Source organism: Sus scrofa, chromosome 13 (genome assembly GCF_054392235.1).
Source record: "Sus scrofa isolate SSC_HxYL_T2T_F1_AM1 chromosome 13, Sscrofa_HxYL_maternal_Yorkshire_Landrace_v2.0, whole genome shotgun sequence".
NCBI classification, from domain to species: Eukaryota; Metazoa; Chordata; class Mammalia; order Artiodactyla; family Suidae; genus Sus; species Sus scrofa.
The window spans coordinates 142,966,516-143,038,604 of record NC_139395.1 but is presented as its reverse complement, the minus strand read 5'-3'; the positions used below and the strand labels follow the sequence as shown (position 1 = coordinate 143,038,604).

The following is a 72,089-nucleotide window of genomic DNA, read 5'->3' as shown; positions in this document are numbered from 1 at the left end:
AAGCAAAGTTAGGCTGCTATATTTGTCGATGCAATATTAACAACTTGATTTTTTTTTAATTTTCATAAGACTATAGAATATTTCTATGTCCTTGAGTCTATTTCTGTTTTGTAAATAAGTTCATCTGTATCATTTTTTTAGATTCCACATATAAATGATATCACATATTTATTTTTAGCAGGGGTGGAGAGATAAATTAGCAGTTTGGGATTAACATATACATACTACTGTATATAAAATAAGTAAAAAACAAGGATCTATTGTATAGCACAGGGAACTATACTCTGTATTTTGTAATATCCTTTGGTGGATAAGAATCTGAAAAAGAATACATATATGTATATATATATATATACATAAAACTGAATATTATATGCGGGCATATATATACATACACACAACTGAATATATATAATTTATATTAATATATATAATAAAATAAATATATAATATATATAATGTATAAAAATAATATATAATATATATAATATATATTAAATAAATATATATAATATACATAAAATAAATATATAAATAATATATATAATAAATATATAATATACATATAAATTTTACATATATTAATATATAAAATTTTAAAGAATATTGCATATTTCTATGCAATTTTTCCAAAAATGTAAACATACAAAAAAACTTTTCAAATAAGAATCATGTGGCAGACAGACATTCTGGGTTTTGGTCTCAACTGTATGAACTTGAGCAAGGCACACAACTTATCAGAGGACACTCTTCTTGTCTTCTGTAAAGAAACAATTAAAATATGTTGTTGAATTAGATGGTCTAAATGCCCTCTGGTGCAAACAGTCTTTGGTCCTAAAATTCACACTTCTAAAGTCAATTCTGGTAAAATTTTAAAGCTACAAGCAGTTCTTATCTCTAAACTGCCAAATAAAATATAGATGATTAAGTAAACACAAATACATGAGGTAATAGGAAAGGGTAGTTTTAACTTGGTTATACGCAAATGTGTAATCCAAGCGTTACACACGATTCCATGGAAAACGTCCAGGTATTCTTTTTTTTTCTTCTTTGTTTTTTTATGGCTGTTCCCATGGCACATGGAAGTTCCCAGGCTAGGGGTCAAATTGGAGCTGTAGCTGCCGGCTTACACCACAGCCACAGCAATGCAGGATCTGAGTTGCATCTGTGACCTACACCACAGGTTAAGGCAACCCTGGATCCTTAACCCGCCAAGCAAGGCCAAGGATCAAACATGCATCCTCATGGATGCTAGTCAGATTCACTTCCTCTGAGCCACGACGGGAACTCCAGTATTCTTAATATCAATATTAAGAATATTAAAACAAACTTCTACTTTTTTATAGAAGGTTCAAATAGATATTTTCCCCTTTAAAATAAACTTTCTTAATGATCGAAATGGCTTAATCTAAAAGATAAAACAATGAAGCAAACTATCAGGATGTAGGTGAGTGATGGATATTTATGTAAATAAGATAAAGTGAACCAAACTATGTATCTAGGATGCAAAATAATACATTGCAGGCATTCTTAGCTCACAATTCATAACAAAATAAAATGAACAAATGAACAAAATATGTGGATTTAGTTGTAGTTCAATACTAAGGAATTTGACTGTTTTGATCTTATTATTCATCTGCTCAATAAACTTCCATCAGCTGAAATGAAGGGCCCAGAAAACAGGATTATTTTCATGACCAAATTCATAATGTCTGCTGTGTGCAGGCACCATGAACGAGTGGTACCAGTCTGCTAGTCAGACCTGGAACACAGGTAGCCTTTGATGAAAAGACGTTCTGTTTTGGCCACACTGCTGAAGTTTTGTAAAAAACAAGAAGCTTGGGAACACTCTGTGACATAGTTGGTTAAGGATCCAGTGCTGTCCCGACAGTGGCTCAGGATGCTGCTCTGGTGCATGTTCGATTCCTGACCCAGGAACTTTCATGTGCCGTGGGTACAGCCAAAAAAAAAAAAAAAAAAAAATTAAAAAACTAGAAGGTCTAAGAAGAGAAAGCCTAACATGTGAACTCCTGATGTCACCTCTCAGTGTGGGGCAGGCAGGTTTCCTGGTTGAAGCAACTGTTCCTTCACCGAACAGATTGTATAGAACTCTTTTGCTATGTGTGGTTTCTCTAACTAATGACCTAAATAAATTCTATTTTTAGATTTGATAGCTCCCCATCTTCTTGGATTGGATTCACTGTTTCTATGAAGTTGATCCTGAAATGTCAGGCCACCTAAAGACAATTACAACTATAGGAGAATAATATAGGTCTCTGTCTCATTTTAGCAAACATATATTTAGCACATAAATTTTGCCAGGGCTGATGTTAAAAGCCTTATGGATGTTAGCTCATGTATCCTTACACTAACCCCTGGTAGATCTGGTATGTCTGGTTATGGATAAGGAAACTGTAAATTAAAGAAGTTAGGAGTTTTTCCAAAGTCACATTTGTTGCCAAGTGTCAGAGACTTGCTCTAAACTAATTACAGATTCCATCATCTACACTGTCCCACTTATCTTTCTTATTCCAAGATTCCTCTGGGTGTATTTTCAGAAATTTGTAGTTTGGGGTGTCTAAGAATAAGTTGCAGCTAATTTAAAAAAGAAAATCTGCATAAGTCATTATCAGAAAATGAAACAAAAAATAACCATATTCCCCCTCCACACACACCTCCATTCACACAAAACACTGTACATGTGTATTCTTTGTAATGGAAGAACATAGCAGTGAGTCTATTTGGTCATATCCATAACATTTCTTCCCTCTGAGTTCACTAATAAACATTGTGAAATTTTTAGTGATGATCTAGTAAGAAAGGCTATATAATCATGTGTATATAACTACCAAAACTAATTTCAGTGATATATAAAATATCTATAGTGTCTATACCGCTCTGAGTAATTACATAAGAAAATCAGTAAATAAAGGACAGGATTTGAAACTATTTAGCAAATCTTTCAAGAGGAAATAATTTCCTGATTGGTAAACTCAATTTCCATAGACATCACAGAGTATTTTCTTTTTTTGGTATTCAAAAAATTTAAGATTTAGATTAAGCTGATAAAATTTAGACAACAGATCTTAGATTAATGAATAAACTCAATGATATCTCTATTGATGTTATATCTTATTTTAAGTGAAAACATTTACAGTACTGAGACTACAATCCCCTTAAAATTTGGGTACAAGGGATGGGTACCAAGTATAAGCCCTATACACAAATTTATGGATGACGGAAAAAAATGTTTATTTGGTATGTCTGTATGGTTAAATACCAGGAGTGTATGTGATTTCCCAATTTATTTGACAGAGATAAAATTCAAAGAATACTTCAAGTTATCCACTGCTAATTTCCTAAGAAACCTTCCTGTCTATAAAACAGAATATCACTTTATTCTTCATCAAACCCACTGACAACCTAGTCTAATATCTCTCCTCCCTTTTATACACCGGCCATTTTCTCTAGATAATCCAAGTGCAAATAGTGTACTTGCATGGCTTACTAAAGGCTTTCCTGCAGTCCTTTTCTCAAGGCTTCTCTTATTCCTCTGATGGCAATCACATCAATAAAAGATGACATCTGTGCCCAGATCATTGTGAACCACTTCAGGTAGACCATGTGTTGTACCTTGACCTAACATCTCATTTCTGTTCCCAGCATTGTGGCCAATTAAATGGGGGCCTTGTAAGGAGCCAGTTGACTGGTCGTGTGCCGGCTATCACCACAAGAGCTTAAGGGCCACAAATCTCTGTTATTACCAAGCTGTTGCTGCCAGAAGCATGCTGATTCCTGACAAAAAGAATAGATTAGGATCAATCAACTCTCCCCCAGGCTTGTCAGTGGGACTTTTAACCACACCTCTACCTCAAACTTTCCCCTTCACCTCCTTCCAAACACCTACGCAGCAGCAAGCTAACAAGGTGTCTGCCAAACCATATGTTCATAATTAGTTAACTTCTTGCCTGTCGCTAGAGGCACCACTGATTCAGTAACAGCCCTCAAGGGTGTTGAGCATCCAATAAGACACCACCAGACAGCCCGGCCCCTCCCCTCAGCAGTAGGAGAAGAGGCATACTTAATTCCAGCTGTGGCATTGTTGAGTGAATTAACTTTATCCTCAATTTAAAAAGCCAGCATGAAATCAAAGGAGACCCCAGAAAAGAAAAATAGAGAAAATGAAAAAAAAAAAAAAATGCTTGTAGGTTAACTCAACAAGTCTGATGAATGAAACTCAACTGGTTGGCCTCATTTAGCCAATCACTACAAAGCAGGTTTCTGGCACCGTTGTTACTTCTGGCATAATTCTTCCTTTTATTTCCCAGTTCTGTGGTTAAGGTCTCTTGTTACACACAGAGGGGATTGATGGTATAATTGTTTATGAGCTAGTGGAACACATTTTTAGGTAGTGATGAAGTTACTGAGCAATGAGAAATTAATGTTAGAGCAGTGTACGATGCTGGCTAAGAAATCTCATCTCAAGGTAAGAACACTACATATACAATTAAATTTGCAATCTCCTCTTTGAGCCTATACGTGTTTGTGTGCATGGTTTTCTTTATAGGAAAGAGTTGGAAAACATTTCTCAAAAAGTTCTTGGGCAGTGAGAATTCTGAAATCTTTTAGTTCCCATTGACTAAGGAAGAAATGTCTTGTATTCTGAAAAAAAATGTACGTTTTCAATTTTTATCTACATGGGAATCACTGATGGTCTATACTATCTTCAACAAAATAATTGACACAAAAGTTCCAACAAATTAACCAATATTACTTTGCTTAAAGGATTAGAAATTAATACTAAAGGCATATATGATCCTGAATTTTAGTAGGCAAAATTGGGTAAAGTCATTTCTTGGTTTGAAGCTTTCAAGACTACGGTGAATAAATTCCCAAACTTGAAACACCTTAAGGATACTTTTCCTATGGTATACATATTATAAACTTTATTGTAAATTTATATAAATTAATGAAATTACCTAAATTATAATATAAAATTTTAGCTAAATAAAAATATGTACTCTTAACATGTATGCTTAAAATAAAAATTGCTATAAAAATTGAGTGACTAAATGCAATTGTAAAAAAACCTCTATTTTTATAAATGATGCTCATGGGATCCAAAAATGTGGATATAAGCATATAAAAAGATAGAAAATTTAAATTTAAAATAATAAGATTAAATACTTTGTGTTAAAAATAACTATAAATTATAAACTAGTTTATTGTTTTAAATAATACTAGTCTTAAGACATTGTGATGTTGATGTTAATAGGAAGTCCTCTATGGCAAAATCTAAGAATTTTGGACAAAGTAAAGAACAGGAGCAGAACAAATCCAAGATCTAGATATCTACCAAGAATAGGTCACGCTTTTAGGTATCAACTTGAGATCCAATTTCATTATCAATTGCATAATCTCTGCCATTATATTAAAAAGCCACTGGGGTTGGCAAGGTACTTGGGGGTTTTGAGTAACAGACATTGTCACGATGATATGTGGCTTAAAATGAATTAAGAAACAACTGATGTGGTTTGAGACCAGAGAATTAGAAAACATAAGCCAAAAGCAAAATGCAGAAACCACAGACTGGTACAAGTTACAGGCAATTTTCTTAATAAACCCTTTTATGATAATGAGAGACAAGACACATCAAGCATCCTCTCTACCCTCTATGGAACAAACTGATTAACAGCAGAGACTTATGTTTGCTTTTGAAGAAATGTTATCGTTCTAAAAAAATTCTTAAAAAATATTTTTTACAGGGAAAATAAAAAAAAAATATATTTTTTACAAATTAATTGCCATGAAGTAACACCCCTTTTCTTAAAAAAAAACAAAACCAAGAATGATAAAATAAGCTTCTAAAAAATGTCCATCAATTAATAAACACTCTTTTCAGTTTAGTCTGTCCAAACTTTAAACTTTGATATATTTTAAATAAAATAAAGTATGATTCGACTAAAAATACAATAGTGTTTTCATAGCCAAGGCTATTATTTACAATCCTATAGTAAGAAGTCTTTATTTTAGCTTTTGTGTGATTAACTTATAATGAGATTTACTTTATAATAAATATTATACTACAGAACATAAAGATATGCATACTAGAAATAAGAAATAATGTTGACTACATTTTAAGAATTGATTTTTGAGGAATCTTAAAAGTCTTGCCAGCAGTTCTGTTGCAATAAGAAATAGGGGGCCATTTAGAACAGTAAATAGTGATCTAACATGATGAACAGGATCTTTAAATAAACACAACAAAACTGGCAGTGGGGAGCAGAGCATATTGGAGGAAAACAAGAAGCTCATTGATGATGCTATGTTCCTTGGCCAAGGACAGTGAAAGTGGGACTGTATAGAAAGAGACAAATGTGAGATATATTAAAGACTAAATCAGATGGCTATAGCTAATGAACAAAGGAGAGTCAAGATGATGATGCCATATTGGCAGGCTTGGATAGCAACAAATATGACAATAGCAAAAGCCATGTGAAGGAAAACAAGGAGATTGGAAGTCAGTTTTTTGGCAGAGGAAATGCCGAGTTTAGTTTTAGTCAAATTAAATTTGGAGAGTGATATGCATAATAGGAGTAAATATCTGACAGCTCTAGGGTTCTGATGGATGACTGGGAACATTTCAGTTTGGGAGTTACCAAGATAGTGAGGATTGCTAGACACATGTGAACAGGTGTCTTCTTCAAGGGAGTGGCTATCAATCAAGAGGAGTAATAGGTCAGGCCCTAAATGTTAGCTCCCAGAATAAAGGGTGGAAGAGAAAGCAAGTTAGGAATAAGAACATAAGAAGAGTGTTAAGAAGAGTCAGTAATAGAATATTTCTAGACTTAGTGAAATTCTGTAAAACAAGGAAAACTAAAAACATCTTGTGGAGCATAGAGGTCAAGTATAAAGAAAATGGCTAAAAGCCAGTTAAATCCAGTTAGACATCAATGACATTTTTAAAATTCCATTTGTAAAGTATGGGAGCCAAAGTGGCCAAACAATATGGAAGAAGTGATAAACAGAGACAATATTTATCATGATTTAGTAGTTTATATTACAATTATGTTTACAAGGGGTGGGGGGAACTGGTCAATAAATATCCTCTTTTTGTTTTGTTTTGTTTTGTTTTTTAGGACTGTACTCACAACATATGGAAGTTCCCAGGCTAGGGGTCGAATCAGAGCTGCAGCTGCTGGCCCGCCCCCCAGCCACAGCAATTCAGGATCCAAGCCGTGTCTGCAACCTACACCACAGCTCACTGCAATGCCAGATCTCCAACCCAGGGGATCTGAGCTAGGCCAGGGATCGAACCCACATCCTCATGGACACTAGTCTGATTCATTTCCACTGCAGCACAAAAGGAACTCCTAATTCTCCTTTCTTAGTCTACTTTTGTTCAGATTTTGATATGGAGATTATGTTAGTTTAATAAAATGAATTGGGGTATATTTTATCTTTTCCTTTTCTCTGCAAGGATTTGTAATAAATTGAAATGATCAGTTCTTTGAAAGCTGGATTAAAACTCATAAAAACCATCTGAGCCCAGTGTATATGTTGGAAAGAGATTTTTGACTATGCATTTAGTTTCTTTAAAAGTCATCATGTAGAGTTCCCGCTGTGGCACAGTGGGTAAGGATCCAGCCATTGTTGCAGCTGTGGTGTAAGTAGGTTGCAGTTGTGGTATGGATTTAATCCCTGGCCCAAGAACTTCCATATGCTTCAGGTGCAGCCTAAATAAATAAATAAATAAATAAATAAATAAATAAAAGTCATCACAATCTTTTGAGTTATTATTCTCTCAAGTCATTTTGTTTTATATTTCTGAGTGGTCATTTTTTCTAAGTTTCTAAAAATATTTGGATTAACAAATTCATTATGTTATAATTTTTAAAAAGCTCAACCAAAGCTAAAGTTAGAGCTCCCTTCTTATTTTTAGTGTTTTTTTTTTTCATAATCAGGGACCTATTATGTCTATTGGATTAGTATCTTTCAAAAAATTAGTATTGAGTTTGTTGATTAACTCAATACTTTTTCAGTTTTTTGTTGCAATTCCTCCTATTTTTTAAATCATTTTCCTTCTACTTTTTAGCCTTTTTGTCTTTTTAGGAGCTGCACCCATGGCATATGGAGGTTCCTAGGCTAAGGGCTGAATCAGAGCTGTAGCTGCTGGCCTACACAACAGCCACAGCAACACCAGATCTAAGCTGCATCTGCGACATAGATCACAGAAATGCCAGATCCTTAACCAAGCAAAGCCAGAGATCGAACTCATGTCCTCCTGGATACTAGTCAGGTGTGTTAAGCACTGAGCCATTACAGGAACTGCCCTTCTACTTTTTAAAATTCTATTTTATCCTCGTTTAGATTAATCTTAGCTGAAAAAATTAGTTAATATTTGATTTTTCTTGTTTCCCATTATTTTTATTTGAGTTTGTGAGTCATCTTCTAAATATTTATTTCTAACAAATGTTTATACAAAATTGTTTATTTTATGTAGTTCTAAAATGTTTATAACATTTATTGCGATTTTTTCTTTAGCTTATTTATTATTTAGACATGTAGAATGGGGTTTTAATTTTTTTCATTTGTATTGTATTGGCTTTGATTTATGTTATTGATGTGTAATTTCATTTAAGGTCAAATAAGTTACTAGAAATTATTCACCAATGTCTGAGTTCAGCAAAGCTAAAGAGTGACTTTATTGTCATGATAGCCCAAAACAGAAGTGACAGAAACTTGGACCATGATGGTAGGCTGGGGAATGGAAATAATTGAAATATTAGAAAAGGTATTTAGGATTGAGAGTTCATGACTGATGGATTGTAGAAGGTCAGGGTGAGGGCGGAGCAAACGTGACTTCCACGATCATGGCCTGAGCAAAAAGGATAGATGGTGTTGTCATTCAATGAAAAGGAGAAGGTTGAGAATGATAGCAAATAATGTGTTTGGTTTTGGACAAGTTATGTCTGTGTTGCCTGTGAGATACCCAGCAGGAGATAACAAGAATGTAATAAATATATGAACCTTGAAATCACAAGAAAGTGTGAAACTAAACAGATAATTTTGCAGTCATTAAGGTGTAGAAAGTTATTGAAAGCCTGGAAATAGTTTGCTCAGGAAAAATTCATAGAATAAGGAAAGGAACAAAACTGAAAGCTTGAGGAATTCCTATGGTGCTAGAGGCAGAGGAGTTAGCTATAGAAACCCTGAAGTCACAGAGAGTGAAGAGGAAGAGGATTGGTAGCATGGTGGACAAGAAATTAGATAAAATGGAATCATGTGCAAAGAGTCATTAACAGTAAAGTTAAGAAGAATGATTGAAAACTTTATTGTTACTTAGTATATATTACAGGAATTGGATTATAAACCTATGATTTCCAACTGAAATCCTCATAAGTATTGTGATTAATAAGGATTTCAATAGGTCAGGAAATCCTATGAATTGTACAAAATTTTTTGATACAATTGAATGGAGCTGTCAGATCACTAAGTGTAGCAAAAATTCTAATAACATACTACCGTAGTGAAAGCCTACCCTGTTCCAACAAGAGTGAAAAGCACCTTACCCAAAGGGACTTTGAAAAATTGTATAATTTCCATCTGTAGCACAAAATGGTTTGAACAGATAAACACCCCCTATACCATTCCTTGTCATATATCTGGAGAAGACCGTAATTCTAAAAGATACATGTACCCCAGTGTTCATTGCAGCACTATTTATAATAGCCAAGACATAGAAGCAACCTAAATGTCCATTAACAGACGAATGGATAAAGAAGATGTTGTGTACATATATAACGGAATATTACTCAGCCATAATAAAAAGGATGAAATAATGCTCTTTGTAGCAACATGGATGGATCTAGAGATTATCATACTAAGTGACGTAAACAAGAGAAGACATATATGATATCACTTATATGTGGAATCTAATAAAAAATACAAAATAACTTATTTACAAAATAGAAATAGACTCAAGGATTTCAAAACCAAACTTATGGTTACCAAAGAGCAAACATTGGGGGGAGGGATAAATTAGGAGTTTTTGATTAACATATACACACTACCATATATAAAATAGATAAATAACAAGGACCTACTCTATAGCACTGGGAAATCTACTCAATACTCTATAATAACCTACAGGTGAAAAGAATCTGAAAAAGAATAGATGTATGTATATATATATAACTGATTCACTTTGCTATACACCTGAAACTAACACAACATTTTAAATGAGCTATACTCTAGAAAAATTAAAACGGAAAGAAAAACAAAAAAAAAAAACCCTAAATACATGCCTTCTTTAGTTAAAGACAGTAAAGCTTTCAGTCTTGTTTTGTGATGTGTAGTTTGCCAAGCACCTTTCTTATTGTTCATTTAATTGTCACTGTTGTAGAAAGGAAAAAAAAAAAAAAAACAAAAACAAAAAACCTCTTCTCTTCACATATCTACTTTAACCCATAGAAAAGAACACTGCCTACAGGTCAAACGTTCTGGTTTCTGCCCATTGGAAGAAGTGTTGGTCATTGACTCTTCTGAACATTAGTAATTAGCTTATATTTTGCTGGTTAGGCAAGGCTTCTTTTCTGTAACAAACAGGTGAGTGCCCTGCTTCCTCTTTTACTTCTTGAACTTCTATACTCTCTACTCCCTGTGTAAGGCACACCTAGTCACACATCTCTCAGACTCAGCCTTGCAATGCAGGTCCTACATTCACTCTCTCTGTTCTGTCTGTGCTGTAAAGTGAGGTGGAACAGCTACAAACATTTTTGTAACTAGTTGAGTGAATGGAACTTGTACCATAAAATTAGCCTTTCTAGATTGAAAGCTATCTCACTCAGTTTCCAAGCCTAAGTACATTCCTCCACCACATTTTACCAGATCGACCCTGCATTGGAGCTTATCAGGTAAACACCAGAATTAGTGCAGACACAACACACACACACACACACACACACACACACACACACACTTTCCTCACTGTGTGTTCTTTTTGCAGGCATTACACCATTTTAACAAATAAACTCAGAGGAGAAGAAATGAATTATTATTCGCATATTATACATTTGAAAACTGAAGTTTTTAAGTCCTAGAACTTAACCAAGTTCAAGTTAGTTTTGACCAATCAAAATGTATGTAGCACTCTTTCTTCTATAAAACTCTTGTCATGTTTGTATTCATTAGTAATCCATTAAATATATTTTACCTATATGACTAAGAACTATTAATAAATGGGCTTTATGGACTTCAGAAAAAAGATAGTGCTCCAAACTAGAAGAACAGCATTTTGAGAGTGGTACCAAGTATGAGGGAGAGGGAGAGAGAAAACATTAAGTGATAGCTTAATTTCCATACCCGAGTAACAAATGAAAGACTGAAATAAGTCAGTTGAATTGTCATCTTTAAACAAGTATCATTAAAATATGGGTTCTGGTTTGTGTTCCCACATTAAAACTTTCATAGCTCAGAAAAGAAAAAGAAAACAAATTCAGTCACACTTAATGAATGGAACACAACTATAGTTATACCAATCGTGAAATGCTATAGTTACAAAAAATAGTGGATAGTCTTATGTGAGTGATAATAAATTTGAAGTAAAATTCCTTGTAATTTCTGAGGAGTATAAACATTCTGGAAGATAGCAAATGTTATATCTAATACTAGAGAGCATAGAGCTGATGCAACAGAGAAAGCAAACATTTAAAACACAGCTATAAATATCTTAAAAATATAAGGGAGGATGTTGGAAAACAAAAAGCAAAAATCAGTTGGAGACAATCGTTATCAAAAATATACTTGTTGGGAGTTCCTGCTGTGGTGCAGTGGATTAAGAATCCAATGGCAGTGGCCTGGGTCACTGCGAAGGTACAGGTTTAATCCCCAGCCTGGAGCAGTGGGTTAAAGGATACAGCATCACCACAGCTGAGGTGTAGGTTTCAGCTGCAGCTCAGATTCAGTCTCTGGCTCAGGAACTTCCATATGCTTTGAGTGAGGCCATAAAAAAATATAGTAGCTGAAATTTAAAAAAAAAATTTTTTTTGGTTGGCTTGGGTGAGTAAGAGAATGGATAGAGACTAATACAAAATGGAAGTTAGAGACTTGGTGATATTTCTGTGGTAAGAACACCAGAAATGAAGGAAAAGAACATAGAGGAAGCAATACATGAAAAGAATAACTGAGAATTCCTCATAATAAAACCTGATCTCAGACAGAAATGCTTTGTGAATTTTCAAGCCTTAATAAGAAAAAAAATCCCAGCACCTAAAGACATACTGTTACATAAGAACTTCAAAGATAAAACCTAACATATCCTAAGAGAATAAAAAAAATCTACAAAAGAAAGGAATCAGATTAATGTCAGCTCTTCTTGATCTAAAGATATGCTGGACTGTTCCTTAGTTAAAAAATAATGTTATGAATGCAAATTAACACCTCATCTCAACCTATATTATCCTTAAGACGATGGATAGATCTATATTTGTTCTTCATAAATGTCACAAACCTGCTTTCTTTGGAAGTTAAGAAATAACATCATAGTATTTTTATTTTTAAATGAATCTTTATCAAATTTCAAGTCTTTATTTTCTACAGTATGCTCCTACTCATGATTGCCCTTCTCTTCCACTGGTTTAAATATTTTCATAAATGTAACGACAGAGGATAGAAAAATCTAGACCTGGTTGGTTTTTAAAGTAAGTTTAATTAGCCTCATGCTAGAAAGTCATACTAATACAAAATGCTATAGTTACTGCAATATATTTTTCTCTCATATTTACTTTAAATTAAAAAGTGAAGTTTTTATTTAATTTAATTTTATTTTTATTAGAGTATAGCTGATTTACAGTGTTGTATCAAATTCTGCTGTACAGCATAGAGATCCATATATATATATATGTATATATATATATACACATTCCTTTTCTTATCTTCATCATGGTCTACCCCAAGAGACTGGATATAGTTCCCTGTGCTACATTTCTTAATCATAACGTGGATTGACATTAAGAGGCACTCATCCCTTAAAGCTGGATGTAGTGGAAAAGTCTTCAGGAAGCACCCTCTAGTGTCTGAAGGATGCAACAGCTCACTGGCAAAGCACTTTAGAAACAAAGATGTGAAAATTTTAGTGTTTGCTCTCAAGTGGCTCAAGAGGACTATGGAAATTGGCAACTTCAATATCCACTCTGTTTACAAATACGAAAACTAAAGATTCAGAGAGAAAATGTTTTGTCTAGGGTCACATTGAAAGTCAATGGAATATCAAGTCTATCAACTCTGATCTCCTGACTCCCAGTTCACAAAACAATCTAGCCTACCCTATAGACTTGGATTTGGGCCAAGCTGGCCCAGAGTAGAATAAAAGCAAGGAGTTTGGGAGGTTTAGGAGTTTTTAAATGAAAGAGGTATAGAGATTTGGGAAGGGTCATTGGGATAAAGGAGAAAACAAGAAAGTAAGAAGTTTAGCATAAAGGGTTAGGAAACTATAGTTTAAAAAAAGTCACTTAGTAATTATTCTTATTCTCGTCACCAGTCTCGATAGAGTTTACTGACGATGTAGAACATGAAAAGGTCATAACAAGGCAATAAATTTTGATTTTCTGCCATACTCCAGTTCATGACAATGGAACAGCAGTGGGGTTGTTAGTTAAAAAGTCATGATGTGGAATTCCTGCTGTGGTACAGTGGGTGAAGAATCAGACTGTAGCAGCTCTGATTGCTGTAGAGGAACCAGTCTGATCCCTGGCCCAGTGCAGTGGGTTCAAGGATCTGGTGGGGCCACAGCTATAGCTTGGATTCAGTCCCTGGCCCAGGAACTTCCATTTGCCGCAGGTGCAGCCATAAAATTAAAAACAAAACCCCCAAAACAGTAATGATATATTATTCTTAAGATGTGTAACTTTTGGCCTCCCCATCCTTCTCTCAGAATGTACAAAGGGCAAGGCCTCTTTGGAGAAATACCCTAAGAACTACCTCTGAAGAGATCAATTTGAAACACACTGGTTATTTTGTCCTTAAGTGTATGACTTTTGTCTGCATACTATTGCTAAGAATTAGTCTGTGAAAAATATTCAACTGTTTCTTTTTAGTGAGGATTGCATGTGAGAGTGTGTTGTGGAGGTAGGGATATGCATCAAGTTGCTCATAGTCAAAAGTATAGAAGGGGAGATAGGAACATATTGTGCCTTTAAATTCTCAGCCTTTTCTGTCTTAGCAAGTTGGAACGTGATGCTGAAGCACTCTGCAGATGGATTCTCTGAAGACATATTCCCAAGGTCTAAGGATATCTGATACGAGAGTTCCTCCTCAGCCATTATACCAGTATACAAAGAGTGAGGGAAGAGAATATGGCTTAAGTGGGAACCTTATAGGTAGATAAAATGTTTTAGAGAAGATTCCACATGTGAGCATTGAATTGAGAAGGTGTTATATATGCTTAGGGAATAGCATGTAAATGGATGAAAATTCCTGATGGGATGGAATTGCAAAACTCCTTAGGACTGGCTTGTCGATTCACTAATTCAGCTGTTCTAAGCCAGGCAAGGATGATAGAGACCTGGAGATAAGTAAAATGTGGTTGCTTCTTCTGAGTGTATCTTTAGCCATTCTCATCATTTGTATCAAATACTTGTGAAGTCCCTTTTACAAATAAAAAGACTTCATAGAAGGAGTTCCCATTGTGGCTAAGTAATAACAAAACCTGACTAGTATCCATAATGATGCTATTTGGACCCCTGGCCTTGTTCAGTGGGTTAGCAATCCAGCATTGCCATGAGCTATGTGTCACAGACATAGTTCAGATGCTGCATTGCTGTGACTGTGGTGTAGACCACCGCCCAAAATATATATATATACTTCATAGGAATCTTTTCTTCATCTTCAATTTTCATCATCATTATCATAAATAAAGGTAAGATACCAAATAAACTAAAACATATTGACGACCAAACTTGTGCCATTGCACTATTCTTAGTACATTTATAAGCATTATATCATTTTATCTTTACAAAAAAATTCATTAATGGGGCAGTCCTATTGGACTACCAGTCATACATCTACTACTAGTAGAAACAGTCGAATCATCAGAGCATTCCCAGCAAAGCTTCTCTATCAAAACTTTCAGCAAGTCATTGTATTTAAGATAGTATATGCAATATTGCATGCTTTCTTTTTTTTAATGTGAAACATTCAAGTGAATCTCATATGGATATACTTAAGAAAGTTTTACAAATCTAATGGAAATAAAACTAAACCAAAAATATCATAAGCATTTCCAACCAGTGAACAACTCTACCTTGATTCAAGAAATAGGATACCTACTAGCATAGTACATGCAAAATATGTTGGGTGCACCCTGATAGAAGACACAGAAAGAGATCTAAATTCCAACTTCAAATCTAATCCTGTGGCAAATCACGTTTTTTCAAGATTCCATTTTTCTCTTCTTTAAAACACACTGCTGTAACCAGCTGACCTCTAAGACATTATTAAAGCTCTAATTAGATCAAATATATTTGATAGTTTTCCCCTCTTGCACAACTTCTCTAGGTAGGATGGTGAATGGTGGAAAGAAAGAGAAGAATTAGGTTATTCATGAGAGAGACCTAAGCCCAGCCAATTATTCTAGAAATGAGTACCCCCAAAAGACAGTTAAAGTAAATCCTATGCTGTCTTCAAGATGAAGAGACAAAATACTTTTAAGTAGTTTTGGGGCATCATTTGTAAATCCACCTTGTCCTATTATCTGGCAATAATCTACTGTCTTTACAGTACTTTGCTCATTTGTTCTTACAGTGTTTGCTCTCTGACTTCAGTAAAGTACATAGTTTCTTGACTCTTCTGTTCTAATTATTTCAATCTTCTTGAGACATTTTTCTTTATGATCCAATAACTTCTACCATTACTTTGCTAAAACCTTCCAATCTGTCACGACACTGAAGTTCCTATAAAACTTTTCAACAAACCCTCAAATACAGATCAGTTCAAACATCTTTTTGTATTTGTTTCTACCCATATGCTACTGATCACATAAAATAGGTACTTACTACACCACATTTTTGTTCTTTTTATTTGAATCTTTGTCTGATGATCAGTTCCCTCTTCTCTCCCTTGTGGCAGTTTTGAACCTTCATAGCTTTCCACAAGCCTGTATCTCTGTCTCTTAAGGGACTTGTTGTCTTCTTTACAGGGAAAATAGTAATTATTGAGTAGATACTTCTCAGCTTTCTATGAAAAGTTATGTCACATCAATATTCTTAAACACCTTTTTTTTTTTAATCATCAATTAGTTTCTTTTCCTAATGAAGATCAAGTCTCCATTCTTTCTCTGGATGTTGAATCATATATCCTTTCTATCTCCATGGGTAATTATTTTATTAATGATTTTGCATTTGGATATATTACGTCCATATTTATAAGATGCAATATTATTAGGATAATAATTTTCCACATAATGATACACAGATACAATGTAATCCCACCAAACCCAGCTTTGGTAAAAATTGACAAACTGACATTGAAGATGCAAACGGTCAAGGATATAGTCCAGAGAGTCTTTTGAAAAGAACAAAGCTGTAAGATTTCAAGAACTTAATAGAAATTTATAGCTATTAAGGTAGTGTGGTGTTAGAGCAAAAAAAATGATGTAATAGAAGGATAGGAATTACAAAGTAGACTCAACTATATAATCACTTGATTTATAATTTACAACATTCATAATATAATAGTGTAGTGGAGGAAAAGAATAATTGTTTTAATAAATATACTGGATCAATTGAATATGTGGAGAAAGATGACTCAAACTTTTCCTCACACAATACAAACATTAATTTGATAGATTGCAAGTAGAAATGTACAATGTAAAACAATAAGTCCTTTAGAAGGCAAGATAGGAAACCCCCTTTATGACCTTAGGGTGGCCAAAGAATTAAAAAATAAATAAAACAAGAAGGAATTACCATAAAGGAAATATTGATCAATTGAATTATTTTGAAATTCAGAATTTCTTGACATCAAAAGATACAAATAGGAGTGCAAAGGCAACACACAGAATAGGGGAAGATATTTTGTTTATCATGAAGTAAATAATCAACTTTGCTAGAATAAATGTTTGATGAATTTTGGATTCTCATTACATATTCGATTTTTTTTTTTTTTTGGTCTTTTTGCTTTTTCTAGGGCCACTCCTGCGGCATATGGAGGTTCCCAGTCTAGGGGTAGAATCAGAGCTGGAGCCGCCAGCCTATGCCAGAGCCACAGCAATGCGGGATCCGAGCCGTATCTGCAACCTACGCCACAGCTCACAGAAATGCCAGATCCTTAACCCACTGAGCAAGGCCAGGGATTGAACCCACAACCTCATGGTTCCTAGTCGGATTCGTTAACCACTGCGCCACTACGGGAACTCCATATTTGATTATTTTGTAAACAAGTATAAATGCCTACTAAATGCCTGAGATTGTGCACTGGGATCTATAAAAACTTAATTTCGTTTATTATTCACCACAATCATGCAAAGTACATGGTAACATATTTGTAAAGAAATTGAAGCTCAGAGGAATTTAGTAATTTGCTTACAATCTCATTTCTAGTAGGAGATAGAGATATGATTAAACAGTCCAAAGTCCAAATTCTCTGTCTTGGTTGTCTTAATTGACTATCTAGATACACGTGTATTTTATGTGATCTACTCCACAGATATTGTATATCTTAAATTTTGAATAGAGATTTGAATATCATGTTAATTTCATGGAGCCTCTCAGTGGGTCCTTGAATTTGGACAATTTAACAGCTAAGCAAGTTTGAGGCAATGCTGATTGAAAAGCAGAAGAGGAAAGGAAATCTTCAGTGAAAAAGACGAAAAGAGAATCGAGAAAAAAGTCCAATGTAAGGAGACAGAAACAAATAGGCAGACATCATATAGCCCAGAAAAAGAAAAGAGGTATTTCTGTGTAACGGAAAGACTGTACTGGCCTAAAAACATGGAGAAAAGTGTCCAAGAAAGAGCTCTGCTAGGGTCTCCAATGTGAGCCTGGAAAAGTCCCACGATTTCTCTGTTGCCAAATTTCTCTGTCTGTAAAAGGAAAGAAATGGACCCAAGTGTCTCAAATGTTTCCTCCATCTCTGAGACCAAATGAATCTCCATGTTTCTACCAAGTGGGCAAAGAACTCACACAGTCTTTACAAAGTGAATGCCAAAATATTTACAACTTATACTTTTCTTTTCCATTTATTTTTCAAAATTATTGATTAATCACACGTAGATCAATGTTTTAAAGAATTGAATTTGTTTAAATCACAATGTATTTTCACTTTCTGTAAACTTTGGGTTTCACTTCTACTAGGCATGTGCTCTATATTAAATTGTAGTGAGTTCAGTATCAGGCCAATGACACTGATTTAGTTTCCCATGTGACTATCTTGGTCATTTTAACATGTATTCCTTTCACGCATAGCCTTCCATCTGGGTTTCTTTTATGTAAATAAGTGCTATTGTGCAAATCTCTAGGCCACAATCAATAAATTTAAAATAAATAAATAAATAACTACAGTTGTTGTGGACAGCCAAAATCCCATAGAGGGCAGTATGGCTTTAGCTGATTCAGTATTAAATCCTATTTCATTGTAAAGATGTAATAACTTTTTAAAGAATAAAAAGGTAAGGAGCAGAGAGCGTCTGATTTTAAAGTGATACAATAATTGTAAAATCTTTGGCATATATTTAAGTGAAAATAATTTTAAAATAACCATTATCCGTAAGTTCAGACACAACTCTTAATGTTTACATGTACTGCATAATTACTATGAGATTATGTAGTTTTGTATTCATATTATTTTTATTTATATTTATTTTTATTTATTTATATTTATTGATCTATTTATTGGCTGCGCCCACAATGTATGGAAGCTCCCAGGCCAGGCATCAAACTCACACCACAGCAGGGATCAGGCTGCTGCAGTGACAATGCTGAATCCTTAACCTGCTAAACCACATGGAAACTCCTGTATTCATTTTTAATGTTATATTTTAAAATTTTCTAGTGTGATTGTATTCTTTGTATGCTATTTTCAGTGAATGTGAAAAATCCCTTTATAAGGTTACATGTTAATTTAAACCAACTTTCAATTGAATTTTAGGTAAATTTCATATTTTCACAATTGATGTTGTGATAAATATATTTTCATTTAAATTTGTCTTTATTTCTGAATATTTCTTTACAATATATTTGTAAAGTGAAATTAATAAGCAAATACTCATATTAATATATGAATATTCTTTATATCTATCACCAAACTGATTTATAGAAATATTATATCAATTTACCCTGTGTGACCATAGCACTGAGAACATTTAAAATGAGGGAAAAAAATCTCATTTTATTCATGATAGAAAAAAGCACTAGTATGCATATGAATTCAGAACTAAATATTCTAAATTATATCAGAAAAATCTAGGAATAGATGATAAGTCATGCAGAAAGTAAAAGCATTTTAAAGGTCTCCTAAGAAGGGCTGAAGAGAATAAAGTTGAGGAAAATGAAAATATTTTAAGAATATTATCTTATTGGAATGGAAAAAAGGAATGAAGAAATAGAATGCTTTCCTGGGATAAGTCCTGAGAGTCAATATATCACCTAGAGTTTCACAGCTTTGGCTAGACTCAGTCTACCTGGTTTAAAGAAAACTCGTCTTATTGTGTGACATCAGGTAAATAGCTAAATTCCTCAATAGTTAGATACAATAATTTATGTCTATACTCTAGGGTTGTTATGAGGACTGAATTAAATAATATAGATTGTTATAGATTAACTATAATCTGTAGATAATATAGACTATTAACATGTAGAACTGGCACATAGTATATTCTCAATAAATGTCATTATTTTCTTTTAGTCAAATGGCAGTAGAAGAATGTCTCAATATGAGCACTGAGAAAGGAAAGGCAACATTAAATAATTGTAAACAATGGTTCCATTTCCAAATTAATAGGGTGACTGAATGAATACTGACTTGGTCAAACAAACAAAACTAGGAGTTGAAAGAAAAAACAGAAAGTTAAAAGTATTGCATATTTGAAAGTTGCTAAGTGAGTAGATCTTAAAAGTTATCCTCACCAACAGAACAAAGGAGGGGGAAAAAATGTAATTGTAATGTATACATGTAAGGATAACCTGACCCCCTTGCTGTACAGTGGGAAAATAAAATTAAAAAAAAAAGTTATCCTCACCAGAAAAGAACATTTTTTGTAACTATATATGATGATGGATATTTACTAGAGTTATTGTGGTGATCATATAGACCAATATCAAATCATTAATTTATACACCTGAAACTAATGTTATACCTTAATAAAGCTTAACATTAGTTATACCTACAAAAGTTAAAAATAGTAAGCTTTTTTTAAAAAAAAATAAATAAAAATGTAAAATAAAATGAGATGTATAAAATGAGATGTATGAAATGTGGATCAAAGGGATTTTTAGAACAGCGAATCTGTTCTGTATGATACTGTAATGGAGGATATATGTCATTATGTACCTGTCAATACACACAGAATGCACAACACAAAGAGTGAACCCTAATATAAACTATGGAACTCAATTAATAATGATGTATCAATGCATTATTCAATTGCAGCAAATGTATCACCCTAATAGAAAATGTTAATAAAAGGGATAATTTGGGTGAGGGGGAAGGTAGAGGGAGTATATAGGAGCTCTACACTTTCTCTCCAACTTTTTTGTAAAGTTAAAACTGGTGGAAAAATAAAGCCTACTAATTTAAAAACGTATGGAAATCTCTGCTGGATTATATACATTGTTTAATAACCACAGTTTTTTGTCAGCTGTACAATAGAATCAATTTTTGCAAAGTTTTAACATATTAATATCCTTAAGGTATTACTGATACCTTAAAATTTATATTTTTCAAATATAGCTAGCTAGCTAGCTAACTAGATGGATAATTTCATCATTCCAGTAAGCCCAAGACCTAAGCAAATGTAGGTACTATTTATGCCTAATGGAATAAAGAAAAAAAATTAATTTACTTCATAGAACAAGCAAATTGTCTTGTGAAAATAAAGACTAATTCTGATTTCTTCAATCTTGGAAAGATCCACATTTATCAATATGAAAATAAAATAAACATTCTTCAAAAAACCAGTAAATCGTATAAATAAAAACAAAAAAAATGAAAGATATAAAATGCCTTCTCAATCATTACTTAAATTGGGAATGGACTATAATCTCCCATAAAAATACATGCTTTTAAACTAGATTTTAAAAAATCCAGCTTTATGCTATTTATAAGGTCAGAGTGAAAACAAAGTATTGAAGATCTGAAAATAAATGCAATTGAGAGAGAGAGAGGAAAAATAACAACACTAATGTCAGAAAATGGACTTTATGATTGAAAGCACTAAACAGCATATAATGTAGGCTAATATGTAAGAAAAGACACATTTTGTGAAGAAGATATTCAATTATAGTTCTTTGTAGCACAAACAATATAGCAGCTCAATATATAAAGAACTACAGATTAGAATATTGGCAACGTGATGAAAATATAATTACAATAAGAAACTTTAATGTGTTTCTTTTGAAATTTGAGTAAATCTAAGAACTTCCTGAACATTAACTGATTTAATCCTTACCATAATAACCCTGTGCAGTGGATATGATCTTAATCTTTGTTGCAATTGAGGAAAAGTATAAAAGAGAAATAAATCAAAAGTTACTTTTTTCTAGAAGTCCACTGAAAAATAATAAATCTCCCTGAAACCTGATTAAAGACAAAAGAGTGGGAGTAAAAGATACAAGATTAGAGATGATAAGAATTAATTGTAGAGGATATTAAAAGAATAGTAAAATGTTATGATAGGCAATTATATGGCAACACATTTAAGCCTAAAAAAATGGATATTGTTGGCAAAAATGAATAATTACTACAATTGAATGAAAAATAAGTGGAAAATTTTAAATAATTACTTATAATTGAAAATTATATTATACTATAAAATTGGATTATGATGATCATTTACAACTATAAATGTAATAAATTCATTGAGTAATAAAAAAGAGAGTTATTGAAGGGGCTAATAGGTTCACAGGTGATTTCCATCAAATATTTGAAGTATAGGTACTTTAAGTATATTAAAGTAATATGGAAAATATCTGAAAATCTATAAATAAAGATATTAAAAAGAAATTTAGTGGTCGTCCTAGTACTAATACTAAATAAAATCATAATGAAAAGAAACTACTAAATTTAATACTTGACTATGCAAATAAAACAATGCATTGTTATAAATAACAAAGCTTTAAAATCATTTTAAGGACACATACTGGATTAAGAGGACTGCTTTTGTCATTAGTTTTCAATATTGACTGGGGATGTAAAGAAATACAAAGGATAAAAAAAAATTAGTATTAATATTGGAAAATAAAGAGTTTTAACTTCTTTCTGTTGTTAGCATAATTGTATTCATCCCAGAGATTCTAGAAAAATCCATTAAGATAAATATGAGAGTTTGTAGAGGAGTCTGGGTATAAGGTATACCTAGAGAAATAGTTTTCTCTTAAGCTCTGAAGCATATAGAGGAAAAAAAAAAACAAAACCTGTCATTGATAATGGCACATACACACAACTGAATACTTGGAAATTAACAGAATAGGACATGTACTCTGTCTCTCTCGCTATATATATGAACCACATATGAAATTATACATGAAATATGTATATATAAAACTTTATTAGGAACATGAACTATTCTGAACAAAAAGAAGTATTTTCATGCTGCAGGTTGAAATGTGAAGTATTAGAAACAATTTTAAAAAGAAGCATCTAGCAGCATCTATTAAAATTATCAGATCTTTGATCTAGCAAATTCTTGGAAATTATCCTTAAGAAATAAATTAGCTCTACATCAGGATATACGCATGGAGAAAGTTTACTATGTAATGTTTATGGAAACAAACAATATGACTATAATAATCTAAATTTCCATTGAGAGAAAAAGTATTAACTATATTATGTCACATTATAGAGCCAAGGTATTATTTTATAGTCAATAAAATAAAACCTGTTAAAATTGTTACAGTTTACTTGGTTTCTACATATCAGTGAATGAGAAATCTGTATATCTTTCCATTCTTTTATTAAATGATGTTAAAATGTAAAATAATGTTAAAAATAGTCCTACATGGTACATGTGCATATTATATCCAGATGTTTATGTCCATTTAATTACATGGGTATGGATCAATTACCTAAGCAGCAGATGTTGGTGAAGGACAATGCCCAGGACTGGGAGAGACAAATAATCACTATGGCTGCATAACAACTGCAAACCCTAGTGGCTTAAAGCAGTAATTTTCATCTGGGGTGGTTTTGCCCCCACAAAGGGGCATTTTTTGATCCTTATGACTTGAGAAGGGGTTGCTACTGGCAGGAGCCACTGAATGAGAACAGCTTGTTTGTGCTTTACCCAATGTCAGGCTAGAAAGCCAGGTTAAAATCCTGTGAGGTCTCTGTCATTCACATGACTTGGCTTTGTTACAGACTGTGGGCTGAAACCTAAGACTGTCAACAGGAACACCTATGTCGTGTACCCTCTGTGTGTGGCCTGATCTGTCTCTTAACAGTGTGGCTATGTTCCAAGGAGAGGGAGGGAGGGAGAAAGGAGCCATAACTTTGTGATGTTAATTTGGTTGAGGCAGTCAACACCTCTCCTGTAGTTTTAAGAGGAAGGGAAAAGAGACTCCAGACTCCATCTCTTGATGGGAGTGGCAAAGTTCTTGTGTGTATGTATGTATGTATGCATGTATGTATGTATTCTTAGGGTCACACCCATAGCATATGGAAGTTCCCAGACAAGGACTGGAATTGGAGCTATAGCCGCCAGTGTATTCCATAGCCACAGCCACAGCAACACCAGATCAGAGCTGCATCTAGAACCTATACCACAGCTCATGGCAACACTGGATCCTTAACCCACTGAGTGAGGCCAGGGATCGAACTTGTGTCTTCATGGATATTAGTTGGGTTCGTTACCCCTGAGCCACAACGGGAACTCCAGGAAGGTCAAATTTCTAAAAGCACAAAGCACCTGTGGGAATGGAAATACTGCTCTGTCCATTTTTGAAAGATGTAATTTGCCAAACAGCAAGAAGGGAGGATACACTTAAAAAAAAATTACTTCTGTAAAGTTCTCTATAAGTGTATGTGGACATTTTAGCACTCTGGTGAGGTTGACAATTTTACACATCAGTAATAATTTGCTATTTTCTTCTCTGAATTATGTCCATTGAACATTTTTTCTATTGTTAAGTTTAGTTTCCTTATTTATTTTATATGTTCTTTTTTATTGACTATTCTCCACATATTTTCAGAAAACAATTAAACTTCTTAAAGGAATAGAAAAATACACAAAGTTGGCATAGGAAAAAATAGGAGACAGAAGAAATGCAAGGATATCAAACAAGACCAGAATGAGGCTAAAAACTAGTGCCATAAAAACCTTCACCTTCCTGTAGGTACTATATTTACAAGGACAAAGTAAAGAGGGAAACTTGGATCAGATTCTAAAAATATGTATTTACTTTGACATAAAGAACAGATTTGGTCAGGGGATATTGTATGTGTATGTGTGTGTGTGCTTTTAGGGCCGCATGCATGGCATATGGAGGTTCCTAGGCTAGGAGGTGAATTGGAGCTGTAGCCTTCAGTCTATGCCACAGCCACAGCAACTCGGGATCTGAGCCACATCTGCAACCTATACCACAGTTCACTGCAATGCCGGATCCTTAACTCACTGAGTAAGGCCAGGGATCGAACCTGCAACCTCATGGTTACCAGTCGGGTTCATTTCCAGTTGAACTCCGTGTCAACCTATTTGATACTCTATTGCATATTTGAAAGCTGATAAGAGAAGAGTTTTTAAAAAGGAAAAATATGCATTTATGTTTAGAAAGTCCTCTTGAAGCCAGAGTTCAGATAAATACTAAAAATATGGTAGCTTTTTATGTTACAAATACATTAGTGAATAAAGATGCTTAAACAAATGGCATGATATGGCTAATATAGCTGTAATTTAATTTCAGGGGATTATATAAGTTTTTCTCACAGTATTTAGAATATCCAAAGAAGGCCATTAGAATAACTTTTTAACAATTGTAAATTACTGTAGAATAAGAATACAATAGTCTAGGCCCTCAAATTTAAAATGTGGCTACCTAATAAACATTGCAGAATGATTATAACTGCTAATCATTCATAAAAGAATAACAATGATTAATAGCAAGATTGGCTACGAGTTTGGCGCTTCAGTTTCTGATATCAGCATGGGCACCTCAATAAATCTCCTTAATGTGTCTCAAGATATGAGAGGTCAGATGGGATGATGTCTAAGGCCTCTTTCTATTTTAAAAATTATGAATCCACAGATTTCTTTGAGAATAACACAAGATCATTAAAAATGATAATTTTGTTTTGTTTTAAAATGAAAGCTAGTTCTGCACAAGGGTATAGGGGCCTGAAATGACCAGGGGGTAACTGGTTGGAGGAAGTGCCTCTATTCTGTAGAATCTTGAATTTGGAAGACCATTATTCTATCCAGTAATTGATGCTTTGGAAACCAGTCTCACTTCGCTCATCTAGTGGAAACCCTTCAATAACTTCCCACCGCTCTTAGGATAGTTTGATACCTGTGTGACCTGGTGGTCTTGTCAACCTCTCCAGCCACGTCACTCACCACTCTGTTTCTGAATATGTGATTCAGTGGCTTTCCATGTGCTTTTTCCCTCCCTTTGTATATTTCCCTCTCCTCCACCTGTTTGATTCTTCCTCCTCCAAGTCTTTGCTGAAATGTCATTTCCTCAAGAAAATACATCTTGACGCCTCAGTCTATTACCAGTTTTCTTCCTCCAGTAAATGAGTTAGGAACACTATTTCAACACTCTCATACCCTATAATTCCTCTTTTATTGCATTTATCACTGTTTCAATTTATGTAAATATGTGCACAATATTTCCCTCCTAGAGTAGAAACATCATTGACGCAAAGATTATGTCTCTTTTGTTCAGTGATGTATCCCCATTACACATAAAATACAGCATAAAATGGAAGAGAAGTTCACTTACTTTTTGAATGAATGCCTGCTTGCATTCACTAAATAACCTCTCTGCTTTCTGGTCTTTGATAGAATACTTCAGAGATAAACCACTGCTGCTTAAGGAAAAAAGAAAATTATTTCTTATTTGACAACTCTATTAAAAAATATTTTCCATTATTGAACATAAATCTGCATCCCTGTAATTTCTACCTTGTTTTCTGATTTCACCTCTGACTTTAGGTAGAATAAGTGGTGCTTGAGGGTCATCAAATATGTAGGACTTTCTCTGTTCCATACATACATTTTCAGCTAGAATAGAGTCATATTTCCAATGCAAAATAAATAGTAAAACCTGATACCTTCAAGGAAATGGCTAATTAAGGGAGGGCAAAAGTTAAGAGGTCAACCTTTGTTTCACAAAGAGCAAAAAGTAAAATACTTAACCAGGTTTTTTGTTTGTTTGTTTTGTTTTGTTTTGTTTTGTTTTTTGCCTCAATAAATCCGAGGATTCAGTAAACAAGTTTTCACTTTCTCCTCTTATGCCCATTTTTGACTCATTTGCTCCTTATGGTCTATTTATTTATTTATTAAACTTTACAATTTATGCAAGATATTGTCATCTAATTTAAGTATGTATTTTAAATTGTCTGGACATCCTAGTCTTCTCACAATCTGCAGTTCCCACAGGCATAATCAAAGCATCAATATAGGTGGAAAGCTCAACTTGGTGCCTTTTAATTATCCTTTGAATCCTGATAAGTTATGACTTTGTGCAGCTGACCCATGAAGGTCATGCACTCCAAATCATCACTTTCCCCTAAAATTTAAGCCCTTACAACTTGGGGTGGATTCAGTATATCCTCTTACTTAATGTGCTCCTTCTATTTACCATGACTAGTTCTAAGGACTTGTGACTCTGAGGATGGAGGAAAAGATGCTAAAGGAATGGGAATTAATAATGATCCTACCCCACCACCATTTTCACCCACTGCTGTCTCTTCCAATCCTCCAAATCATCCTTGGTCCCAAAGGAATTTCTGCTAAATCTCAGCAGAGCTTTAAATTTCTATCCCCATGTAAGAAAAGGCAAAGTGTTTTCTGTCCCTTTAAAGATATGCATAGTGGGAATTACCATCATGCTGTCAGTGGAAACGAATCCAACTACTATCCATGAGGATGCAATTTTGATCCCTGGCCTCACTCAGTGGGATGGGGATCTGGCATTGCTGTGAGCTGCAGTGTAGGTCAAAGATGTGGCTTGGATCCCGCATTGCTGTGGCTGTGGCATAAACTGGCAGCTGTAGCTCCAATTCCATCCCTAGCCTGGGAACTTCCATATGCAGCAGGTGCAGCCCTAAAAAGCAAAACAAAAACAAAAACAAAAACAAAAAAGATTAAAAATAAATAAATAAATAAAAAGATATGCATAAAAAATTATTACAAAGACAGATTTCTACTTTCAAACTCCTGTTGAATTGTAAGCTCTTATTACTGGAAGTAATTTTTGTTTGTTTGTTTGCTTGTTTTCTTAGGGCCACACCCATGGTGTATGGAGGTTCCCAGGCTAGGGGTCTAATCTGAGCTACAGCAGCCAGCCTACACCAGAGCCACAGCAACACCAGATCCAAGCCACATCTTTGACCTACACTACAGCTCACCGCAATGCTGTATCCTGAACCCATTGAGCGAGGCCAGGGATCGAACCCACAACCTCATGGTTCCTAGTCGGATTAGTTTCCGATGCACCACGACGCGAACTCCTAGAAGTAATTTTAAGGAACATATCTCTTGGCATTACCAATGTATGAGTATAAAACATCTGAGATTACTGGTAATATGGCCTTTTTGGGAATTTATCTAGTGGCCAAGAGCTCACTACTCACAGAGTAACAAGTTCTATCTTTACATAGTACTGAGTGTTAGAATGTCTTTCTTTTTAAAACTGAAGTCCAGCAACTTGTTTTCTACCTATTGGCACTAGTTCTACTTAATTTCTTCAAAACTTTGTTTAATTTAAAGACTATAATCAAACCTATTTTTATTCTCTTCTGTATATTTAAAAAAGACCCAAACTTTCTTGTATTTTATGATATTTTTATCTTAGTGTCAAATCATCACTAAGTCTTTGTAGTTTTTGGCATTTTGGAGAAATGCAGTACTTAAAGTAGAAATTTTATTATGAAGTATTTTTTCTCCTTTCTGTAGATGTGTACAAGTTTTAAAACATTTTTGAGGTTGTGAGGAGAAAAGAAATACAGCATTTTTCTGCCCTTACTTCATCCTTTACACTGCAAATTTGGATAAAAGTAGAACATGTGAAATAATTATCTTGATCAATGTATACCCAGACATTGTATATCACTACTGTTGCTTTAATTTTAGATATGATATTGCTTTAATTTTAGATATGATATTGCTTTAATTTTAGATATTATTTTATAACCTATCACTAATAATTTCCCTTATTTTTTCAGTTGTAAGAATATACTTGTATGTATCTTAATAAAGTTAACATAATATTGTTTATCCATGTCTTTACATATGTCCAAAAAGATTTTCTATGACTACACAGTCCATGATTTAAATGTAATGCAATTTATTGGCAGAGTCTCTTATTTGCCATTTAGAAAATTTTTATAAATGTTAAACTGATATGATAAAGTCATACATTATTTTTATTCAAATGTATTATTTTCATAAATTCATTAGTTTGTGCTTGCTGACTTAAAGGATATGGACATTTTAAAGTTCTTGAAATATATTCACATATGGTTGGACTTCATATAATTTTTCTCCTGATTACTTATGTTTTATTATAATGCATACAACTCGTGCATGTGTGCGTGTGTGTGTGTGTGCACGTGTGCATAAAAATAAATGACACTCCTCTTTTTCTATCCTAAGCTAAGAAACTAGCAATATACAGGAAAGGCACATACATGGAAATAAAAATTACCTTTATCGGAAGTTCCTGTTGTTACTCAGAGGTAATGAGCCACATGAGTCTCCATGAGGATGCATTTTTTTTTGTGTGTGTGTGTGTCTTTTTGCCATTTCTTGGGCCGCTCCTGCGGCATATGGAGGTTCCCGGGCTAGGGGTCGAATCGGAGCTGTAGCTGCCAGCCTATGCCAGAGCCACAGCAACGCAGGATCCGAGCCACGTCTGCGACCTACACCACAGCTCACGACAACGCCGGAACCTTGACCCACTGAGCAAGGGCAGGGATCGAACCCGCAACCTCATGATTCCTAGTCGGATTTGTTAACCACTGCGCCACGACGGGAACTCCAGGATGCATGTTTTATCCCTGGTTTTGCTCAGTGGGTTAAGGATCCAGAGTTGCTGTGAACTGTGGTGTAAGTCGCAGATGCTACACGTTGCTGTGGCTGTGGCTGTGGCTGTGGCATAAGTAGCTGCAGCTCTGATTTGACCCCCTAGCCCGGGGGTCACCGCACCTGAAGCACTAAAAAGAAAAAAAAAAAAAAAAAAATTTCCTTTATCACTTGAAAAAAAAGGTTGATTATCAAACATAATTTATGTTTGTAGTTTGTTTTATTATTATTTTTTCTTTTTTGGCTGCTCTGTGGCATTGTGGCATATGGAGTTCCTAGGCTAGGGATCAGGTCCAAGCCATAGTTGAAACCTACACAGGAGCTGCAGCAACATGGGATCCCTGTGTGCTGTAGCTGCAAAGGCACCATCTTCCCGTTGCACCATTGTGGGAACTCATGCTTGTGGTTTTAATAAGCTTCCTAATATTTTTTTCTGAATGATATAGATTTACTTGCCCCAGCTCAGATGACAATGGCCAGCCACACACAACGCCAAATGGAATAGAGTCTTTCTTGCTTCCAGTCCTCAGGGGAAGCAGAGATAGTATGTGTCATGTAGATGTTGACAGGAACGTGGGTAACTCATTTCCTTTCCTTCTTCCAGTCTCACCAGTCATATGTCTGTTCTTACAGAATGGTTGCCCTTTTATAGAAGTGAGGAGTAGAGAGTAAGTTTTTGTTTCCCAATATCTTTTCACTTCATTCTGTAAGTATTTCAGGGCAATGGGCTTCACCACTTCCTCTGAACATGTATATAAGCAAATATATAAACATGTACATTTATATACATCTAAATAGATGGAAACTAAGGGATACACAAAAATAATTGCTAATCACTTTTTAAAAGATAAAACTTTTGCAATATGCAACTTGATTTCTTAGCAGTTGTGTTCTAGGACAATAAGCCACTTTTTAAAAGAGCTTAGTCAAATTGCTTACCTGTCTTTTGATTCCCTTTCACTTATAAATGAATCTATGGGAATTTATTGTGTTTAATATCATTGGTTATAACTTAGTCCATGAGGCTAATACTGCTGTTTCAGAGGTGGCAGGCAGCAGGAAAGCTTCTTGTTGAATGAAGTAAAAGCAGATTATTTGCACTGTCTTCATCATGGCCCACTTTTTCTATATTCACAGATGATTTTGGAGTTTTACTTTGTTGCTGGCATGGTAGTTTATTCAAGTGTTATTTAGCATAATTAATTTCCTATCAATTATAATACTCTGTATCTTTCTCAGATTGTTTTGGAATGTATGAATGCTTCCACTAGCTAGAGGTTGGAATTATAATTTCATTTTGTTAAAAAAAATTATGGAACACCAAATTTGACTGAAAACATTCAAATTTGACTATTATAAATTTCAAGTGTTTCTTTGATTTGATAATATGTAAGGCAATTTTGCCACAAATTATAAGAATTCAGTTATGTTATGTTTTATATGCATTAAAAGACACGGAATTTTAACTTCACTTTAGCTTAACATTTTATATCTAAGTATATTACCTTGTCTTTTCATGAAAGATGTCACATTAAATTGGATTCTTGAGTTCTAGGACTAGAAGGAATCAAGCCCTGGTTGTCCTGTTTTGATATTACGCTCTGAACTAAACTTTTTGAAGAAGCCAGGCAGTGAAGTCTTTATTTCTACTATCTTCAGGATAAGATTAAACGCCACTGTCTGTGCTAATGCACCCTTCATGTTTTTAACGCCTAGTCAGCAATCCCTCTTGAGATAAAAAATCCTTAAGAGGGATTTCAGGAGCAATGAAGGCACTGAGGCCAAGTTTATGAAAATACTAGTGCTCCTGAAGCAGAAATTCATTTTATTTCAAATTAGAGTTGGACTAGCATATCTCTGAAATATAGTAATCATAAAAGCTCACTATTTTCCTTATTTTCTCTTTGTGGGAATAAAGTAATGAGGAGTTGAGCTGTGTTTGTTTGTGTCCTTTGGGATTCCGCCTCTCTAATCTTTCTGTTAATGCAAAGAACTTGCACTGTTTATGTATTTTTAGAGCAATATTGAGATTATTTATTTCAGTTTTGTCCAGAGGTTATCACAGAGCAGAGCTTCCCAACCAGGGCACCAAAGCACAATGAGTTAAAGTCCTGAGAGATAGTGATGCCCCTTGTCCTCATGGTGTCCTGAGAAGGCCTGGAAGAAATGGGGAATGACCATGCCTATCAGTAACCAGGATAAGCCTCAACTATATTCTAGCTTGCCCACAACTATCATTTTATTAAGTGTCGTATTATGAGAAAAACAAGAAAAAACAAAGTTACAGAGTATGGAAGAGGTTTGCTTCACTTTACATAATAAATACAGATTTGCATCCACTTGCTAAGTATCCTTCTATACGAAGTGAAGAGTTGCTTTTGGAAGGAGTTGTATCATTATAATGCATGATGTTTCTTAATATAACCCAATCCAATCCAACTGAAAAATTAAGCAATCACTTATGAGTCAATAAATAAAGGTCTAAAGCTGGTTATAAAGCTACTGAAATAAACTCTGGCTGAAACAGCCAATAAAATTTTATCATAAATCTCCCCACCCTCTGCCCTCTCAGTTCTATGTAGCCATAATCTGAGTCAGACCCACATCAAACGTTTCACTCTATAATTTATCCAAGGATTTTCTCTTTTCTGGCTAAAACCCTGCTATTAACAGTTGACTTTATTTTTTATATCCTTTGTTCATGTAGAAACAGTTTTTGCTACAGCATAACTTACTGCATATGAGATGGTAACTAGAAGCTATGCTGACATGTAAGCAGTGGGTGGTAGGCAAGACTCTGTTAGTATGAACATGATTTCTTCACATCACTCTGGAGGAGTGATATTCAAAACTAAAACTAAATATGTCATGGTTCTCCAGGTATGCTGAAATAAAATTGGCAAAAATTAAAGCCTCCCACAGTCCATCATCTATTGCCTTGTATTTTCTCTAAGGGTTTTGCTTTTTCTTTACGTACATGTAAAAGCAGGCATAGTATCTTTTTATCCCCTGGAGACTTATCTATAGAAGCTATAGGGAAAGGCTATGCTAGTAAAGAGAATTTTTAATTGTTCTTTTATTATAGATGCTACTGAATTCACTAATGAGGTAATCAAATAAAGTGTCCTCCAGGGGTGAAATAAAAGAACATTCCATATGCCAATCTATTTATTTACTTGGCCCACTTTTGATCACACTCTCCCCTTTTCTGTATGCAGACTTGGTTTGTGTGCAGGTCAAATTACCTCCTATTTTGTTATATCTTTGCCTTGGCAGGAGGTAGTGCCCTGACTCAACAATTGGGCTGTTAATAGCCACTTTCCTTTTAACACCATCCCTTCGGCCACAATACAAAAGGCAGTTCTTAACCGATCTTATTTTCCATAGAGGAAAAAACATCTACATGGATTGCAGTCACTAAGGAAGGTACACCTTCTTCTTTCATACTCATAAATAAAAATGGCCAAAGGACTTCACATTATTGCTTGATTTATTTTTCAAAAATGAATCATCAAACAAATAAACAAAAAATAAGGCTTATCCCTAAGCAGTAAGTCTTAAATGAAAATATGATCTTGAATCAGACCTTAAGAATTGGGAAATTTTTTTACATTTGTTTATCATTTCAGGAAAGTGTTATCTTCTGATTGATGTTAAATTGTCAATAGTTCTTCACTGTTTAAATATTCTTTGCCACCATGTGCACTCCCACTCCTACGAAGCTAAAGTAGTTAATGACTAGCTAAAGTAGTGGTAGTATGAAATATCTGTGTGCTGAAAATCCATCAAAAACTTTAAAAAAATATTTCTAGTCCTCAAAAAAAAAAAAATCCCTGGAATTTTACAAACACAGTTTGTATTTTCAGTTATTTTTAACAGGCAAGGCGCAGCAGCATATATGTTCAAAGAAAGAGTCATCTACAATAACAATAATGACTTAGGCAGCGAATTGGGAATTTTCGATCATTATTGATCCGCTTTCTAACAAACCTATTGAGTAGACATTTCTTTCTTAGTTTACTGGAGGAGCTAACTGAGGATTTGGAGATGATAATATAGCCTCAGGTGACTCAGTCTCAGAGGGTAGAGCAGGGATTTGAATCCAGGTATATTCGGATCCAGAGCCTATGCCCTTTACTGTCATACCTTGCTTGCTCAATTGCCCATTTTGTGTCATTTTTAGAGTCAAGAAATCATACCTTTCAGAGGCTTACATGCCCCATTCATGACAATTAAAAAAACAACAACTCCCTCCTCCTTTTTCTTGCCACTAGAGCTCAATGTAAAACTAGTAAGAATTTTCCTTGCCCGGAACAAGATCATTGATTCTTACCACCTAAAAATGTTTTAATACGTTTCACCCATCACCTTTGGGTCACATTGCCAGGGCAACCTTGCTGCTTGTGCAAAGAGAGCAGAGAGGGGACCAATTTCTCACATCACTGACTGAAATGAGTCTTGTTAAATGACCTAGTAGGTATAGTCCAGTGAGGGATCCCCAAACCTGGCAGTATTCACTTAAAAACCTTTGTGAATAAACAGCATTAGAAAGGATGCTTACTGAGTCTGGCAACTTGTTCTTCTTCCTCCTCCATTTCTTTCTTAATTTTGGACCCATAGCTTAATAAGTACCTGCTGTGTGTTAGTCACCGCTAAGTGCTGTAGATGACAAATAAAATACAAGGCAGAATGAACAAAGGTCAAAAAGGAATATGCGAACAAGAATCAATTTTCTCAATTCCTTCACTATGTATTAGTTTGTTAGGGTTTTCATAACAGAAACCACAGACTACATGGCTTATACAACAGAAATTTATGTTCTCTCAATACTAAGGGCTGGAAGTCCAAGGTCAGGGTGTCATCAGGATTATTGGTTTCTCCTGAGACCTCTCTCCTTGACATGCAGTTGGCTGCCTTCTCTCCGTGTCCTCATGTGGCCATTTCTCTGTAATGTCATCCCACCTGGTGTCTCTTCCTCTTCTTATAAGAACACTAGTCTTACTGGATTAGAGCACCACTCTTATGATCGATCTCTTAACCTTCAGGACCTTTTCAGAGGCCCTATTTTCAAGAACAGAGGGCCTATTTTCTTTGAAAGTTAGAGAGTCAACATACATAAAATTTGAAGGGGAACAATCCATAAAAATGCCCATTACATAAATGGTTATAATGTGTCCTGGAAAGAAGTCAGAGAGTCAAAACGATAATTATGGTAGCTAGCATGGATGCTGGAGCCAGAGGTTCAAATCCAGTGTCTGCCACTCCTAGTTGTATGAACATTGATCAAGTTTCTTAACCACAGTGCTTCATTCACCACCCTTGAAACAGAGAAAATAAGAGTACTGACCTCCTGGGTTATTGTCAGATGAAATAAGACGGCTATTAGCGGTAGATGAATAGTTTTAAAGATGTTATTACTCCCTTTTCTCCTCTGGATATAACATCATAAGAACCCTGAGAATAAAATGCAAGAGGAAAAATGGCAGAAATAAAACACTTTAATTGAGAAGTATTACCACACTAAATTTTCTTCAGACACTTGAGATTCTTACATGTGTAGCTTAATTCATTCTTTATTGAACATCTATTACACTTTAGAAATTGTTCCAGGCACTGTGAGACAGCAGTGAACAAAATGGACAGACACCGCTATGCTTCTGAAGCTCATATTCCAGAATGGATATAGATCACCTCCACATTTCACACCCGCTTCAGAAGCTGGGGGAAAATGAGACACATTAAATAGAAGGAAAAAGGCAATCAGTCAGCAAGTTGATGTTTATCAAGTGGCCAACGAATACAGACGGGCAGTATTAAGTCTGGGGTTGGAAGGGCTCCCCAAGTGCTGCTCTGATCCCTGAGATGCTGGTTTGGGCTTTTCCCGATCCAGGCTGAGCTGTGCGCCCCGCACTGCTCGACAGCTGCGTGAGTCGTTCCGGCAGGAGCGGTTTGTCCCGTCTGGCCGGGAGGCGCGATCACTGCGGGTCCAGATGCCCAGGCTCTGAGGACACTGGGCGAACGGGCGCCCGCGCTGGGGTTTAAAGCAGCGCTGCGCACCGGGCGGCGGAGCGCCGAGGGCCAATCCCAAACCCACTTCCTCAAGACCCGCTGGTCCCAGGTCTCGGCGACGGTCGCCGTGAGCACCGGTGACTTTGGCTTTGGCTGCAAGTCTCCTGACTCACGTCACCAGCTTGACAGCCTCGCACCAAATCAGAGGACGGCGCTCGCCGGGAGCCCCAGGCGTCACCGGGAGCTCCCGCAGATTAGAACTCGCCTCTCCTAGCCCCTCCCCTCAGTCCCATTTAAAACTCCCATCGGCTTTCCTGAAAAATTAAGAGTGGGCTCAGTTTCTGCAGCGCCTTCTTCCACTGCAAGATGGTAAGTGAGGAGCTGGCGTTAGCTAGTCCGCTGGCAAAACCAAGGGGCTTTGAGAGCTAGTACGCTTTGCCTTTAGAATTTTTTCCACCTTGGAAACAAGATTTCTCTGCCACCTGCCAGTTAAAACAGGTCTTCTTTGCTGTCACAACTCCGTTTTGATCTACCCTGTCTTCTGACTTTCTCTTTCTGTATGGCATTCTCAGTCTCTCTCTAGTCCTTTTGCCTTCTCTGTTATTTCTATTCTCTGTACTTTCCCCCAACTTTCCCTTTACACTTGCACTCTCTTTTCATTCCACCTCTTCTTTTAGATTATGTGCATATTTGCAAACACTTGAACTTGAGGCTAGGGATATTTGGGTTTGTTTTCTTCTCAGGTGTCAATTGCATAACAGCTCAGCTCTGATTCCAATAATAACCTCAGGGAAAGAGCCTGCAAACATGCTTTTAGAATCAAAGAAAATAGAACTTAATAAACTTTTGGCTGAATTTCTTTGGTCTGCACTGCCCACGCTGGACTTGCTTCAAGACTGGACTTTTTCAAAACTTAACTTACAGGGAACATTAACAGAGTGTGACTTAATTGACTTAACTTTTTTTCCCCTCCTCTATCTTCTTATTTATTTTCTCTCTGTTTATGTTATGCCCAAGAAAGTTCTCACGTCAACAAAAGACTTGTTGTGGTCAAAAAGAGTTTGTCCAAAGCTGGGCTCTGTTGAAATGAATGGTTTTTACCTGATTAAACATTGACAAATAATTAGGAATGAGCCGTTGTACAAATTAACCCAGGGAGGCTGCATACCTGCCCCTGACTGGACATTTTGGAAGGACTGTGTGTTTGAGGAGTCAGGGGCAGGAGGGTGTTCACTGGCTCAGAGCACAGTAGAGAATACATGCCAGGCAGTTAGTTGTGGCAAGATAACCTTGGAGGATCATTAAAACCTGGAGACACCAAGATAGAGCTGCTATCTAACCTATTTCAATAGGATCCAGTAGCATTTCAAGCCAGAGGGAGAGGAGAAGGAGGACAGGAGGAACAAAACAAGTTTATAATTTGGAAACTAAGAAACTGAAATAAGGACGCTAGATTCTAGGACATGTTTTGTACATTTCATCCTTAGCATTCTGAGTTCTTTGCAATTCAAAGTTTTTGGAAATACAAATAAGATATTTGCCAGAAAGAGCCAAAAAGTTCTTACATGTTTCATTCATTAAGTCAAATTCCTTCTTTCTTAGCTCTTGAGTAGCCTGTTAGATGACTCAGACATGGCAACAGAGAATACTACGGAATAGTTTTGGTCCATCTAATACTAGCCTGTTCTTTGCTGAGAGGACCTAAGGAAAGTACTGGGCAAACCAAGGGGCTGATTGCTTTCAGTAGTTACATTTAGACCACTCAGAATTAATCTGGGATCTATACTTAACATCTTTACTGTCTTTCATTCACTGCATATGTTTTTTGCTTCTTTCTCTCACTCTTTGCCCCCTTCCATATCCCCATTACCCCATCTCTTGTGACCCCCTCCCCAACCCACACACTGAATTTCACAGAACACCATTCTGCCTTGCCAAGACCAGTACTTTGTAGGAGGCCAGAGCTATAATTGCCCGTATTCCACTACAACGTCAGAATCTAGTGTTGACGTTTCCACGGAGACTTGGGTCTCTTTCTGGGCTGCTGGTCTCCTGGACAACAGAGAGACCCAACAAGCACCACAGGCACAGGGTAAGTTTTGCTCTTCTGCCTTCCTGGTAGATCTGAAGCTCTTTTCCAGTACTCATAGTTGCAAGGCATTATGGGCTGGAACACTGTAGAGGAAGAGATGATATGTAAAGTTTAAGACAGCCTGAAGACTCCCATGTATTTGCAACCTAAATAATTTCCGTTTTTGTACTTGCCAAATGGTGAAAATGGGATTCTGCCTCTTGGACACTGGGAAGTATGTATTGCTCCCTATACTTTACAGTTCTGAGTAATTTCCAAGTCACTGAGAAAATATGGGTCTGAGTTAACATTGTGTGAACAGTACTAGTGGGATGCTTTTTCAATTAATTTACAAGATGGAGCAATTTGTTTTTTTTTTTTTTTGGAATTCAGGATAGTTTCTCTGGGTATGAGAGATAAGCAAGGAGAAATAATAACTTGATCGCTTATTTCATAAAGGAAATTCTATGATACTGTTTTATAAGCAAAAAAAAAAAAAAAAGCGATTCCTTTGTGCTTAAAGAAGACTTCAACTTTGATAGGAAGTTATACATTAATTTTGCCCTGGGGCTTAGTAACCAGTGTTTATATATGTTAAAGGAATTTCTATAGTAACACTCAAGTTTCTGGAAAAACTCTAAAACACTTTAGAATTCAATATCTGCACTGTTGGTTATGCCACATAATTTTATTACATTTGAAAGACACAAACAAAAAGCTCCTAAATATTGCAACACACTTATATGTCAGGAAGGAAGTTATTCAACTTTTTAGTTTTCTACCACAAGAAACAGAAAACCGAATGCCCAAGAATATGAAACCAAAGCATGTATACAATTTTATTCCCATCTCCTTGCCCATCATTCCACTTTAGTAAAAAATATTTCAGTAATATTTTAGTTTAAGTAGAGGAGAGCGAGTCAAAACTGTATCAGGTGAGGAAAAGAAAATAAAAGTAAACCAACTTAGCATGCCCAAGCAGTTTTTATTGGTAGGCATAGTTTGCTTTCCAATATGAAAAAACAAACAAAAACTCTTTGAAAAAACTTCATATACATACGGATGATGACATTTGAAATACATGACTTTGAGGATAGTTTTGAGATTTTTGTCTAGTTCTTCAGAGAAAGGAGTTCAATTATTTTAGTCAAAAGATCCATTCCATGGAATTCTGAATAAGTACTCTCTATCAGACTTAACTTATAGTCAGGCTGATAGAGATTTTCATCTGGGGAAAATGGTAGCATCAAAAATAGGACTGGGAGTTCCCATCATGACTCAATGTTTAACAAACCTGACTAGTATCCATGGGTACATGGGTTCGATCCCTAGCCTCGCTCAGTGAGTTAAGGATCCAGTGTTGTCATGAGCTGTGGTGGCAGATGCAGCTTGGATCTGGTCTTGCTATGACTGTGGTGTAGGCTTGCAGCTATAGCTCCAATTCGACCCCTAGCCTGGGAACCTTCATATGCCATGGGTGTGGCCACACACACACACACACACGGATTTAATTCAAGAGCCAAACACTATATTATCAAGCACTACTGCTTAGAAAATAAGATAAATACTTGAAATTCTTAATGGAATTGCAGTGTATGCCTAGTTGGAGGTGGGGCCAATAAACATGTGCATGAATTAATCATGCAGATGAGACAGTTGTTATACATTTAGCCAGCAGAAATATATATGTTAGGAAGATACATGACTTCTTTACTCCTAAAATTTCACTTCCGTCACCACTTTGGCATATAGTTTATAAATAATGGTCTTTCATGGTGTGCTTGTCCCTTCTGAAAGCTTCGAATATCTTATTTTCCCTTAGGAAATGGTTTATTTTATCTTTTTGTCTTTTTTTGTTGTTGTTATTGTTGTTGCTATTTCTTGGGCCACTCCCGCGGCATATGGAGGTTCCCAGGCTAGGGGTCGAATCGGAGCTGTAGCCACCGGCCTACGCCAGAGCCACAGCAACGCGGGATCCGAGCCGCGTCTGCGACCTACACCACAGCTCACAGCAACGCCGGATCGTTAACCCACTGAGCAAGGGCAGGGACCGAACCCGCAACCTCATGGTTCCTAGTCGGATTTGTTAACCACTGCGCCACGACGGGAACTCCGGAAATGGCTTATTTTAGAAAGGTAACCGAACCTATTACCTTTCTGAAATCCTTCGGTAAGTTCTTTCTTACACAAAAACTGCATGTTATGTGTTCTCAGTTATCCATTTGGTGTTTTCACATAGAATCATCCAGTGACTCAAATTTCCCTATTCCTAATTCGTGTTCCTGGGAAGAGGCTCAGCTTTCCTCTCAGCTCTACAGAAACAAGCAGGTATGTGCAGGCAATCTGACCATTGAGACTAGCCATGTTCCATGCAGTTCATTCTCAAGGCCATGTCTTAATGTCAGACAGCTTCTTCTCCCTTGTTCAACTCATTGACTTTCACATTAGAACCAAGGTGCATATTTGTCCACAGAGAAATCAAAGTGAAGCAAACAGTGTGACAGAAAATAACAGCAACAAAACCAACAACAACCAAAACCCTTGAGGAAGACCTGCAGTCAAGCCCTGACTTATACATTTTAGCTGCATGACCTTTCCAATCTTTCTTTTCTTTATCTGTAAGACAGAGGTATTTGTGCTGTCTACGTAGCTCAGAGGGCTGTTGGAAAGATCAAAATGATGTAATGAGTGTGGGCGCATTGTAAACCATAAACAGCTCATCACTGGGAGAAGTGATGATGGTTATAAAAGTTCTTGCGAAGATTGCTTCATTTTGCATATTTTGTTTGCTGGTATTTCTGAGGGAGAAATTTAATCTAGTGGACATACAAATAGATTGATCTGAGGCTGAAGGAAGCCAACCTACCTCTTTTCTTCTTCTTCTTTTTTTTAACATGCAAGGAAGCAATGAAACCTTTCTAAACATCGTTTTCTATATTTAAACAGTTGCATACAGCTCATTTTCCTACATACCTTCCCGATTCCCTTGTGGTTACAATTTTAAAAGTCATATAATCTCTTCAAACACTTTACAATGAATACAAATTCAGAGCATGAAACTGAACAATCAGGTGGCAGGTGGGTGTAGATTGAATTTAGGCCTCTGAGGACAAGGACACCCTGAGATTGAGTTCATAAAACAAACAGAATAATAATCCAGTTTAAACAGGTTAAGGATCAGTGGCATTGTAATAAGGTTACAAAGTCAATACAGTGGAGCAGCCTTTACCATTGTCTGCTTTTTACAGCTCCAAGATACTCTGGTGCAGAAGGAAGAAGAACTTGCTAGGTTACATGAAGAAAATAATCATCTCAGACAATACCTGAATTCTGCTTTAGTAAAATGTCTTGAGGAAAAGGCCAAGGTATGTGACTATCACCTTTATAATGACCAAGCAGTGATCTGAGAAAGAACACCATTTGGGTAAAACTCCTGGATTAAATGTAAGGAGTGTATTAAACAATGTGTCTTGAAATGCATTAATAGGATGGGTGAATTTTTCTAAAGGAAATTCAGCACTTTCACGAACATTTTAATGTGTCATTTCTTTGAAGTATCTAGATTGTAGATTTTAACCATATATTATAAAAGGAGGTGCTTAAGAATCAAAAACCAGTCAAGGGCATTGCTGAGACAACAGAGGTTAATCAAATGGGTTGCATGGAATATTGGAGTGCAAATTAGATCTGAGAGACACTAATTTCTTTTAATTATCTGTTTGACGTTAGGTAAGTCACTCTCTCACTGGAGGCCTCAGTTACTTCCTTTGTAAATGGATAGGTTAAAAGACCTTTTAAAAATCTTTCCAGCTCTAAAATGTTATAAATATGGCTGGATCCCAGATCTCTTGACTGGCAATTAGACAAAGCCAGCTACATTGTCTTTTAATGAACTTTTTTTCTCTTACCTTTTGAAAATGAACCGTTTCAGGAGGTCCTCATTGTGGCAAAGCAGGTTAAGGACCCCACAAAGCATCCATGAGGATGCAAGTTTAATACCTGGCCTCACTCAGTGGGTTAAGGATCTGGCATTACCATGAGCTGTGGCATAGGTCACAGATGCAGCTTGAATCTGGTGTTGCTGCGGCTGTGGCGTAGGCCTGCAGCTCCAACTCAGCCCCTAGCCCAGGACCTTCCATATGCTGCAGGTGTGGCTCTAAAAAGAAGAAAAAAACAAGAAGAAGAAGAAGAAAAGAACTGTCTATAACTCAAGGATAATTTTCCCATAGTCTCCTTTTTTGTTCTTCCTTTCTTTGGGTTTTGTATTTTTTGTTATCTATTTGCCATTCTGTTATAACCTCATTGTTTCTATCATCAGTCTTCACTTCTGGACAAGCTACATCATTTATCTACATCAGTCATCAATCGTGCTTCTTATGACTCTTACCAGATATAACAGTTCAGAGAAGAAAAAATTACTATATATTTTTTTTTAGAATTCAGTTATCTTTGCTAAAAAATGAGAGCATAGCTCGCAGTTATTAGTCACAATTCTGTAAAAAAAGGCAATTATTATATTAGCAAGTGGTATTAATTAGGCAATTTTTTTCTCTCTTGTTTCTCAAGTTTCCAAGATTTAGGATAATATGATATATATCACATGAGAGTGCTATGAAAGTTAATAAAATTAGAGGAAGTAGTATTAGGTTAATAAAATTAGAGGAAATGGTATTACATAGCATTTCAGTCAGTGACTGTCTAGACTCTGTTAGCTTAGCTTTACATCTAGGCTGTGTGATCCTTAGCAAGTTGGAAATACACCTGTGCCTCAGTTTCCTTATTAAGGGAGATTTTAATAGTATCTCTATAAAATATGATCACGAATGTAAACCAGTCCTTAATACATGATAGTTGCTATTATTGCCATCATCATTGTCATCATTACTTACCTGAATTGAAATTTTAAAGACGTAATTATTCCTTTTAACTTTTAAATGACTAGTAAAATAATATGAATTTGAATTTCTGGGTGTATCATAGATTTTCATTTAGAAACAGAAGTTAATCCAATCAGTTTTGCTTTTGTGTGTGATCACAGAAATGTAATCGAGATTTCTAAGGAATTAATGTTACTAGTAAATACTCGAGAATAAGTAAGGAAAATGACATTGGTTGATTATCTGATTGTGGATTTTCAAATATTACTTCCCCAGAAATTGTTGTCATCAGATGAATTCTCCAAAGCTTGCGGGAAATTCAGAAAGGGGAAAAGGAAACCCAAAGAGCAAAGATATTTTCCTCCTGAGATTCCCCATCACAAAAATGCCAAGCGAAACCTTTCGAGGGAATTTGCTAACTGTGAAGACCAACCTGGGCCCCCAGTGGATCCCTGGGTTCTTCGAACACTGGGATTAAAAGATCTCAATACCATTGATGACACCTCATCAGCTAACTACAGTGCCCTCTCGTCTCATCCCAGACGGACCACCAGCTCATTTCCCCAGTTTCTAGACCATGCAATTGATTATCCCAGAGCCCCTGGGGAAGATCTGCCACTTGACTGTGGAGGTGATGGAACTGCCTCCTCACACAGCACTGCCAGCCACAGGGAAAATTTCCACTTCCTTTCTCAACCTTCAACCCCCCCAGGAGGGCTACAAACTCTTCCTTTCTATGCTTCTGATGTTTCCCCCAATAAGACAGAGATGGCCTTTTCCACATCCCTGAGCCCTCACTGTAATGTGAAAACTCACTCCTTCCACCAGGGACAAGCCTTTGTTCGTCGTGACGAAGAGGGAGGCTGGAAGTTTACCTGGGTCCCTAAGCAGTCTTAGTGGCCTTCTCTTCTACCACAAAAGGTTGCCATGAACTCTGTTTACAAGAACCTCTTGCACTTGAACCTGAATATGTGGAAAATGCAAGCAATTGCCCAGATTGTCTCCTGCCGCTTTAAATGTCACTCTCACTTACCCACTTAAATCTGCAGGGAATGGCTTCCACGAATCCATAATGAAACATGCCTGCTCTTCTTTCCCCTAAATTTGACTTGTTTATACACCCACACCTGCTGTTAACTTCGTCCCTTGGCCCTATACTTGAAAAGGTATTTTCCAATTGCCTGAATATTCCTTAGAGACCTACATATGCTCTTGCAATTATAATGAGTCTAACAGCTTTTCTTCTTTCATCAAGCAGTTTAAATGTTCACAGCCTTCTCCCTTTCACTTTTATTCCTCTCCTATTCCTCTTCATTTCTAAAAACTGCCTTTGAAATGAGCATTATAATTGCTCCAAGTACCTGTTAGTAAGTGTTCAAATAACTGGGGGTGGGGTAGAAGCAAATGTCTTTGTCCTTTGCTGTTCCAGAAGACGTAAAGTAGGTGTGAGGAATGCTATTTGTTGGGCACTTCATTGGGTGTCCCATGGTGGAGTTGACCAAAAAAAAAAAATCTCTTCAACAGCTATAACTATACTCAACAGCTATAACTATACTCATAATTACTGATACATTAAAAGGTAAAATGAATTTAAATTACTTCAAAATTCCCACATGGTATACAGCTTCTATAGGCATGTGACACTGTGTTTGCAACAAACATGACAAAAGAAGAACATTTTTGAGGGACTATTGGAAGCAGAATAAATCACTATCTTTAACTACGTAGATGCTGATAAATTTCTATCCCTGATGGTATAGTATAGTTTAGCTCTGATGCTATCTTGCTCATTCATTCAGTCATTCATATATTCATTCTTTCATGCATCAACACACCAAAAATATTTGAAGAACACCAACAATGTACCAGGCATTGTGCTATGAGGTGTTAATAAAATGGGAACAAACTTAGATACTATGGGAACCCTTAAGAGATTTAGACTCATTCATCTGCTGACAGAAGTCAGACTAGATAATCACTAACATTCTATAAATGAACCTTGGTGCCATCAGATTAACTCCAGTTCTGCCATCCCAGGGCACCATTCTCTACTTTGATTGTCATTGCAGATATGTTGGTTGAACTTTTTTATAGTCAATTTAAACAAAATGTAAGCCATTTGTAATTAATACTAGAAATCATTGCTCTGATCACTGTATTCTTTTTCTGGTATGAACCCATTTTCCAGGTTAATTCAGTCTATGTGAAAACATGCATCTAAAAGAAAAAGAGACATTATTTTTTAAACATTTGTGCATAGATTTAATGGAAATATTGACATCAAAGAGTTCCCTTTCTAAATTAAAAAAAAATGTTTTCTTCCTGCTATGCTAGTTCTCCTTTTTTTTCCAATTCCCCAATCTCCCTTTCCTTCTATAATTTATTGAAGATGTGTAGCTTTGATTTTGGGGGGACCAAATTTTAGTTGATGATAAAACCCACCATGTTGAACCCCTTTCCCATTTTTCTTTTTTCCACCTTTCAGTAAGATATCTTATATAATCAGTGCCTGAGAGGTTGAGTATTCTGTATGGAATTCTTTGTGACTAAGACATGTCTTTTGTTGCTATATGGTTTTTGCTTTATTTTGATGATATGGACAAATAATATATCTTATAAAGTTTTGTTGTTGTTACCACCCAGTTTTCTTCATAATCCATGAAGGTGAATCAAATATATTAATTATTTTCATTACTTAGGAAGAGATAGAACTCACTCTATTTTCTAAAAATGAAATCCAAAAATTAAAATTGCCTTTTACATTCTACTATCTGTTCCCCTGGTATGGGTAAAATTGATCTCTTTTCAATAACAAATTTAAGAATTAGAATTGACTATACTTTAGTCACTTGATTTAATAGAAATCAAGAAAACAAAATAAATATTTTGAAAGTCTAAATGATCAAGCTGTAAAACAAAATTGATTGGTCAATAAATAATCATTTTGCATTTTTTTTTAAAGTGCTTTTTCATGTGTTAAGCACTAGGAGGAAGCATCCAGGCTTAGCACATTTGGTACATAAAGCAAAACCACATAATATGTAATAGATTTTCAGTAAAACTTGGTCCTAGCCTTGTTAAAAGAAATTATAGCATATTTGTGGTAAATGAGAACTTGCTCTGGTTTTTATGGGAGAAAATGAACACATATTTTCACAATCCTATCTGTAGGCCTTTGATACTCTCTTGAATTATGTACAGAAAATTATTTTGCTGATGTTTGGAAAATTAGAAATTTCCCTTACCTGAGTATATGTTCTAACATTTATGGTTTTACCATATCCATCCAATAAACCAGAGTTAATATTTTACTAATATAAAGTGAGAAATAAAAAACAAATAGCACTTTTGTGATTATGATGAATATTTTTATACTGTACATTAACAGTTTCTAATAATGGATTTTCTTCCCCTAGGTTTTGACCATAATCTTTTGATTTGCACCACTTTTGTATAATACATGTGGCCAGGCTAATATTTTCAGCATTTAGGTTTCATTGGTTATTCCCATTATCCAGGATACACTAATGAGGGTTTCAGATGTTAAGGGACTTAAAGGGTGAAATGCTTTGTGTGTACAGCACTCTCTGCCCTAACCTCCCATAAAAGTTAGAATCCACTATCAATTTTTAAAATTTGATAACATGTCCAATGTCCTCTGATCATCTAAAAATAAGTCATACTTGTATCTCACTAGTGTCTGGAAAATAAAGGCAATTGGAAAACCTCACTTATGCAGGTGACATTTAATGAATGGGATTGTTTATTGCTGCAGTGATGCTAAACTATAATCTTGAAGAAAAGAAATAATGTGAATCCATGGAAAGAATTATTCTGTTTGATCTATTTCAAGAAAACAAAATTTTTAAGAAGTGTGACAAATCAATTCAACTGACCTACAAAAGTATAGAGTTAATGTATCTGTGATAATTTTTCGATAAATTTACTTCTTGCCTGTAAAGTCAATATACACAATTTACATTTGTTTTAGTTTACCAAAAGATTCACATAAGGTAAATATTAAATGCACCATAAACATTTTTAATACCAAATAAAATTGGTTTACAAGCTTCAAATATATGGTATATTTCTTAACATATTCGTCATTTTTTTTTTTTGTCTTATTTAGGGCTGCACCCATGGCATATGGAGGCTTCCAGGCTAGGGGTCGAACTGGAGCTGTAGCTGCCGCCCTATACCACAGCCACAGCACCGTGAGATCCGAGCTGTGTCTGCGACCTACACCACAGGTATTGAACCTGAATCCTCACAGATGCTAGTCAAGATTCATTTCTGCTGAGCCACGACGGGAACTCCCTGTCATATTTTTATCTACATTCTTTGTTACATGACATCCATTGGATGTAACAAGACATCCAATTTTCGTTCTTACACTGGATATTCTATAAATGTAAAATATAATTTAACACTTAATATTTTAAATGATTATGATCTGTTTATGATTTGAAATATTTCTAATTATATGTAAGAGTCAATTTTGTAATGAATTTATATCTAATAAATACTTGACAAAAACTATCTTACTTTTTTTTTGGCTTTTTTTAAAAGAAACTTTTCCAGCCAATGGAGCAATAGACTAAGAACAAATATTCTATACTCATTTCTGACATAGTTTTTATGTCATCGAAAAATATATATATTTTAGCTTCCAAATAGTGGTATGATTAATAATTGAGGCACTTATACAAACAGGTATAGTTTGTGTCAGGCTCTGTAAAGATAAAAAGATGAAATACATGCTCAAACCAACATGGCTATGCATGAAAGAAAATAACTTATACATCTAGGTGCTCAGGCAATACTGTCAGGAATCTGGTTTGGGATCTCAAGGACAACTGATTACTAGGAATGACTTCTGGGGTGGTATTAAAATAGTATTCAGCACACAAAAGTGTAACAGAAACTAGAATGTGATCGGCAATGTGAGCCTGGAGAGCACCAAGCTATAGCACAAAAGATATTGTAGGATTTTTTGAAATTCTCCTTATCTTTCACATTGTAAACTCTCCACAATTAAGAAACCTCAGTTAAATGTTCCAGACTAGTCTCAGTTACACTATGGGGAATTATGAAAAGAATTGGATACCTGCACATGAAAATTATGAGCAAAATTTCCATGAGGGCACAATAAAAGTCATACATCTATCCCTAAGAGGAAGATTTGTCAGGCCAACAACCCATTGTTCCATGGGTTATCAGTAATGGATAATCTGGATTTTTTTTTTTTTCTTTTTAGGGCCACACCTATGGCATATGAAAGTGTCCAGGCTAGGGTGTTGAACCAGAGCTGCCGCTGTCAGCGTCGCCACATCCACAGCAACATGGATTCAAGCTGCATCAGTGACCTACACTGAAGCTTGCAGCAATGCTGAATCCTTAACCCACTGAGCAAGGCCAGGGATCGTACCCATATCCTCATGGACATTATGTGGAGTTCTTAGCTCCTTAAGCTGCAATGGGAACTTCAAAAATCTAGATTTTATTTTGTTTCCTTTCAGGGATTTTTTTTTTTTTTCTTGGAGACAACCACCCCTAAACCTCACTCACTGTAAAAAACGTTTGAAAATGGATGTCATGAGTTCAGATTATTAGAAACATCTTGATTCCCGCTTTACAGTTAAGAAAACTAGCTCTAAGTGTTTTATAGATTACACTGCAATAAGTAGTTGAAGCCAAAGTAAACTGCAGCACTGACTTTAGAATCAATTCTTTTTCTGCTGTATCACACAATGATGATATTTGGGACCAGTAAATATATTTATGGTCTTCAGTTTTTTATAAACTATTATAGGTCTCAGAACCAGAGGCTTGGAAGTACAAAGAGGGTCCTAAATCTTTGCTTACGTCCATCAGAATGCTGCTCTGAGGGCCAAGCTCTCTGAATCCCATCATTACTAAAAGGGATTTTTCACCAAAGACCTAATTCATCCTCCATCATTTCCAAAAAAAGGGAAGTGTATAAATTGAAAACTATTATAGAAATTTGGGATAAAGAGAGTAGGATGGAAATGATGAGCTACTCACAGTTAAAAATATTAATATGCTTCTTAAAAGATAAATTAAAACAAAGAATTCTCTTCTAGCCTCTCTACTGTTGCTCATATAAAAGCCTAAAGTAGCAGTTTATAAATAATGCTCAAGACGTCTCTTTCTTCTTTGTACAGAAAATAGATTTTATACCTGTTGAAGCAATGGCATTATTTCCTCTCCTGCCAATCATTTTAAGTATAAATCTAAGGGGCAGAAAAATAGTTGAGGGAGCATATTTACAATGCTGAGCCCACTTCTAACACACAGAAAACATTCTTTTCTTTCCCTTTGGAAGTCAGGGGTTAAATGATACTTTTTTCAGAGGCACAGCAGATTTTTTTTTCTCATCTCTTTTTCAGCTTTATAAGCTGAAATAATAAGGCAAAGAAAGTGCGTTTCAAGGTAATTTCTCTTTTCGAGAGAGTCCCTAGTACTCAATGGATGGTCCCTCTGGGATCAGGCCCAGGATCTCAAATCTGTAATCAGGAGCCTTTTCAAGGTATTGTTCCCTCAGGGTCTTCTGCCTGCTCTGAGGTTTGAAAGCAGGAGAAGCCTTTTAATGAGTGTGGAGTGAGAAGTCAGAACACCTCTCTACAATCAGGCAAAGGGCCAAGACACACCCTCCTTTCATTTTAGTCTCCTGAGATTGGCCACCTTCCATTCTTCTTCCATCCCCAACCCATAGAGGAGCCAATCTGGGTGGAACCTGAAAGTGGTATCTGCACATCGCAGCCCCTGGCCCCAGCCCCCCATTGGGAGAGCTGAGGTTCTTTCCAGGAATCCCAGCCTCCTTTGGGAGTAGGGCACCATATTGCCAGAGATGTAGGCTTTCATTCTCTTGGTTTTAAAGATCATAAGTGGTCCACCTCCTATTATCCTCACTCCAAAATTTGACAATAGGTTTATATGCTTTTGTTTGAAATGATAAAGGCTGGATTAGGTTTCTTATGAGCTATCCTGTAAGCAATAAAGGAAGAAAATGAGCTGCACACCCATAATAGACCTCTGATAAATGCAAATGTAAATATTATTCCTCAGTGGCCTTGGATTGGGCTTCTAGATTGTTTAATATCAATGGTGGTTATTAGCATTTATTCACATCAGTAGCTCAGAATATTGACAAAGGATTCACATTCCCCTTCCCTATGTCTCCATGATATTATAGAAAAAGAAAAGAAGCTCTGGTCAACTGAGCTTCTTTTTTCACAACTGTAACACTTCTGAAATTAGTTTAGCCTTCCTCAGCCTTGCTGTATTCACCTATAAAATGGAGATGATGTTTGCCTTATCTCTCTCATAAGTTTGCGAGATAGTCGTTTAATTTTTAAGAACTATGTGTAAGTTAAGATTCTGTCATTTCTTATAATCTTCACACAGAGACACAGAGTAAGTGTCCATTCAATTTAATTCTTTTTTTTAATTTTTTTTATTTTTGGCCATCCTCAGGTTATGGAGTTCTCAGGCCAGGGATCAAATCTGAGCTGGGTTAGCCACCTACACCATAGCTGGGGCAACCCTAGATCCTTAACCTATTGTCCAGGTCAGGGATTGAAATGATCGAACCTGTTTGCCACAGCACGAACTCCTCCATTTAATTCTTGAGCGAAAACTTCATACTTCATAAAATGCCACATCTTAAAACCACTTATGCATATTTCCATAGCTGAATTCAAATCAATAAATGCTCTCTATTTTTCCTCTTAAGGCCCATTGAGACTGTTTTTCTTGGGGGGCTTACCTGGGGCAGGTGGAAGTTCCCAGGTTAGGGGCTGAATTGGAGTCACAGCTGCCCGCCTATACTACAGCTGTTTCTTTGACCTACACCACAGCTCACTGCATCGCTGGATCCCCTACCCACTGAGCGAGGCCAGGGATCAAACCCTTGTCCACATGGATACTAGTGGGACTCATTTCTGCTGCACCACAATGACAGCTTCCTGTTGAAACTTTCTTTGGATTTTAAGTTAAATTTGCATCAGTAGAGGTAGAGTTAAAAGGAAAATAAAAGAAAAAGCTCACTAGGGCAAAATTGGAGGCCTATTCAGGGAACAGTGATCAGTAGCCCAGGTGGCTCTAGGGTAGGTTTTTAATAAAGTAAAATAGCTATTCTTGTAATTTAGCAGAAATTTCTGTATAGTGAGACATGTTACTGACTATGCAAATGAGTCATTAATAATAGAAGGGAGGTACCGCATATTGCACCCAAAAGAGTAAAGGCATTGCCTTACTTAGAGCTGATGTTTGAATTTTATTTTAATTTTTTTTGGCTGTACCATACGACATGTGGAGGTTCCCCAGCCAGGAATCGGATCTGCACCACAACTATAGCCAAAGCCACAGCAATGACAATGGCAGATCCTTAAGCCCCTGAACCATGAGGGAACTCTGATATTTGCATTCTTAAAAAAACTAATTTATCATTTTCATGCCTATTTACATTGGTATTGATAACAAAAGCTCATAAAGGAGCCCAACTTTTATAGATTTCTTTTAAAGTGCTCTTAATTTTTCAAGACAGAGTCAGGCAGACCCTTCAAAGACAAAAGTATTGGCACACAGGTACTGGAAATCACCAGTTGTTTTTGATTCATATTCAGGAAAGGACAGTGATTTTAAGAGTATTAAAATTAGCTTTATATATGTGAACATTTTAATGTTTCCTTTTGTGCTTTCTCTATTTTCGTAAAGTATTAGAAAGTCATAGCCCATCTAGAAATTCAAAGCCATATCCATTTGTTTTTTTCTCCAAAGCTGTTTCTATAATCATTTGCAAATTTTTTTTTGATGAAAGAGTATCAAAAATTGTTTCTGTGCAAAATATTGATCCACAATTTTTCTGCTACTATTAATCATTCTCAAATTACAATTTTTAAAGCTTTCTTAAAAACACATAGTATTTATATACATATATGCATTTATGAACTTTACATTTAATTTCTATATACAAAGGAAAAGAGTTATGAAATGCAGTAAATAGTAGAAATAACAAAAGCAAAAACAATTATAACTTCATTACATGAAACAGTTTAATAAAAATGTATACATGAAGAAAGCGAGAAGCAGAAATGAGATAAATAATACAAAGTTTTTGGGTGGAGACAGTGGTGGAATGGAAAACTTTGGATAGCATTTTACTTCTCATTTATATTTCTGTTAATATCCAAACTGAAACAATTTATAGAAAAGCTAAAGAAAAATAACAACAAAATATAATGAGTGGAGGTTGTGGTGCTGAACATGTGATAGATTTACATTCTCCCAAAGCGATGAATTGCCAAGTATGTGCAATTAAAACAGAAAAGAGAAAGTCATATGACTGAGTTAGATATTTAGCAACAAATATTTGTGTTTTTTCCTTCCCAGATGAGATGATTTTTAAGCCATGGGAAGTAATTCTTAGTTAATTTGGTCATTCTATTAGCCAATCAATTAAGCATTTTCTTCATTATTTTTGAATAAAATAATGCTGCTATTAAAATTAATATCAAAATCTTTACTTATTAAATTTTAAATACTATTTATATTAATTTATTAAACTAAAAAGCAGCCAACATCTATAATATGCAATAATGAAAGAATCCATGTATCCCTGTGCATTAATAAATAAAATGTTGGATGATACACAACTTTTTCAAGGGAAGTAGTCAAATTTTCTTTTCTGTATGGGAGAGAGCCTGGAACTCAATTTCCTTCCAGAATCTCAAAGAAAAAGCAGATCAGAAACCTTTGTTATTCATGTCATTGCCATTCTTCTTACTCTTACTCTCTAAGAGATCACATACTGTAACAAATATCTGATCATCTGCTTTCCCTCTAGTGTCCCTCTTCTTTCTGTTCCAGCTTGCCTTTGATCAATGCTACCACCATGCCTAGGAAGTAATTTTCTCTACTTGTCAATCTTACTATCTATCTGCAATATTATTTTCAATGTCAAAGCTGAATTTTAACAATTTTTCCCTTTGTAATATTAATGTGACAATTCTAACCCCTTACCAAGCCAGAGACAGATGGTATAAAATAAGAAGGGAAAAGAATATTACTCTCTATAAATAATATTAATCTTGTTGAATGTAAGGACTAAGAAAATGTTCCTTTCTCACTTCCCATCCCGTTGATTTTATAATCTAATCAGGAGGCTGTCAAGTCTGCTGTAACCAACACAGAGGAATATCGAAATAGCAGATGATTTTAACATTGAGTCTCCAATTCTATAAAGGCCAGTTAAAGCAATCTTCACATTGTGTCTAGAGGCATTTAAAACCTAAGAATATCTATTAATTTCAAAAAGGTCTTATATTTTCACAATTTAGAATGGATTATCATTTTCCCCTAAACAGTTGTATGGCTTTAGGCATATAACTTAAACTCTTTAGGATTTTACCTCATTTGCAATGCTAGCAAAATAATAGTGCCTAACTCAAGTTTTGAGGCAGAGATTGAATACATTATTTTCAAATATTTCAACTTGATTCTGACACGTAGTAAGCACACTGAAATGTTAATTATATTATTGCAATTATCATCATCATGATCACATAATAAAAGCATCACATAGAATATGAAAGCTTGGAAGTACCATTTATGAGAACTAGGAATGATTTCCAAAACCATCTAGGACAATTGTATATACCTCCTGTAAAAACAGAAGGTAAATAGTTTAGGAAGGAACAAAGACTGTGAGTGAAGAATTATTAGTCAAACTTGAATCTCCCTCACAGTATCATTATGTTCTCATGTTGGTCTTTTTACCTCTATCATCACTTCTGCCATCAATATATATTGGGTCATATGGTAGTTCTATGTATAGTTTTCTAAGATACCTCCATACTGTTCTCCATAGTGGTTGTACCAGCTTACATTCAGCAATCCCACTCTTGGGCATATATCCCGACAAAACTCTACTTTAAAAAGACACATGCACCCGCATGTTCATTGCAGCACTATTCACAATAATAGCCAAGACATGGAACAAACCCAAATGTCCATTGACTGATGAATGGATTAGGAAGATGTGGTATATATGCACAATGGAATATTACTCAGCCATAAAAAAGAACAAAATAATGCCATTCACAGCAACTAGAGACTCTCATCCTCAGTGAAGTAAGTCAGAAAGAGAAAGACAAATACCATATGATATCACTTATATCTGGAATCTAATATGTGACACAAAGGTGCTTTTCCACAGAAAAGAAAATTATGGACTTGGAGAATAGACTTGCGGTTGCCAAGGGGGAAGGGGAGGGAGTGGGAGGGACTGGGAGCCTGGGGCAAATAGATGCAGAATGTTGTCTTTGGGATAGATTAGCAATGGGATCCTGCTGTGTAGCATTGAGAACTCTGTCTAGTCACTTACGATGGAACACATAATGTGAGAAAAAAGAATGTATACATGTATGTGTAACTGGGTCACCATGCTGTACAGTAGAAAATATATATATATATATATATATAAATAAATGATAAAAAAAATATATAGGACCCATAAGGTATGTTACATATTTATTTATTTATTTATTTTATTTTATTTAAGTCTATGATCATTGCTAAGGCTCTTGCTTTACCTTAGCATTGTGAGGGCAAACTAATGATGTATTTTTACAAGTCATTTGTATCTTTTTTTTTTAAATCACGTATGATCATTAGAGAAATAGAAGAAGATAAAGATAAGAAAAAAGAGCAGTTATGACTCTGAAACCACCATAAGTCTGTTTACATACTTCATGTTCTCTACACACAAATGTGTATTTTTTATAAAAATTAAAACTATTGCACTTTTCTTTTTATTCCCTAAATTTTTATTTTTTTTAAATTTTGTTTTGCTTTTTAAGGCCATACCTGTGGCATATGGAAGTTCCCAGGCTAGGGGTCGGATCAGAGCTATAGCTGCCAGTCTTCGCCACAGCCACAGCAACATGGGATCCAAGCCGTGTCTGTGACTTACATCATAGCTCACTGCAATGCCAGACCCCCAACCTGCTGATTGTGGCCATAGATTGAACCCACATCCTTATGGATCCTGGTCGGGTTCATTAACTGCTGAGCCATGAAGTAACTCTCTATAAAATTTTATTCTTAAAGAGTAGCTTAGGTAAAGACTTTGTTCACATACAAATAGTGGTAAGAATTATGGATGAAATAAATGATCTTTATATTTTCTTCAGCTTGAGGGTGATTTGATTGATTTTTTAAAATGATGGTTTTTAAGGTGAAGTTTTTAAAGACTTTAATAGATACTTACAGAATTATATTTGGTTATTGCATCCCTTTGCCAATCACTTTTGAATATATATTTATTGGTATGGAGAAACAATGACTGCTCTGTTGATCCAAGATGTCTAAATGTACAAAAATGTTCTTAATCTCAGTGCTCTGACCAAGGTGCTGAAATTGGCCCCTGAAACTGCATCCCAAATATCAGGGAGCATAAGAAAATGGTAATTATTTTCCAATGTATTTCTAATCATGTCCAAAAAACCTCTACAACAAGGTACCAAACAATTCTTAATATCACTGCTCCCCCAAAAGAATACCAGGCTAGTGCAATGAAAGTTATAGTTGAAGATTAAAGTCATGCTAAAGCTCATTTTAAAGTATTGAACATCTGGAAAACAAGCAAAATTAAATGACATATTTAAAAAACCATAATACAAACAAATGCACACAACAGAAATTACAGATAAATATTTTCAGAATATAAATTATAATTTCACTAATCTTAATGTCAATAAATAAGGCAGTGAATTTATGAAGAAAATGTGCTATGATGTAATCTTGGGTTTTATCATTGAATTTAGGTGTGAAATTTTGGCAAGAGGAAAGAATCTACTTCTGTATTAATGTTTTTCATGTCCCTGAATTTCCTTTCTCTCAATTTCTATTGAAAACTCTTCTATTTCTCAAGTCTCCCCTCATTATTTATATGTTTTACATCTTTGTGTCATTAAATACATTTGACACATATGTCTTAAGGGAGATAAATCAGTTCCATAGTTGGTTATTCAGCCATTACATTGTCAACATTCATCTGTATCTCATTCACTCAATAAAAATCCCTTAGTAATCACCAGGCGGCAGTCTGTGCTTTGAGGGAAAAAGAAAAAAACATGATGACCAAGGGGAATAAGACAAATGCAAATATACATATGTGTGTAAGTATATATATATATATATATATATAATATTTATAGAAATTTATACATATATATAAACATTACATACATATGTAATGTATGTTTTTAAATGGTACATTGTAGAAAAAATGAAAATAGTGATGTGGTGGCTAAATATAGAAAGGGATTAATTTCCAGATTGAGAGAGACAGGTATTGGAAAAGTATGAATAAGGACTGAGGAAGTGGCATTTGACTAATGGAGGTTGGAAGAACATTTGTGAGGAAAGAAAATAATGAGAACAAAACCATGCAGGAAGGAATATGGGAGCATGAATAAGGCAATGGTATATAAAACTGGGAAATTAGGTGGTAATAAAGAATAGAAAGCCTTCTATTCATTCAGAAACCTTTTAGTGGGTTTAGATTTATCCCTTAGAAAACAGGGGTATATGCAGGCTTGGAAAAGAGAATTACCCACTCACAACAGTATTTAAGGGAAAAAAAGATAGCAATAAATGTAGGGGGCAATAAGGATGCAGTGGAACAATAAGAGGTTATGTGAATACTCTAATATTTGCAGTAACAATAGAGAGGAAATTCAGAAAGAACAGTATTGCATTATTTTTACCCCTGACGGATAAGATTTTACTACTTGGCTCAAAGGACAGTGTGCTGGTTAAAAACTGTAGTTGAAGAATATACACAGAGTTTTTGTTGATCTTATTTAATTCTATGGGAGAAATCTACAACTGAATATGAATTCTTATTCTTTACCACTCTACCTCTTAACCTTTCACTTTCCTAATTAGTACTAGCTAATTCATTTTACAGATGAAAGAAGGGAAATGAGGGAAGAGAATGAGTTCTTGAGCTGCCTGTTTTGTTTTTTTTTAAACTGATAACCGTTATATGGTTAACAGATCAGAACCCTGGTCATGTGTGTATAACATTTTAAAATTTCATGCAAGAGGAAAGATACACTTTATTAGCACCCCCTTTTTTGTTATTTCACTTTATGTTTACATTCTGGAGTAAAGTCCATTTATCATTGCATTTTTAACAACTCCTTTAACATACTGCAATTCCTGTAAATGAAATATTTGAATGTAATTTTCAATGCACTGGAAAATGTTTGTCTATCAGTAATTACTCAAAAATTATTCATTGAACAAATGCAATGCTAACTGAGTGCTCAATATAAGATACTAAATTTGCTCAATTTAGGAAATAAATATGGGTATGGTGCATCTGCTAGTCTTCAAGAACTTTTTATCCTAGTTTGAGACACAGATTACAAACATAATTTACATATAACTATATATTTTCATAAATTAAAGACATAGTGCAAGGATTTAGCAATATAATACAGAGGAAAGAGCACTGCAGTGGGAGTTTGAAAGTCTGAGTTCTAGTTCTTTTTTATTTTTTAATTTTTTGTGTCTTTTTAGGGCCACACCCATGGTACATGGACATTCCAAGACTAGGGGTTGAATCAGAACTGTAGCTGCTATCCTATGTCACAGCCACAGCCAACACCAGATCCAAGCTTTGTCCGCAACCTACAGCACAGCTCATGGCAATGACAAATCCTTAACCCACAGAGCGAGGCCAGAGATCGAACATGTGTCCTTATGGACACTAGTTAGATTCATTTCTGCTGAGTCATAATGGGAACTCTGTTCTTTTTTTTTTTTTTTTTTTTTTTTTTGTCACTTATAATCTATATGACTTTGAAAGTCAGTAAATCAGTTTCTTTAGGAAACAGATGCTGATACAGAAATCTGCACGCAGAGGCCTTTCATGGGAGCATTCTCAGGAACAAGTTTCTAAGGAGACTTCATGCAATATTGGGAAAAAAGATAAAAATGAATGTTTTTGCAGTCAAAACAAACACAGGGGGAGCTCTGGAACTGAGATGGTCCTTTAAAAAAAAAATGAAGCAAGGTGCATAATTTTTATACCCTGACCTTAGAAGTGGGATTATCTTGTGTGCGACAGCTTCCTTCAGTTGGAATCCTTTCCTGGAGAGCAGGGAGAATGAGTGCCTTAATCCTGAAAGGGATTTTGATGGTGCCTCACTTACAGAGTTCCTTAAGATGCACTCCGTGGACTGTTTGGATCCACTTGCATCAACTATAATTTTATTCCATATGGAAATATCTCCTGCAGTATTTTTGTTGATCTTTGGTCTCTTTTTCCTGGAGAAACTTAGAAGAATTTTTAAATTGCTGTGCTCATCTTGGGACTGCAACTGATATCCACATTATATTTCTTGTTTACAATCCATTCTTGGAACATCTTAAACTTCTGCCAGCACCTCAGCTTGTCTAGGTGACTCCATGTAGTGACTTAGACTGTCATTCTTATGTGGTGTGATGTGCTGGTCACCATGATCTTCTCACCATAATCAAGTATGGTGAATGCTCTTGTCTACTTACTATTAAATTGGGCAAGAGAGTACTAAGAATTGTTCTAGTGTGTTAAACAGATGTCAAGCATTTCCTTCTTATTACCATTATCTAATTGTAGCCCACTCTCCTCCTAATGAACTCCTACCCATACCAGTGTTGGGATTTTTTCCTTATTTGTTAGTTTCCTGACATAAGAAGTCCAAATGACCTAAAAGTAACCACAGCATAAAGTTCTATGAGACTCTTACTGTATCACTGGTGGAGGACATCCTCTAAGAAGAGGACATCAGAAAACAGAGATTAAAACACAAATTCTACATGAGAGTCTATGGAAGTGAGGTAAGTGAGCCATTCTCACCTCCTCTTCTTTGATATGGGATTCTTATATGTTACCTAATGGGGGACTAGCACCACAAAATGGGTCACTGATTTAGGGTGTAAACCACATCCTGGAGGATAACATCATCCTGGTGGGTTATCATCTCCAAGTTGGTTCCTTGTCCAGATTACTCTCATGTTGGCAGATGCTGGGTGGAAAGGTACATGGTGAGTCATGTGCCCATGTCCATACCCGCTTTGGTGTAAAGTAGTTTTCTTTCGCTGAGATGATATTATACAGTATTCTAAGTGATAGATCAAAAAGTCTATATGTTTTTAGATAGTGGTGCTGGCCAAGATAGTACTAACGGAAGGCATAAAACTTAAATATGTATCTACCTCAGTCAAAATGAAGTGTTGCCTCTTTCTGATGAAAGGGTCCAATATATTCACCGTGAAACTAGATAATTAATTGATCTCCTTGAGGAATGGGGCAGAAACTCTATTGGTCTCCATTGAGGCAGACTGATATTAAGCAACAGCTAGAGCTAGATCAGATTTGGGTTGCTGAAGATCACATTGTGTGTCTCTGTATGCATTGCCCTCATCGCCACTATCAAGCTTGCTATATTTGTCAGCCCAGTGTGCTGCATTGCATTGTCATTTGGGCCTCCCTCATGGTTAGATTTTCTCTTGTGAGTATTTACTTGTTATGAAAAGATCTTACACTTATGTCTATTCCCATAAAAAGTTTTTTGCTATATCATCTTGTCCAGGAGTGGGGCTGGGGGATAGATTTAGAGATTTCTACCTTACTTTCGCCATTTCAACAGAGATGTTGAAATGGGCCAAGAAACCAATATGGCGTTATTCCAACAACCAAATATGTCCATTCCAATTATGTATTCAAGGACCAGAGAAATAACTTCTAGGATGTCTGCAGACCCAATGAACACAATGTCAGCTGCACCAAGTCCTCACATGCACCAACTTTAATAGCAAGACTATTAGGATGATTCAGACCCTATGTACTCTGTTGAACTCTGTTCCTTAGCCCTCAAAATGTCAGCGCATTTACATTATCTGATTAAATAACCATAGGTCATTTGGAAGATTAGGGGAATCATAACTCTGTATACATGCCATGATGCGCAAAATCATTCCTCATGGGAACTAAGCTTCTCCTTTTAATCAATGGGTTAGTTAATAGAGTTTGAGAATTGGCCCATATCTGGAAACTAGACAAGGGATTGGAATATTTTACTGGCATGGCTGCTTGTACTCCTGTTAGCTGACCATCTCTCTTTCCCATTGGATCACCGTGTCTTTTGAATCATTTCCAGAGTTCTTGGGCTGCACACTGACATTGACACTCACTACAATGATGACTTCAAACTTGCTGTCATCTGGCCTCTCTTATTTTATTTATTTATTTATTTATTTATTTATTTATTTATTTTAGGGCCGCACCTGTGGCATATGGACATTCCCAGGCTAGGGGTCTAATCAGAGCTACAGCTGCTAGCCTACACCACAGCCACAGCAATGCCATAACCAGGCCGTGTCTGCGACCTATACCACAGCTCCTGGCAACACCAGATCCTTAACCCACTGAGTGAGGCTAGGGATCAAACCTGCAACCTCATGGTTCCTAGTCAGATTTTTTTCCACTGCACCACGATGAGAAATCCTGGCCTCTCTTATTTTAAGATCTTGTTATCTCTATTTCTATCAGCGAGCCCAGTTCTTAGCATATCCTATCATCTACTTTGAACTGAATAGTATAGCTATTTTTGAGTTTTTCAAACACACTAGTTCTCTCATCATTGCTTTGGTAATCACTCTGGTAAATAGTCACGGGGGCTTTCTTTTGTAACATAATCAGCTATGTGTTCTCTGGCTTCACTTAGTAAATCCACTCTAGCATACCCACTTCTCTAAGCATTCCTTTACCTTCTGCCTTAGGATTTCTGGCATTTCTGCTTCACTTAGGTGTGGGCCATTTTTTTTTCCCCTAGCTTTCCATAGGCATTTTAACAGTATATCAGTGCCGTATTTCAGGGTTCTTCCTAAGTCTTGTGTCACTTATCCTTATAAAACTTCTGCTCCTCTGATCCAACTCTTTTAGGATACATTTGACTGTGTGGACCCAAGATATCCTCATGCATACTTTAAGAGAAAAGTGAGGCATTCAAAGTATAGAGACAGGATTTATAAATGATAATTATCTGTTAAGAATTTGTGTATAGTTATTGGAATTTTACATTAACTTGATGTTCCCTGCTTACATTTATCCTTATTCTTATTGAATATGGATACAGAAAACATCAAAGTTGGCCTCATTATTTCAGTAGATCACCACTTCAAATGCACATCACTTTGGGCATGTACATGTGGACACACGTATACGCACACATTTACATATATGTAAATACTCACCCATCCCTCATGCGCCAATTTGAATAACAAGTTTAAACTAGGTCAAAGGATGAGAAGGAGAGGAGTTCCATTCTTTTAATGTTTAAGTGACCCCAGTTATGCATGAATGAGAAGACTGAATTCAACTTGCCAAGTAGGTCATCAGACAGTACTATGAAAGATCAGAACAATCTGGTCATGGATCACCTTTTCCAACACTGGCTCATTACTTTCCATTTTAGTTCATGGACATTACCCTTTATATCAAGACTGAGTTATCTAAGATGGTATAGTCCCATGCTGCCAGAAATAAGGTGGGTAGAAAATGAGAAAGAAATTTCCAATTTCATATGGGAACTCTTTGGGACCTAACTTATCAAGACCAAGGTGGAGCATCATTATGAAGTCATATAGTCACAAGAAAAACAGTAATGATTGCAGAGATGAGAAATGTTGACAGTTCCAAAACAAATCTTGAATCAAGTAAGCAAAGTTGATTGTGACAAGGTGTTTAAAAAGAAAATACTAAAAGAAATACTACTAATAGATAATCTCTTTTGAGAAACTCTAGGTTTATTTTTTTATGACTATGACATGGTGTTTTATATTCCTGCTAACATCACAGACAAAATACTGTATTTTAATGAAATCTAAGTATTTAAATGTGTCTTTTACTTTCATAACTTGGCACTTTATCATATTTAATCATGCAGGGTATAATCTTCTCGCTATGGCTTTTCTCATCTTTACATTTTGAGGAAAAAAATATCTCCTCAGCATAAATCTCCCTCCAAAAATATTTTTTCTTTGCATGATTTGGTTGGAAGAATTAGTCCTTATAGAGGTTTGATGAGGACACTTGAAAATAGAACATTGATTTCATTAAATGAAGGAAAGGGAAGAGTGCTTTTGAAAACTTTTTAATTAATTTCATTTAAATGGCTCCAATAAAGGAAAAAAATTATGAAAAACATGGGGAGGCTGGCATAATTAAGATTGCTCCCATCAGCAAGGCCATATACTAAGTTGACCCATTTGAAACTTCCATTTCTATAGGACAAATATGGTCTAATATTGGCTATTTCATAAAATTTCATCTATCTAATCAGGTGACAGTAATGTACTTAATGGAAAAATATCTGTGAAAGTGCTCAGCAAATTAAGCTGGTAAACAAAGTATATAAATAAAGAGCTATAAGTGGCTACTTCACATACAATTGAAATTAATATTTCTTTTCTGAGAATGCTTGCCTTGATTGTGAAATAATGCTACTTACTTTCACAATTGGCAGCTAATTCTGATCATTTGTAATCACTAAACAACACTTTGGAATTTAGTCCAAATGTAAGACTAGTAGTAATACTTACATTACAAAATGCTGATGTACCAATAACGTGCTTGTTACTTAAACACTCTATCTTGGATTTTATTGGATGAAAAATCTTTCCTCTCCATACAAAAGTGAATATCTTCCCTTGGACACCTTCAATAGACTCTGTAGTACAAATCCAAATGTGTTAGATGGTAAAGTTATAGTTACAGTCCAGAGAAATAAAGCAAAGCCTCTAATTCAGATATTCTTCCTATTTTTGTGAGCCATTGCTGCCATTTTTTGGAACAGTACTTTAAATAAATATAAATAATTTCTTCTTCTCTTTCCTCAAGTTTTACTTAAGTAGGTCAGTGCACACCAGCATACAGCCATCCACTTTTATTCCAATGGGTACAATCAAATGTAAGAGTGAAACAAGGAGGTACTTCTGAGGCTAATAACTAAGTGACTTCAGTGATTAAAATTCAGTCTTGAGAATTTCTAATGTCCACATGTGCTGCAACAAATTATAAAAGTAATTGTTCAATAATGATTGTAAATGATTGTTTTCTCAATCAGGGGGCTAATATATAACAAAGAAATGTATGCCAAATAAATCTCCAGATCTAGATAGCAAAGTAGTACCTTATATTTCCCTAGGGTTTAGGGAAGCGATGGAAATATTTAGTAGGTGTTCAGAGAAGGATTTTTTTTAAAAAAGCTAACAAAAGAATAAATACATTAATTGATTATTTAGTGATAACATAGTACCTCATATGTATACAATACCTTATGATTTATCAATCACTTTCAATGTTTACAATATAATTTGATACTCAAAGGATATATGATATACTGCAATGCACATACAATTTGGAATGAGAAGATAAAGTTTTGTGATCTGTTCCTGTCATTTTTTTCCATTTAGATAACTTGAACAATTAAACACTCTGAATCTTAATTTCCACATCTGTAAATAGGATTGATAAAACCTCTATCTTAAGTGTTGCTGCAAGAATTAAGTGAGAGATTGTATATAAAAAGCCATCCATAAAAACCATTCAAGTGTTAGAGCATCTAATTAGAGATGACCAAGCTTCAGTTCTGTAAATTAAGTTACTTGATTAAAGTCACCATTACAAATCCAGTTTCCCAGATATGGGTTACAATGACACCATCTTTTTTCATTTTTACATTATGAACACTTTATAAGAACACATCTAGTGTTTCCAAACTCTATCATTAATTTATAGACCAATCTTTTCCATCTCAGCCAGTATATGTCTATTTCTACTTTTTAATTTAATTTCCTAACTTTGTGCAAGTCTTTCTAACAGGTTCTCAAAATCATTCTGATATTTGCTAGGACTCACTCTTTGTGGAATTCTATGCAAATTTGGTAAATACCAAAGCTTTTAGAATAAAGCTTTGGCTTCTGTGTATTTGAAGAGAATAGGCAGCAGTCATTCTTTGATAGTTTAATAAGTAGCAAGAAGAGCATCTGATCTTTGAGGAGATTAAAACTCAAAGATTAAACTTAATCTTCATTAAATTTCTTTTCACTATTAGCTTTATTTACAAGCAAGTGAAGGTTACCTTCATTGATAAATTTATTAATAATTCCACATGGCACTTTCACTTTTTAGACTTTTTTTTTTTCTTTTTCTATAGATTGCATCCAGACGCATAATTTCTTTCAGAGGAACTTTTTCTTAAACTAAATTCTCTTGGTTTTCTCTCGCAGAGAATCCTGAACATTTTCTTTATGGCCATTCCTACAGTTTTGAGTCTTTGAGGGCAAGGTAAGTTCCAAATATTATTCATTTTTTGGGGAGAGATAGAGTATTGTTCTACAACTATGTTAAGTTATTTCATGGACCATTTTGTCTCATTGGTCCCCCCTTCCATGAACATTTTTTGCATTATCTTGCTAAGAAGGGCTTCAGAGAAAACCTGGTATTTTAGTCCAGAAAATAAATATCAGAGCTAGAAACAGAATAGGAAAATCAGTTTAATATTCCAATTTTTCACAAAAATCATGAGGGAAAAGTTAAAGCCTTTGAAACTCAACAAACTCTATCTTTCTTTGCATATTTCTTTTACCAGTCTTATTTCATCCCAAATCTGAGCTGTAACTAAATCTACTCATACATATGGCATGCTGCTTTCTCTTTTGGTGTTGCTGGCAGAAACTTCAAAGACACTAGACTTGTCCCTTCAGTCCCATATGTGACTCTTTGTGTGAGAATAAAATCTAATGGAGACAGTGGAAATGACATCTCAGAACAAGGTGCTAGAATCAGAATAGTCAGAGATTCTAAGGTCGAAGGCACCCTGGTTTTCAATGTAGGGAAGATAAATATATAAGCCTGATGGCTTATAGGATTTCTCTCTCTTCTAACTGATCCTGTACTCTCACTTTTTCTTCCCTTAACTTCTGTGGATTTCTTTGGAATGTGCTGTTCATTTCAGCATGGATGTACTCTGCAGTTTGTGGCCTGCTGGGCTGTTTTACCTCACCGCTGAGTTGTGCTTGCCAGCTTTTGTTGAGAAATAACAGGAGGTCATACACTGTGTCAAGAAAATGTTGGCATCGTTAGAGAAACAGGTATTGTATTAGTTGCAATGAATTCAGACCTACTGATGGTAGGATTAATGAAATCCGTGTCTGGCACTGTCTGTAGCTCGATGGAGCTTACAATGAGCTATAGCTTGGACACCAGAGAGGCTCAGCAAGACCCTTGGCCCTTGGCCTGCTTGATCAAGCCAGATTGGCCCAAGGTATTGGGAAACAAGTGCAAGCCTAAACACTTACCTAGAAAAGGAGGAGCATACAGAGGTGAGGAGAGAAAGCGAGATAGAAAGAGGAGAAAGGAGAGGGGGAAGGAAGAATGGAAGGCAATGAAGAAGGGAAGGGGAGCATAGAGATAGAATTACATAAATGTCCATCTTTAGCAATTCCAAATTGAATTAAAATAAACATTAGTAGTAGCAACCCTTAATTAATTGCTTTGCTACAGATAAGTCACTGGTCCCAACTTCTGTATGGCTACTTCACTTCTCTCTCTGCCAGGACTTCCAGGCTGATATTTGATGCTAGCTGTTTTACAGGTCTTCAAAACTGCTCTGAAGAAGATCATTTAGAAGGGGAAATACTTGTCAGTGTGATTAGGTCCCATTGGTTTATTTTTGCTTTTATTTCTGTTGCTTTGGGAGACTGACCTGAGAAAATATTCATAAGGTTGATGTCAGAGAATGTTTTGCCTGTGTTCTCTTGCAGGAGTTTGATGGTGTCTTGTCTTATATTTAAGTCTTTCAGCCATTTTGAGTTTATTTTTGTGCATGGTGTGAGGGTGTGTTCTAGTTTCATTGATTTGCATGCAAAAGGAGAAATGGTTAAAGACAAAGTCTTGAACACAATCTGTATTATTATGCTGAAGTTTCTGCCCTCTAATAGGGGCCAGCAGGATCCAGACACAGACTAACCTAACGACATTAATTAACGGTTCAATTTCTCTCCCCTCAAACTGTCTGTTAAACCCTATGGTCAAAACATGCAGAAAAGGCCATTGCATTTCTCAGTTATAGTCTGGACAATGTTGCTTTTGAAGACCAAATTTTTAAATGATCAAATGATTTTATTTTTTATTATGCGCAAAGACTGCTAATGTGTATATACACAGTGAATGAAAAATGCGATGTTGAAATATTTTTATAAAATAGAGGAAATAATAGATACAGAGTTCTGTATGAGTTGAGTATGCTATGTATACAATATAAATTATTAGCCCTGGTTCCATAGTGTTAGCGATTATCACGTGTGCCTCACACAAGACATTACTTGTGAACTGGGGGCCTGGAAGACCTCCTTCAACAGTTTAAAAAATGATTTTCATCTCTTTTCCAAAGGCCAGGCTCAAATTCTCAAAATAACAACATCATGCAGTAGATTAAAACATTAGGTGAGCATAAGAGACCATCTTCTGTATGTAAAGGCAATTTGAGGGATTATAAAATAACTAACAGTATATTTGAATAAATGCTGGTATAAAAATGACATGAGTAAAATCCAATAATTACCTTAATTTGATTTTGATAATGTCTCTATTGAATAATTCAGCATTTATTCAGTAATTTGTGCTGTTGCTCTTTCATATGTTGCCCTCGTAATTGCATTATTGCCTTTTCAGGTTTATCCACTATATTCTTTTAGATTCAACATATTTTATTGACATTAAAATTATTTGTATTATTTATTACTAAAATATAATATTTACTAAAGCAGATTCACCTTCATTATAATTTCTTTTCCAAGTTCTATTACCTATTTTCCTTATTTGTTTTTCTCTGACATATTTCATTTAACATAATAAATACCCTCTAGATCCATCCATGTTGTCACAGATGACAAGATTTCATTCTTTTTTTGGCTGAGTAATATTCCATTTTATATGTAACATATATATTGTATATAGACACATATAATATATATAAAGTATACCCATATGTACTACATCTTATTTGTACATCTATCACTGGACTCTCAAGTTGCTTCCATATCTTGGCTGTTGTAAATAATGCTGAAAATAACTTTAGAATCCATATATCTTTAAATAAGTGTTTTTGTTTTCTTTAGGTAAATATCCAGAAGAGAAACTGATAGATCATATGACAGTTACATTTTTAATTTTGGGGGGTGGCTCCACAGTGTTTTCCATAGTGACTGCAAACATTTATAATACTACCAACTTTGCATGAGCATTCCCCTTAATCACATCCTCTCCTTTTGTTATTTGCTTTATTTTTGTTGATTACCATTCTGACAAAGGTGGTATCTCATTGCAGTTTTGGTTTGCATTTTCTTGATGATTAGTGAAGTTGAGCATCTTCTCATGTGTCTGTTGGCTGTCTATATGTCTTTGGAAAATATCTATTTTGAGCCTATGCCCATTTAATCAGGTTGGCTTTTTTTTTTTTATTTTGGATGTTGAGTTTTATGAGTTCTTTGTATACCTTAACCACTTATCAGACATATCCTTTGCAAATATATTCTCCATTCAGTAGGCTGAACTTTGGGCTTGTTGGTAGTTTCCTTCACTATGCAATAGATTTTTAATTTGATGTAGTCCCATTTATTTATTTTTGCTTTTGTATCCCTTGCCTAAGGAGATGTATTCAAAAAAATATTGCTGAAACCTATGTAAATGAGAATTCTGCCTTTGTTTTATTCTAGGAGCTTTGTGGTTTTATATTTAAAGGTCTTAAAATTAATTGATGTCTTCAATCCATTTTGAGTTTATTATTGTATGTGGTGTGAGAAAATATTTCAGTTTGATTCTTTTGCATGTAGCTGTCTAATTTTCCTAACATCTTTAAGAGACTATCTTTTATTCACTGTATGTTTTTGCTTTCCTTTGTCATAGATAAACTGGGTTTATTTCTTCATATCTATTCTGTTCCACTGATATATATGCCTGTTTTTGTGCCTAACACACTATTTTGATTGCAGTAGATTGTGGTATAGTTTGAAATTAGGGAGCATGATGCCATCAGCATTGTTCCTTTTTCTCAAGATAGTTTTTGCTATTAAATATCTTGCGTTTCCATACAAATTTTAGAATTATTTGTTCTAGTTTAGTGAAAAATGCAGCCTGTATTTTGATGGGGATTACATTGGATCAGTATATTGGTCATTTTTACAATATTTATTCTCTTAATTCATTAGCATGGGGATGTCTTTCCAATTGTTCATGTCATCTTCAATTTTTTTCATGAACACCTTATAGATTTCTGAGTACAGGTCTTTTACCTCTTTGGTTATATTTATTCATAGGTATTTTATTTTTTTGATGCAATTGTAAATAGGTTTATTAATGTTTCTGATAATTTGTTGTTAGTGTATAGAAATACAACAGATTTCTGTATATTAATTTCATATCTTACAAATTTACTGAATTCATTTATTAATGCTAATTTTTTGTGGCATCTTCAGAATTTTCTATAGGTAGTATAATGTCATCTGCAAACAATGACAGTTTTACTTCTTCCTTTCCAGTTTGGATTCTTTTGATTTCTATTTCTTGTCTAAGTCTTGCCTAAGACTTCTAATACTATGTCAAGTAAAAGTGATGAGAGTGGGCATCCTTGTTTTCTTCCTGATCTTAGAGGAAATGCTTTCAGCTTTTTACCTCTGAGTATATGGCCATAGGTTTGTTGTATATGGCCTTTTAATGTCAAGGTATATTACTTCTGTACTTTCTTTGCTGAGAGTTTTTATCAGATGTGGATGCTGAATTTCGTTAAAGCTCTTTTTTGTACCTATTGATGTCATCATATGACTCATTTTTCTATTTGTTAATTCAGTGTATCACATTGATTGCTTTGTGAATAGTGAACCATTCTTGCACCTCTGGGATAAATGCCACTTGATTATGGTGTATTATCCTCTTAATGTACTGTTCTCTTAATTTCAATGTATTCATAATTTCTAGGTTTTCCATTTATTTCTTTTTTGCTACTTTCAAGTCTCTCCTGAAATGTCCTATTTCTTTTTTCATCTTATAGATATTTTCTTGTAGATTCTTTAATGTATTTATCATGCTTATTTCAAAGTCCTTGTGTAATAATAACAGCATATGGATTGTCTATAGGTCTCTTTCCATTTACTGACTATTCTCTTGTCATAGGTCATATTCTCCTGTTTTTTCATATATTTTGCAATTTTTCATATTCTGTGAAGAAAGTCTGATGAGAATATGTATATTATCTATCTATATCTGTATCTATGTATCTATCTATAGATATAAATAATGTAGGTTTACTTAGCAAAGAAGTAATGTACGTTCCCCTCTTAGGTACTTAGCCTAAGTAATTGATTAATGTATTGCTTCAAGCAGAAGTTGAAGTGATTATGAAAGTGTGATTTTTTTTTTTTTTGGTCTTTTTGCCTTTTCTAGGGCCACTCCAGTGGCATAAGGAGATTCCCAAGGCTAGGGGTTGAATAGGAGCTGTAGCTGTTGGCTTACACCACAGCCATAGCAATGTGGGATCCAAGCTGCATCTGTGACCTACACCACAGCTCATCCAATGCCGGATCCTTAACCCACTGAGCAAGGCCAGGAATCATATCCGCAACCTCGTGGTTCCTATTTGGACCAGCTAACCACTGAGCCATGATGGGAACTCCATGAAAGTGTGATTTTTGACTCTTTCCAGCAGGGCCTGGATTTATATCTCCAGGAATAAAGTGTTTCTCTCTTTTCAGTCCAGCTCCAACTACACAGGCCACAAAAAGTCTAAAATTTTATTAGATGTTATTAGTTTATTAGTTATAATCTTAGACTCATTCCACCTGTGTCTTTAATTTCTTTGAAAGCTTGCTCAAGACTGTGCATAAATGATGCAAAATGGTAAGATCTTGAAAACCAAAGAGTCTTCTACACCTTGTGACTACAAAACTATAACACTGCCAGACCTTCAGGCTGCAATACCCTGATGAGTCTTTGGAGATTGCAAGACTGCAGCAGGATAAAAATGCAAATGTGAAATCCTTTTACAGTGCTGGAATAGTATCAAATCTCCAGATAAACAAGAGCAACAAAAAAACTTATCTTTAAATTCACTGAAAAGCAATGGAACTAAGTATTTCAAAAATATAAAAGTATATTCAAGAATGATTATCACAAGAGACAGAGGAGGCTTCCATACCTGGATTAAGGTAGGAGACAGCAGGGTAGAAAAAGAGACTAACTGCCAGAGAAGGACAGCTTCTCAGATGAAGAGAAGTCAAAATTTTGGTTAGCCTAGCTTCTGGTATGCCAGAATTTATTCTGGAAAACATCCCAAAGCAAAGGTAGCCCTCTCTGCTAAGTGTTTCTCTTACATAGGATATTTGCTAAGTAGAGGTTAGCGGTTGCACAGGATAGCAGAAAGGATCTTGCAGTTTTTCAGTCTTGCAGTTTCAAAATCTTCAGGCTTGAAGATTTGCAGTTTCAGAGCCCTGTGCTCTTATATAAGGCTTCTCAGTTTCACAATATCCAGTCTGTCTATCTAGACACACACACGCACACATATACACAATATGTCTCTTAGGTTTAAAATGTAATATACCTCTTAATGCAATGTTAATAATTGTATTTCTTGGAGTTCCCACTGTGACACAGTGGGTTAAGGATATGGCATTTCCATGGTTGTGGCATAGGTTGCAGCTGTGGTTCTGATTCCATCCCTGGCCCAGGAACTCCATATGCTGTGGGTATGGAAAAAAAATGTATTTCTTTATATTTTTATCCACATGTCCTCTATTGCATGTCATTCCATACAATCTCCCTTGTGATATAATCTACTCCCACATTTATAATTACAAAATACATCTTTAACCCAAATCCCTTTATTAAGCTTCAGACTTACTTTATTGGATCCCTCTACTTGAATGTCACACATACTTCAAATATTAAAAATCAAACTTAATTCTTCATGTACTCTCTCCCAATTCTTCTCCAAATCTGCTCTTTCTCTTCTGTATCACAGAGAATCATCTAATTTCCAAGGTCTAAATCCTGGACATTATCGTAAGTGATTATTTATTTATTTATTTTTTGAAATTTTTATTTTTTTTACAGAATAAAATACATACATTTAAACACAATTACATTCACACAGATTATTATATCATGGATCTTAAGAAACAGATTAAGTGACTTCCTCTGGAGAAGTGGAATGGAAAATATGCTGAGACAAATAGGAAATTTATTCTATACTTTATCACATTTTGTATGGCTTTTAACCTTACTATTTAGTATTATCTATTACATTTCAATTTTTCTTTAACAATTAGCATTATATTAAAATTGTTATATTTACACAACTAAAATTTATAAAGAAGAAAGCCTTATACACAATTAAATATTTTATATAGCATAATAAAAAGAATAACTTAACTGGTAAGAATAACAAAAATAATACACCCTCTGAAAATAAGTAAAATATAATATGCATAAATTGGTTAAAAAACAGTGTAACTATATAAATATGTCCTCACAATTTGTTACATCTTATTGATTCTTCAATATAGGCATTACACCATTCTAGGTGATGTGATAAACAAGACATTATAGACCTTACATTGTACCATGGAGAGAAATGGTTATTAATAATACAATTGTAGAACTGTATTATTTAATTGTACAGTTGCATTATTTAATTATAATGATCATAAATTCTTTGATGGGGAGGAAAACAGAATCAGATCTAAGAAGACTTCAGCATTCCAAGAATGATGTCAAATGACCCCCTTCATGGTGGATTATGCACTTATTTACTATGAGATATATTTCTTCTCCAGAGATTACTTGTTTGTGTATCAATTGTAGATTTTTGGTTTGCAGTTATTCTGAAGTTTTGATATAAGAGTCTATATGTATACGAGATTGTTTTAAGTTGTTGTTCTCTTAATTGCAAGTTCATCTCCAGTGTCCTGCATTTGTACCCTCTTCTTCTCATGATTTCTGATTTTGGTGGTATAATTGTGCATGGATGATTTCGTATCTTTACTGTATATATATCTTTACTGGTGAGGCTTGTCATTTGTGGAATTTTTGTTTCCTGTTGCTGTCTCTTTTTTTCTGCCTAGAGAAGTTCCTTTAGTATTTGTTGTAAGGCTGGTTTAGTATTGCTGAATTCTCTCAACTTTTGCTTATCTGTGAAGGATTTGCTTTCTCCTTCAAATCTGAACGAGAGCCTTGCTGGGTAGAGTAATCTTGGCTGGAGGATTTTTCCTTTCATGACATTAAGTATATCATGCCACTCCCTTCTGGCCTGCAGAGTTTCTGCTGAAAAATCTGCTAATAACCTTATTTGGGTTCCCTTGTATGTTACTTGTTTTTTTCCCTAACTTCTTTCAAGATTTTCTCTTTGTCTTTAATTTTGGATAGTTTGATTAATATGTGTCTCAGTGTATTCCTCCTTGGGTTTATTTTATATGGTACTCGTTGTGCTTCCTGGATTTGAGTGAGTGGTTCCTTTCCCATCTTAGGGAAGTTTTTGGCTATTATCTC

At 35.2% G+C, this 72,089-nt stretch overlaps 1 protein-coding gene across 1 annotated transcript; it reads left to right on the top strand.

Moving 5' to 3' along the window:
- The first annotated feature begins 35,429 nt into the window (after positions 1-35,429).
- On the top strand, positions 35,430-46,948 carry GMNC (geminin coiled-coil domain containing). Its single transcript, XM_005670072.4, has 5 exons — positions 35,430-35,830; positions 37,379-37,553; positions 39,772-39,860; positions 40,781-40,897; positions 42,686-46,948. Exons 1-5 carry the CDS (start codon positions 35,828-35,830, stop codon positions 43,304-43,306), a joined length of 1,005 nt encoding a protein of 334 aa, XP_005670129.1. The 5' UTR covers positions 35,430-35,827; the 3' UTR covers positions 43,307-46,948.
- Positions 46,949-72,089: the final 25,141 nt, after the last annotated feature.

Excerpts from the sequence above, each read along its gene's own strand:
- GMNC (XM_005670072.4), top strand. Across the intron at positions 37,554-39,771 it reads ACAAGCACCACAGGCACAGG|AATCATCCAGTGACTCAAAT; the intron begins GTAAGTTTTGCT and ends GTTTTCACATAG. Across the intron at positions 40,898-42,685 it reads GTCTTGAGGAAAAGGCCAAG|AAATTGTTGTCATCAGATGA; the intron begins GTATGTGACTAT and ends TTACTTCCCCAG.